This window comes from Bactrocera neohumeralis, chromosome 4 (assembly GCF_024586455.1).
Source record: "Bactrocera neohumeralis isolate Rockhampton chromosome 4, APGP_CSIRO_Bneo_wtdbg2-racon-allhic-juicebox.fasta_v2, whole genome shotgun sequence".
NCBI lineage: Eukaryota > Metazoa > Arthropoda > Insecta > Diptera > Tephritidae > Bactrocera > Bactrocera neohumeralis.
The window spans coordinates 13,878,594-13,950,682 of record NC_065921.1 but is presented as its reverse complement, the minus strand read 5'-3'; the positions used below and the strand labels follow the sequence as shown (position 1 = coordinate 13,950,682).

General features: G+C 36.0%; 3 protein-coding genes across 6 annotated transcripts; 2 read left to right on the top strand and 1 right to left on the bottom strand.

Annotated features, from left to right (window-relative positions):
- The first annotated feature begins 18,106 nt into the window (after nt 1-18,106).
- Nucleotides 18,107-21,265, top strand: LOC126756114 (odorant receptor 7a-like). Of its 4 annotated transcripts, none has more exons than XM_050468953.1 (4): nt 18,107-18,185; nt 19,479-20,261; nt 20,479-20,836; nt 20,909-21,265. In XM_050468953.1, the coding sequence occupies exons 2-4, from the start codon at nt 19,501-19,503 to the stop codon at nt 20,987-20,989; spliced, it is 1,200 nt and encodes a 399-aa protein (XP_050324910.1). In that variant the 5' UTR covers nt 18,107-18,185; nt 19,479-19,500; the 3' UTR covers nt 20,990-21,265. The 4 variants fall into 4 exon arrangements, with proteins under 4 accessions (XP_050324910.1, XP_050324912.1, XP_050324911.1 ...); XM_050468955.1 differs by having other exon boundaries at nt 18,107-18,224; XM_050468954.1 differs by lacking the exon at nt 18,107-18,185 and adding an exon at nt 18,280-18,418.
- A 15,058-nt stretch (nt 21,266-36,323) lies between these two features.
- LOC126756144 (uncharacterized) lies at nt 36,324-37,736 on the bottom strand. Its single transcript, XM_050468989.1, has 2 exons — nt 37,229-37,736; nt 36,324-36,999 (listed from the first exon to the last, which is right to left on the bottom strand). The coding sequence occupies exons 1-2, from the start codon at nt 37,259-37,261 to the stop codon at nt 36,355-36,357; spliced, it is 678 nt and encodes a 225-aa protein (XP_050324946.1). The 5' UTR covers nt 37,262-37,736; the 3' UTR covers nt 36,324-36,354.
- Nucleotides 37,737-54,105: 16,369 nt separating this feature from the next.
- LOC126755021 (uncharacterized) lies at nt 54,106-57,904 on the top strand. Its single transcript, XM_050467282.1, has 2 exons — nt 54,106-54,284; nt 57,252-57,904. The coding sequence occupies exons 1-2, from the start codon at nt 54,276-54,278 to the stop codon at nt 57,645-57,647; spliced, it is 405 nt and encodes a 134-aa protein (XP_050323239.1). The 5' UTR covers nt 54,106-54,275; the 3' UTR covers nt 57,648-57,904.
- Nucleotides 57,905-72,089: the final 14,185 nt, after the last annotated feature.

Below are 72,089 nucleotides of genomic sequence, written 5' to 3'. Positions count from 1 at the left end.
AATACGCAAAAACTTCAAATTTAAGGCTTCAAGACCTCAACCAAAGCGGAATTGTCCGCATAGGGTTTAGATTTTACATGTCCCCACAGGAAAAAGTCTAATGGTGGAATATCACACGATCTTGGTGGCCAATCGACCGGCCTAAAACATGAAATTGTCTGCTCTGTAGTCTACTGTTTGGCATATGTACTTCCCGTAAGCTTGCCAAATGCTGATAACATTAAAAAAAAATTCTGCGACTGCGAGATCCTTGCAGCCCAAAGGTCCTCTGAACTATTTGCTCTTAGCAAGGCTTATATCTCCGCCATGATGCGCTTTCTGACTGGACACTTTCCAATAAGTTCACATATATGAAAGAAGGAAACTGTGCAGCGTTTGCCAGACTGAGGTTAATACATCTCGATAGACACATTTTCAGGTTTACGAATAATCGAGTCTTCTTCTGTTCAGCTGACTTCGGGAACGACTTTCATAAATCTGATTCAGGTAGATTTAGATTCACCGCTAAATTCCTTTAGCTAAATCCTTCTGAAATAATGAGCTGAAGTAAAGCCTAGATGAGGATCTAACAAACTTTAACGAAAACCAAATTTATGCAACACACAGAGTTTGCTAATTTAAAATGATTCGTACCAATGGTACACTATATATCTCAACAACTTGAAAGTAGCTCTATTCCTTACAAGGTGGTCTCGCCTATCCATAAAAAAACACTGGCATTATTTACTCGCTCACAAATACTCATTGCCACAATTTCATTTAAGTAGCGAATTTCACACACATTACTATAGTATTTTACATTTATATACATACGTACGTATAGTATATATAAATTTCTATTTGCATGGCGCTGCAACTGAGTCTTCTCACTTTGCTCCAATTACGCATTGGATATGTGATAATGTTACCCTCTTTGTTTGTATGCATGCCAACAGCATCGTTAGCAACTTTGTTAGCCATTTTGCCACTCTGTTGCGCTCACACGAGCAAACGATTATTCGTAAGCACATTTAATACACGGAGAAAATAATTATTATACAAACTTTTTTAAGCATTTATAACCAAAACGCAGCAAAATAGAACTTGGATGCGCAGAATAGCCCAACGGTCTTTGGAATAAATGTCTCGGAATCTCAGAATGGATTTCTGAGTGAATAATCGATTGGCACGCCATTGGCCCTTCTTCCAAGGGAAGGCGTTACGAAGAGGGTAAACTTTACAAAGAAGTTTGGAATTGCTCTCGACAGTAAGGCGGTGTGGAGTGACTTCACTACTGAGGGTCAGCACTATTCAGTGCTACACTGACGGCTCCAACGGAAACTATAGGAGCAGGCTTTGCGGGACCGCATACCAAACTATCCATATCAATGGGACATTTTCCGAGCATCTTTCAACAGAAGTCTTTGCTGTAACTCAGTGTGCAGAAATAAATCTCCATCGCAACTAGCGTATCCCTATGCTCAGCGATAGTCAAGTGGCACTAAAAGCGATCTCAGCCTATGAGGTCAAATCGCTATTAGTAGAGGAGTATATAGAAAAGCTGAACCGCCTAACAACGTTTATACTTGATCTGGGTGCCGGGACATAAAGGTATTGCCGGCAATGAGCTGGCCCACCGCCATGCATTTTTGTGGACCCACACCATAGAGGAGTTGCTCTGCACGGAAGAAAGAGTGTAGTGAGAACAACATTACAGGGTTTAGAGATATGATCAACCTCACCCGAGGCAGATTACGTCCGTTGATGCATTCTATACAGGGCATTGCAGGCTCAGAAAGAAGTTGCCCAAATATTGGCTCTTGCGCATACTACCGATTTTACGGCATGGAACAGGAAACTCCAGAACAACTGATTTTAGATTACCCAGCAATTGGTAGAAACAAGCTCAAGGCCCAAGGTTCCATCTACATGGACAGAGATCACATCACATCAGTCGCGCCCAGCAAGCTCAAAGTGCTGAACTCTGGTGATCATCTGTAATACATGAGAGAGCACAATATAATATCAGAATAGATTTCTCAGTGTATACAAAAAATTTTTGTTATCTTTAGGAGAGCTTATATCTGTCGATGAAGCATCTTAGGAATGACAAAAGTTCTGAAAAATAGATACCGAGGGAAATTTAGAGGAATATCCTCAAAGATTTCAACTTAGTTCGATTTTTCTCTTACGGATATCCGATCCGGGAAGCCGTTTAGTATTCTTATAAGTTTTCTTGTGTGGAACAGTGGAAGCATGATTCGGCTATACAATACTAAGTTCATAAATACCGAGATCATAAACAACTAAGTTTTCTTTTATTTCATTTTATTTAATATTTTCTAAGGATTTCTTTCTCTCTTTCTCTAATCGAAATCTGGGATCATTACTTTCTTCCGATTCTACTCTTGCTCTCTCTCACCTTATCCCCCTTTTTTTCATCAAGCTTTCTCGGTTTTCGAACTGAATTTAAACCCAATACGATACCACCACCTTATATTTTTAATGACAAGTCTTCTCAAAATTACCAATTTTATATTTAAATTTTCCCAGTGTAAGGTGTCAGTATAATAAAATTTAGACGAAATTGTTTCTTTTATTCCAACCAACTAAATGCAAATTGTGCACATTTTGGAAAATGCTCTCATTTAAACGCCGTTTACATGCAACGATTATGTTGCACATGATGCAAGTGCAAATGCAACCGAGAAACAGGCGAAGAAAACAAAGCACACAGCTGCGGCATATGAAGCGTCTCTTTCTTTTGCCGCCTTTTTCTGCACTCGCAGCAGAATTTCAGAATTTTTGCATAAGAATTAACTTGATTATCATAAAATGCGTTTGGCAACAATGTGTGAATATAAAGTACAGTTTCTTACAAATGAACACACGCACGTATTTTCACATAACCATGTTTTGCATTGGCAACGCAGAGGCAACCCTGTAGGAAATTAATAATGTAGGGATGTAGGATTTAAGTTTGAATAAAAGTTGACACTTAGAAGGTGGGAGAGAGGTTGAGATAAATTGGGATGAAAATACTACGAACTCCAATTCTAGAACGACAGGCTCTCTACGAAAATACTACCGTTATTTCTTTGAGATGACAATACATCGAACTAGTTATTAAGGTAGTCTTTCAAGCTAAGATAGAAATTTTAGTTGGGATCGATTGCCAACCAAATAGTCATCAAAAATACTAAGCGATCCTCATAGAAATTTTTATCTTTAGATAGAGCTCCTTTAGCCGACAAAACCTTAACTCTTAGTAGTGGTATTGAAAATTAGTCCCGTGAAACAATCATCCCTAAGCAACCTGCTGAGGACCTCCTTGTTAATATCAACAAATATATGGAATATATTTTGTTACAAGGTTTTTGATCGGGCTTCGATATTTGTAATATATGCCCAGTTGGAAATTCCTCCTATGATACCTACTACAAATCAGTATGAATATTATTCGAGTTTTTCAGTATACTCTCTTGTTCAAAAGTTTGAGATCATACCAGAAGTTTCGCCACATGCTTGATTAAAACTGTACGAATAGTTGGAGATATTATAACCAAACTCGCCGAGTTTATTCTTGAGTATACTCATGTCTTGCCTGAGCATACTCGCCCTTGTCATCGCTTAGGCCAGCGTGGGCGTAAGTGGCACTCGAACTGAGTTAAGTTCAGGTCCTGTCTTCATAATTATCCAAATTTATGGAAATAAATCTCGCTTCGAAAAAGCAGCGCCTAAGCTGTCTTCACGAAAAAGATTAAAATTTTTAAGGATATTTAATGCATACTGCTACATCACTACATCGCGTATACTGGCAGGTGTTCAGCCGGTGTTCTTCTCTGATTTTAGGGCGCCACAATATTAAACTAGTGCCTGATGGGAGCAAATTTTTGGTAGGCTTTTGGTACTGAAACTTTGAAGGCCGAAACTCTAACTATAAAAGTTTTTAGTAAAGTATTGGTGTAACGTGACATTACTGGCAAACGAACCAAAATTTTGCATATAGCTGGTCACGCACCAAGATAACTTATTGAACGAAATTTCATAGAGAAAGGAAACTATCAAACCGAAACATCCCGCAGTGTATAAAAATCAAAAACTTATTGGTACTTTTCAGTTAAGAACCTAGACTTTTAATATTGGAGATCTCTGAAGGGTAAAGTATAAGATACTGTGTAAGCCCAAACCGATTTCCAAACGTATCTACAATTTGAGCACGTGCACTTGTAATTCAATATGAGAAATTCGTACACAAAAATGCATGAAAAACAAATGTAAAATACAGAGGAAATGCAAATGGAAAAAGGAAATAAAATTCAAATCCATTTGAAGATTACAGTAAAATGCAATTTAAATTTTAAAATTGTGCAAATTCATTTGCAGTAACAACACTAATAACAATTAGTAGAAGAGGCACTCGTCGTATACGGTACTATATTTCCGACAAATGACAATTTGCGGCCAGAACCACTCCACTTTTCCGCACATAAATACATGTATGTCTGTATACATATGTATATACCACACTCGTATATATATATATATTTACAGCCATACGCACAGCAATTTGACTTAACACAATGACAATCGCCGAAGTAATGGCATGCCATTATGCGACTCTGAAATTTGGGGGAAATCGGGTGGCCTGTTAAACAAGTGACCGCAGACGCATGCAACATGATGTTGCTCACTGACAATCACATGCACCTGCCTCATCAAAATTTATGTGTTAATAAACGTCAGCAATGTGTCATGTACGAGTGGGCGTCGAACATGGCCCCTGACAGCATATGTACTTTTATACCAACCCGTATACATATTTATACATATGAATGTATGACCACTTACTTGTATATGTGAAGAAGCATTCCCTTATGAGCCTTGTGTTATATAAATGCAACTGCAATACAAAAATTTTACCGGCCGAAAGTAAATTTTTGGAAGCAGCTGCAGTGGAGCCGTCTTTTGAGGAGACGCAGTGGGTGTTTTGGGACACTGTGCGGTGAGCACAAGGTCTGCATATAGAGATATGTAGGAAGGTACACATTGAAATATCTCATGCAAGAATCCTTTATATATGTCGCTATAGAATACGAGTATACACATGTGTAACTTATAAAGGGTGTTCGAATGAGAACCTATACTCAAAATGCCGTAAAGACAGATGATGCACGTGTCATCCAAAGTAATCCGGTAGAAAATATAAAAAAATTTTGTCTATCTTACTTTGCCAAGGTATGCATACTACTTCATAAGTCTTATCAGACCTTGATATCATGCTTAAAACTTAAAGGACCTTCTACGTGCCGAAAAACATAAAGAGAGGAAAAGCTCGGTCAAAAATTATAACGCTTTTTCTTCATAAAACATAATTATTTATATCTTCATTTATTTCGTTTTCGGTAATCAAAAAGCTTAAGATTTTTAGGTGATTGGCATCCGAGCCAAGGTCCGTGGCTATTGGTATTGCGTCTATGCTGGTAAGGGCTAGGAGTTTCGATGTTTGCCAACAATAAACCTGTTTTCTGACTTTTGATCCACAGTTAACAGTTCTTATTAAATTGTAAATTTTTCAAATGAAAAATTAATTTGACTTTGCTTTTGCCACACCCCTTCTTTACACTTTTCTGCAAAATAATAAATGTGCATCCGCTTTTAAATATTCCATGCTGAACAATATTTACATGTGTATGTGGATTATCTGACATTTTTCAGCAAAAAAATTGCCCAGTGCCTACGAAGGCAGCTGCTGTTGCATTTTTCATGCCCTAACGAGACAAGTAAGAAAATGCACTTAAATTAAATTGCACTAAACCACAACAACAGGGATTTTTGTGGCTCACTTGCTATGCTGAGTTTATTTGGCTATTGCTTGTTGTACCAAGGACTTAACGGTAATAATTAAGTAAGCCCTTTAATGCAACCCAAACATCAGTTTCATCATATAAGGAAAATGGGAACGAATCTTGAAAGATTTTAGTAAACTTAGACATAAATTGTAGAAAGGATAGTAAATTAGTTAATTTCAATTTTGGACAGACTTCTCTAGTTCATTTTGTGGTGTTTTTTATAAATCGATAAAAAAGAAGCCGTAAAAAGAAGGAAGAGGTGGCTTTACTTGCTGACCGAAATTAAACTAAAGATTCTTTGACTAGCACTGAATCCGATGTAATCCATCATTTCTTTATGGAATTATGTTCTGCTTTATGTCTAATCAAGATGCCTATTAAGAGGCTATTTTCGAATACTTTCAATTTTTTTAAAAATGTTTTTATTAAGAATAAATCCATATGTTTTAGAAATATTAAGTAGTATAGAATTCGAGTTTCCTGGAATCTCACAACGTGACCCCAATTTCCTTTTTTTCGCTTATTTAAAAATAGTAAAAAAAAAGCTAGAAAACAAAGTTGTTGAACTAAGTTAAGACTTCCTTTGAACTTTAGCATTCTTTAATGCTATATAATACGATTTAGTACTCGCTACCCTTTTTATACCAAAATTAAATAGAGACAATTATTTGGCGTCTAACAGAAGTATCACAAAAAAAGTTATATCAGTTCATTTCGATTTCTAAACCGATCAAATTTGCTGAAGCTCTAGCTATCTTCTGATCTCTGATACATGAAAACATTTTTATAACAGAGGATCCAAGTAAAGGTACTTCAATAGGCTTTTTCTGACAGATCGCAAAGGAATCTCTCATGTTATTTTTGTCCATTATTGTTTGGCATTTCGTCATGGAAAGACTAACGCCTAATCAACGTTTAAAAATCGTTCAATTTTATTAAGAAACTTCTCATTGTGTAAAGAATATGTCTCGCGCGCTTCGCTCATCTTATGATCAGCATAATAGGTTTACTGAGCGTACTATTCACCCATCTTGAAGTCCAGCATTCATCATTGCATAATATTAGACCAAACAGAAAACGTCCAATACGCAGTAAATAATATTTACAAGCCGTAGATGAGAGTGTACACGAAAACCGTGGAGAGTCGACTGGGCGTCGTTCGCAGCAACTGGGACTGACGTAGGAAACGTCTTGATGTATTTTACGTCAAGTTTTTGTATTGAAAGTGTACAAAGGGCTGAGGCCTTCGATCTTCCCAAGCGACATCGCTTCGATCTATGGGTTCTTGAAAGTTTCAAGAGGATCCGACGTTTTCGAGCCAAATTTTGTTCGGCGGTGAGACCCATTTCTGGCTCTAAAAGGATATGTAAACAAGCAAATTTGCCACATTTGCTTGGTGTGGTTTGTAGGCCGGTAGAATCATCGGTCCATATTTCTTCAAAAATGATGCCGTTGAGAACATAACCGTCAATGGCGACCGTTATCGCGCTATTTGACCGACTATCTGATGCCTGAAATTGAAGATCGTGATCTCGACGACAGTTGGTCTACAAGACGCCACTTCCCACACATCGTATCAATCAATGAATTTATTGAGAGAACACTTCGATGAGATGATAATTTCACGTTTTGGCCCGGTCAATTGGCCACCAAGATCACACCGTTAGACTTCTTCCTGTGGGGATAAGTAAAATCAAAAATCTATGGCTTCCTTTTCGTAATGCTCGAACAAGTTATTAAAAATTGAACTCAACAGGTGGACTCAACATTTGAGACATAGCTGCGTACAAAATTTACAAAGATAATCTTTAAAAACTAAATAACAGAGAATGTTGTTTCGAACGATAATAAACATTTCTCACTTAATTTGAAGTCTATGTGTTTTTTCTGTAAAAAAAATAGGGAACCTCGAAATAGATCAACCTTTACGACTGAATCCTATAATGAGGCAAATGAGCCATTAAAACTCAGGACCCTATTTAATTAATAGTCGAAGAGTATGAAAGATTACCGTTAAATTTTGTGATAATAGAACGCAATTCCCCCCATGCTACGTTTATGATTTAGGAGAGGTCTATACCTTTAAAGTAACTAACTTCCAATAAAATATCGCACTGCACTCTCTTGAATATTGATTTGTTATTGAGAATGAGTATACAGGCAAGACGAGACTATTAGATTTCGCTGCAGCAAACCTCAACTAATTCCAATTACATTGCATATTGCTACAACGAGACGGTGAAGGCAGTAGCCAATAGATATAAATATATATTTGTATAGGTTTGTTTAGAAAACGGTGCTGTTAAGTGGCACATGTGCCAATTTCGAATGACTACAACAGCTGTTTTGCACACATACATAACGGTAATAATACATATATACATACACATTAAAATGTATCGCAATTGATTACATAATACACCCACAACCTAATCGAACTTAGACAAAGTAACAATCGAGATTTGGAAATTGAAATTAGCCAATTGATGGAGTGAGAGACAGACATACCTACTAAAGCGTACAAGTGGGTGGCACCAAAATGCAATTAAATGCTTACGAAGGGTTACAGAGGTGGACAGTGTGACTACTGCATGGAGTTAGGCAGGCATTTAAGAGCAGGCTATGGTAGACATAACAAAGCTGACGCTGGCACAGCATGGACTGACAGTTGCATTTCACTGTCGCTGCCTGCTTCACTGCGATCCCTCCGGTAACTGTTTTGAAAACAATTTTTTGAGCTTCGAACTTCGAACCCAGATTCACACTTTCTACTCCAGTGAGATTTCGGATGAGGGCAGAATCTATATATTTCCAAATAAATATATACGCACCCATACACATATGAAATTTGCATGCAACCCATGCCTGGTTCAAATGACTCTAATATTCATTTTGATTTCGAGAGTCGAAAATTGCCGAACAATAGACAGGCGGACACAAGTGACATGTCGAACAACGCATTGGCACAGCAATGTCAAGCAAGTGTGTGAAAGTGTCGAATGCATACAAGGCAAGTGGAGACACACACACGCATACACTTAGACACTGTGGGTGGAAATGACAGATCAACTAGATCAACTGACAGTTAAGTGTGTGTTTAGCAGAGAGGGGTGCAGACAACATGACAACAAGCTACGCACTTTACCTTACAAATATATTTCTACACTAATATGGAATTGAGTAAATATATTAGAGTGATTGTAATTGTTTGCGTGTACAGAAATTTACTTATGTCTCTGTGTTTGTTATTTTGTATGAGAATTGGCAAAATTGAATCAACAGTAAATGACAACTGCATTGCAGTCGCAATTCTATGCAAATCTATTATTGGTAGTGGAGAGACACATGCGCCCTTTTGATTTGGTAGTTAAGTACGCCTAAAAGCATGCTACAATAATTGAAAAATATGAATTTACTTTGTAGAGTTGCTGGAAATTTACAAAGCAACGCAAACATGAGAAATAGTATTAGAGAACACGCAAAATTTCTTAAAGTATACAAAAAAAATACAACCCTGGTTCCTGTGGTGTTCCTTTTCTTTGTAAATATTCGACAAATATTGGGAATAAATCTTCTTATCAGCAAGAGTTAAAATTTTGCTATAAACCTTAAACTAAAGGCTCTGCAATACCGTCACCTTCGAACCGCCATCAAGAGTCATCGTTTAGCATCGAATCCCGAAATATACGTTCATAAATACAAACTGGATAACGACTCAAAATATAATTTTATCCAGGTCTATAAAATGTGCTGTTTTTTCTTTTTTGAAGTAGGCACTGCCTACGCGGTTATAACCGAGTTTACAACAGCGAGAAAGCAGAACTAATGGCGTGGTTGGTGTGGTCAATGGTATCGATGTCATCGGCGTACGCCAGCAGTTGTACACTCTTGTAGAAGATTGTATCTTCTTTAATCAGATCTGAAGCTCAAATAATTGTCTCCAGCAGCAGGTTGAAGAGGTCACACGATAGGAAATCGCCTTGTCTCAAACCTCGTGTAGTAACGAACGGCTCATAGAGGATCCTGACGAAGATTTTGATACCTTCTCTGCTAGTATATTTCATATTACATATTTTGGCTTCAGCCAGGTTTTTTTTCAATACCTAAAATTTCTTTACATCTAAAATCAAATGAATTTGATTAAACTGAGTATATCAGTTGAAGTGTAATGTTGGGTTGCGTCATTTGGATACGCCGAAAATCAGTATATATACAGCTTTGAACTGATGACGCACAGCTACGCCAATAAAATAAATGAAATAAATAAAAATAAAAAAAATTCCGCTCCGGATTAAAACTTGCACACCCTCATACATAGCTTCAAAATAAATCCAGATTTCTGCAAATGTGCGCATTTTACATATTTATTGGCAATTAATAAACTTTCCATTTTGCTATGCCTAAAAGTATTGCAAACATACTACATTCAGCCTAAATGTATGCTTATCTTAGCAAGCACAGCATTTTCAATAATCTCTATATTCCGAATAAAAGTTATGCATGCGAAGCATGAGTAACAGAGAAAACGAATATATGGAAAATATGAAATAAAATCTGCAATAAATAACTTCAAAAAATCTTAAATTTTCTGCTTTGCGCCTGCAACTATGCAATGGAAATTTGTTAACTGCATTTTTAAGCTTACTTAGCAAATATGAATTAAAAGCAGGTTGTGAGAAATTGAAAATACTCTATATTTGTTTATAAATAGAGAAAGTGTAGATGCTTAAAACTCTTGGAAATAAATATTAAATATCGAATTGCTTCGTTTAAAGGTGAAATTAAATATTCACTACAATAAATCGAGTTAGAGTTGCATTGTATTATTCTGTAGCAACTAAATGGTTTAGATTTAGATGTAAATTCATAGCTATGAGCGGGAAGAATTTCAGAATAGTGTTTTCTACATTTTGTGACCATCAATAGTATATATAAATCTTCGGATACGTATATAGTATGTGTCAATATATCGGGTGATTTTTTAAGAGCTTGATAACTTTTTAAAAAAAAAAAACGCATAAAATTTGCAAAATCTCATCGGTTCTTTATTTGAAACGTTAAATTGGTTCATGACATTTACTTTTTGAAGATAATTTTTTAAATGTTGATTTTCGTCTTAGGTGGTCCATTCAAAGTCCATTTTGGGCAATTTTTCGAGCATTTCGGCCGGAATAGCCCGAATTTCTTCGGAAATGTTGTATTCCAAAGCTGGAATAGTTGCTGGCTTATTTCTGTAGACTTTAGACTTGACGTAGCCCCACAAAAATAGTTAAAGGCGTTAAATCGCATGATTTGGTGGCAACTTACGGGTCCATTTCTTGAGATGAATTGTTCTCCGAAGTTTTCCCTCAAAATGACCATAGAATCGCGAGCTGTGTGGCATGTAGCGCCATCTTGTTGATACCACATGTCAACCAAGTTCAGTTCTTCCATTTTTGGCAACAAAAAGTTTGTTAGCATCGAACGATAGCGATCGCCATTCACCGTAACGTTGCGTCCAACAGCATCTTTGAAAAAATACGGTCCAATGATTCCACCAGCGTACAAACCAATAAACAACTGCATTTTTCGGGATGCATACGCTGATCATGCCATTTAACGCCTTTAGACTATTTTTTGTGGGGCTACGTCAAGTCTAAAGTCTACAGAAAAAGCTGCAACTATTCCAGAACTTTGGAAACAACATTTCCGAAGAAATTCTATTCCGGCCGAAATGCTCGAAAAAGTTGCCCAAAATTGGACTTTCCGAATGGACCACCTAAGACGCAGCCGCGGTCAACATTTAAATGAAATTATCTTCAAAAAGTAAATGTCAAGAACCAATCTAACGTTTCAAATAAAGAACCGATGAGATTTTGCATTTTTATGCGTTTTTTTTTTTTAAAAAGTTATCAAGCTCTTAAAAAATCACCCGATATATGTTAGGTGTTTATTATTTTATAATTTATGTATCGAAATACAGCACACACTTAAGAAACATTATACATACATACTTTAGTAAATTGTTTTCATTTTCGCTTCTTTCAGAAGTATTTAATATAGATAAACCGACCGAGGACTTGCTACTGCTTTTAAATATTGTTGTCATTGCCATCATACTTTTCGCCGGTTATATTATTAGAAACTGATTGCACAACGGCTGTGTAAACTGACGTTAACCAATATCAAAAGCACCATCGGGATCAGGAAGAACCTCGATACCTACATGCTTCCTCGCTTTACCTGAAGTGTGTTCAGGAATCTATTGCTCGGAGCTGGATCTTAAGCTATCCTTCAAGGTTCCGAAATACTGCAGTATTTTCTAGCAGGAAGTATTTTCTGTTAGAAAAACAGCTGAGATAGCGAAGCAACATAACGAAGATCAATATATAGTATACTTCGATAGCCAAGCGGATATTAAGGGAATAGCCTCACATCTTATTACCTCTAAGAATATGCCTGGAAGCACAAGGTATTAGACGTGCTGGCTGACGAATGCGACTGCATATATGCTGGCTTCCAGGCCAAAAGTGCATGCCGGGGAACGAAAAGGTAGATGAGAAAGTGCTGAGAGAACGAGCAGGCTAGAATGTAATACCTTAAGAACATGCAAGAATGCGATGGTCATGTGCAAAAGTACCGAATAAAAACACGCGTACAGGGAAGTAGGCCTGAAAGAGATGTAGGAACACCTCATCTACTTTTGTCCGACTTCACCTAGAACTCACTTTAGATATCTAGCAACTGCGCAGTTGAAAGGTTAGGTGAAGCATCAAAATTAGATATCGAGCGCGACAACCAGTCAGTATAACCTAACGTAAGTTGATATTAGCCGTCTTATTATCCCTAGCTAGAACTCTTGCGCGGAACTGAATTAAACCTTTTTCGAGCATTTTGAGGTGAGCAGTGGCACAAAGAATCGCTTTCGTATATGTTTTCCGCAAAGGTGACTTCACGCTCAATGACTAGTTAATCTCTTAACACATCTGATTTGTAAATATTTAAATCCTTACAAATTTCCATAAATTTTATACAAACAAAAACAAAACAAATCTAAAATGAAAATCTTTAAAAATTTTCATAAATTTAATAATTTAAGAAGCCACAGAGTAACCAACGTTGCAGTCCGTTCATATTTAATTTTTCATTCTTTATTCAGTTCACTTTGCTTTGTTTTTATTACATCCCGAAGACTGTCAAGCCTGGTAAAACGGCGTGCAAACTGGGCTGTTGACTGTCGCAGTGCCGCGGTGTTGGCGCATCCGGTGCGCTCATTCACATTATAATTGCCGTGGAATTGTTGTCACAAACAAATAACGGCACCAGCAGCTGACGTTGCAAGAAGAAGATAAGCAAATAACAACAACACATTAGCGCAATGCAACTGCAACAAACGCTAGATTTGGGGCCGCATATTAGCGCCAAAGGTATGGCCACTTGCCACTCACTTTCCACTCATAATTCCTTTCGCTTCGTCCTCCATCTGTCGCCGGTCAGCCTTATCGCGCGCTCTTTATTTTCTATTTACCTTTTTATATGCCTCTGACTGCATGCAGATGCGATTTTTACTGTAGCGTTATTGTTTTGCTGGAATCTCTTTTTGTTTACTTCATTGTATATTAAATTGCGCTATAGAAGTTTCTGCGGGGTTATTTGGTGCAACAGTATTTTTGCGGTTTAATCCGAGGAAGTATTATTTTCTGTAAAATTGTGCCTTTCCTTTTTTATTATTATATTCTCAGTTTTTGAGGGAAGCTTTCACACATAACGAAAGTTTTTTTGCAGTTTAATCGCTCAACTAGAAGCTTAGCGTATAAAATCCGTGTTTAAGGGAAGCTTTCACATATAATGAAAGCTCTTTTTGTACAGTCTTATGACTTATGTTAAAGCTTAGAGTATAAAATTTGTCTTAAAGAAAAGCTTTCACAGATAACGAAAGTTTTTTTACAGACTTATGATTTCTCTAAAAGCTTAGAGTATAAAATCTTAGTTTGCGGAAAGCTTTGACACATAATGAAAGCTTTTTTATGCAGATAAGTGGCTTAAATGAAAGCTTAATGTATAAAAATAGTGTTTGAAGAAAGCTTTCACACATAACCAAAGCTTTTGTACCGACTACTGGCTTAAGTGAAAGCTTTGAGTATAAAAGAAGCTTATGAAGGCAACTTTCACATATAATGAACGCTTTTTGTTCCGATCATTGGCCAAAGTGAAAGCTTACCGCAGAAGGGATTTATAGTTGACTAAATTTTACAAAAAGCGCTTAATTCTTCCGTAGGGTGTCTGAACAACATGTAGACCAAAACTTCTTCAACACAATTGTATTTCTTTATTCTATCCGCCATCTCACAGTCTCCAGCCATTTAGTATTCTACCACCACACTTTTCCTTTATATTTTTATTTCACTCTGAGAAATCCCTGTCTCCATTGCATGCCCACGTCAAGTGTGTTGTTGTTGCCGGTAAGTATTTGTCGGCACCGTAGCTGCATTGCTTATGAAGGCGCACAATTTTAATTGCATTTAACGTCATTTGAATGCCGCATTTGCCATTGAAAATTGGTCGCCGGAGGCAGCCACACCTGTACGCTGCAGGACAAAGGCAAAAAGGCTTCGCCACCACACGACATTTGCGTGAGCAATTGCAACTGTCTGCTGTAGCGAACCAGCCAGCCAGCACCCTAAGGACCAACTGTCAGTATGCACCAACGCGTCTGACATAACTGCATACATATAAACAAGCACAGCTGTGCATTGCATGTGTATAACCCACGGACTGTTTATTGTGCAGAGTACGTTGTCCCTTCGTAGAGGCTCCGAGGCATCAGCGTGCTCCGACAACTTTAAATGGGCAACACTACGTGCCGCATTGCTGGCATTTAGCAGCCTTTTAGGCGCAGAAGGTGGATGGCAGTTATAAAGCAAGCGGTGGAGGAAGAGAGAGAGTGAGAAAGTGAAGATGTGAGTGGGAGATGTACCAGCGCTTGAGTGAGCAGGAATTTTTTAACGGAGTTCATAGTGCTGAGGCTGTCGCTTCAGGAGTTGGCGCTTTTGCGGCGGGTGGGAAGCGCAAAAAAACGGGCATTATCAGTTGAAAACGGAAAAAATTATAAATCATAGCTTAATTTTCCTGTTTCCGTTTAATGCCGTAAATGAGTTTCAGTTTCATTTGCGTTTGAATTTTTCGCCAGCCGACAGACGTCGGCATACCGTTATAAATATTTACATGTACTTTTATATACAAGTACATTAATATGCGCACAATATGGCAATAATCTGTCTGCCTTTGACATTTGCTACACTCCTCTCTCATTTTCACTTTTCTTTTACGCTCCTTTACTTCCGGTTTTCACCGCCATCATTTTCTTAATGCAATTATGAAATGGCGTACACACTCCTCGCTCTCTTCGACTTAAGCGTGCAAAGTAATGCGGAAAAAAATGTGTCTGCCGCGTTTGTTGTTACTCTCGTTTGATATTTTAACGGGTCTGCACGTCTTTTCTCTCATTATTGTTGTTATTTTTATTTAGAATTATGTTGCATGGAAAAAATTATAATAATGACAAAGCTAAAAGCGTGAGTTGGCCCTTTAATCATCTTTTTTCACGTGACATTTATGCAAAAGTGAAATTAAGTCTGCGCTTTTAGACATCAGAGATGCAAATATTAAAAAGACAGGGTTGATTCGTTTGGTGAAAAGTAAAATCTCATTATAGTGATATTTTTAAATCGGACTTTTTTCTTTGTAAAAAAGTTTTTAAGTTTCTTATTCGCAAAGCTCTCGATATTTAAATAAGCTTCTGAGAATATTTGCGCCGAGTCTGCATATGATAAAGGTCTACAAATTTGGAAAACTAAAAAAAAAAATTAAAGTGCAGGAACTAATTTCGAAAGACCTTCACGAAACCTGTCTCGAAGTGATCAAGGACCGCGATTGAATCCAGCATACCAACGATAAACACTAGTCCTTCTGGGAGCGTTATGGCCAAATACTATCCATGGTCGTTTGATCATCTCTACCTGTCATACATATGCCTGAGCGCCATCAGCTTTGGGTCCGTCAGGAGTATTCTAATGACCACCCTTTCCTTTCGAACCCATACCTTATGGCTCCCTTGGTTTTGCTGAGAGGTTGCAGTATCTGAGGATTTCCTCAATCTCACTGAGGAAAGTGCAGCTGGCAACCAGGGCGCAGCGGACGGTGCACTTTGTTCATATTCTCTCTCTCGATCAGCAACCTCTTGGCCCACTCGAGTGTATTAGCAAGCTGCTCAGATACCCACGTCACTTGCGAGCGCGTTTTTACCGTCTTCCCCATCCTATTACTCATAGAGTGGCCCGATGTCCGGTCTTGCCCTACTGGAGTATCGGTACTGCTACATTTCGCCAGCGACTGTTTCGTCGCTCCTGGAGCAGCACTTCCACCAGGGACAAATCTGGGTATCGGTTTCAACATCCCTTCACTTCCCTATGTCACCTTTCTGTCAACGTTTATTTTGTTGTTATTATCCTTGCAAATAAGGTCCCCACTCCAAGCCGGTATTCGTCCCTCGGATAGGTAGTCGCCATTAATGGTCCCAAGGTTGTCTCAATAACGAGGCCAAGGCGAGGATTGACGCACGCTCTTATGAGGCTACACGTTCAGAGCCGACCAGCGCAAAGAAGGAGTCGTCTCAACTTACACCCACCACGCCAACTTAACGGCGACGTACCCCTACCAGGGTTTTAACGGGGCACAGGCAGTTGCGATATTAGCCCGTGAACCATTTCTGATGCGTGTCACCTAATCATACTCAGGTTTGAGAATGCCGCAACTACCAGCCCAGGGTTCTACCAAATCCTAAAAAGCTAATCCTATTCATAATACAATTTCACAGCAAAAGTCGTCAGGAGTCAGGAGGAGCGTCACCCAGTATGCACTAACTTGGAAGCGACCTGCACCACAACCCATTTCCATTAAAGCTTTATGAAAAATTTCTGAAGTATTCAAAATGACCTTCTATAAGCAATTGAGTCTAAAGTCTAAGAGTTTTGAAAGTCAAAGTTTGCAGAGCACTTCAACCTCTAAATATATGAATAATAAATAGTATGCCTTTGAAATGTATAGAATCTAATAAATTATTAGAATGATTAATAATTTTAAGAGAATTCTTAAGTTCGTTAAGTTTATAAGTGTCAGTATTCTCAGGAACATAAATTATGCTTTTTGTTACGCATAAAAACTTAAAAATTATTTTCAAAACTTATTGGCAAAGAACCCTTCCGATTGCAAAAGTTTCTCAGCTAAAATGCACGAACACACATACATGTCTATAGTAATCTATATACACATTCTTACAGTATTACAATTAAGCATACTAACCTTGAACTCTACAACTACCACTGACGCTCTTTTGTGCCGCGTCCTCAAATTCACACGACGCTATAGACCTCCAACTTCAACATACCTCCTGAGAAATTATTTCGCGAGTTTTAATTCCGAGATGTTAGTAATTATTTTACGGGGTCTCCGTTGCATAGCTAAATCAATAATAGACAAACCTGTTGTACAGTCAGATGAACCCAAAGTGGATTTTCAGTATACGTGTTTCTCGGAATCTGCATTTTTGGTTATATTATATGGATTTGTCTCTGAAGCAAAACCAAACTAAAATTATTTGTTACGTTACTTCATTATGAGACTCGTCTGAAACTGCAAAACCGATGAGCTCGCAAGAGCTCTCATTAACATCGAATTGGAAACGAGTTTGTCCTCCTGCGCTCTACCGATGGATCTTTTAACTTTGCTTATGGGGCTTAGCAGACAGTGGTCAACAACTAGCACATATGCGACTGCGACATCTTTCTGCGAAACGCAGGAGATCCACTAAGCTACTCAATACAATACAATACAACACAATTTTGTCACCCGCTAACGTTCAAAGATTTTCCAAGCCTTAGATGGGAACATATCGGTAGTCCTACACATCTTCAGCGAGCCTGACGAAATTGCCGGAATTGTCGATTTTCTTAGAGTATTTTCGATCAATTGAAAGTATTTAGGTACCATAATGAATTGGCGTTCACAGCTGTCGAAGTGGGATCCTTTTGAATTGGATCGACCTTTTTATCTTTTAACCTAACCTTATAGGTATCGTAACTGTATAAATACTATACAATCTCAAGTTCACACATTCCCACAAGCCTTCCTTCCTTGAACATGTCATATATTTCCTGTAGGGTGCTAATTTTCTCGTGCTAAAATGCCTGTCTTATAAAGCATCAATGAATCAGCGTTCAGACCAGAAAGTACTTAGAGTTACACGGGAGAGACGTATTTTCCTAAAATAATAAATTTATCAATACCGAATAAAAACTTTGGATCGAAATCCGAAAGGTCTAGTTTCTTTCCAGAATTAATTGATTTAATTAAACAGTTTTTTCTCGTGGGTGTCTTTCTATTGCTAAATTCGTTTTAATTTTTTGGAAAGAGTCTTTTCGTGAAGCCGATACATCTGTCTTGTTTGGGATTGAGAATGCATAAGGCATGGAATGGTCTCAACTAGTCCAAAAATGAAAGAATACAGAGAACGAGGAGTGTTATCATAGGAAAGGGTCTTCTACAAGACAGTAACCAGAGATTATTAACAGTACAAGGATTGTCCGGAAAGTAATAGGACTGAATCAATTAAAAGAAAAGTTATTGAATCGATACAGTTCTTTAAAACCTTTGAAAATAGGAACCTTCTGCGTCGATGCGGCGCTGTCATCGTGATTTCCAAGCATTAAGGGCGTCGCGGAAGGCATTCTCCAGAATAGCATTGAGAGCCGAAGTCCGTGCTACTTGGATCCCCTTTCATCGGCCTTTTCAGGCAAGGAATCAAAAAAAAAGTACGGTGGGGCCGCATCTGGGTTGTAGGGCGGCTGTGGAAGCATTGGGATGCCGGCCTTGGTTAGGTAGCTTTTCACTTTCGTGAACCGGGGCGTTGTCGTGGTGCAACTTCCAAGCGGCTGCGATGTCTTGTCTCTTGTTAGAGTCTCATGAAGACTTCCACGTAAAACTTGGCGCTGACGGTTTGTCCAGGAGGAACAAATTCATGGTGGACGATGCCTTTAATGTCAAATAAAACAGTGAGCATCGTTTTCACTTCGGATTTGCGCATTCATCAGCGACCTCTTCCCGGCCCTCCAAAAAGGCCTGGTGCCACCGAAACACACCACTTCTTGCTCAAGCAACATCTGGGTAAGCCTGCGTGATCATATCAAACGTCTCTGCCGCAGATTTACCGAGTTTCACATAGAATTTAATGGCGTACCACTGCTCAAACTAATGCTGCATTTTCGGCTTGCACCATTCACAGAAACACGTCGCGCGAAAATGTTTGTCCTGACTCTCCAGGTGCTCGGAGACAACTTACCAGCCGCTCGATCGTTAGCTAGGAACGCCATCTACCGAATCCAGTCGGTTCGCGCACGCTCCGAATTACAGTAGTGTCGGAAGAAAATCAGTCCTATTACTTTCCGGAAAAAACTCTGTACTACCCATATATGGTTACAAAAGTCTTTTAATCTAGCATTATACATTAAGTATCGTCGGCACACCACTAAATCGTGAACTTTATATTATACCTAACAATGATTATCTTAACCAAAAAACGTTTTTAATTCCTTCATTATCCATTACTTTCAGCATTTGCCGAAATATAGCCGACATGCAGAGATTCAGCGATTTCATATACGGACGTGTCGAAAGCGATTGCGAAACAAATAAACCATTCAAGGTCTTACTTGCCTTTTATGGTTTGATCGGTATAAAGGCGAAACCACAAGGCCTCTTACCTACATTGCACATGGTGTTCTTTTGCATTGCATACGCCTATACGCCATTCCTAGCTATAGTGGGCTTCTTGCGGTACCAAAAAACCGCAACTGTAACAGAGTCTCTATCGGCGTTGCAAGCGTTTATCAATGCTATATTTGCCGCAGCAAAGTCAGTAGCAGTTTTAGTTAACTTTAAGCGCTTTCAAAGTGTCGAGCCGATAATGAAAAGTTTGGATGAACGCTACAAAACGCCAGAGGAGCGTCAGCATATAACAGACAGTGTTACGGATTGCACGCGCTTATATGCCGCCATGGGATTCATTTATTACTTGTATGGCCTCATTTCTATTCTAACAGCGTTAATAATACATAAGCAACCATTTGGTGGCTGGTATCCATTTCTCGACTTGATTAGCAATCCAACGGTGCATTTCTATTCATGTTTGTCTTTCGAAACGTGGTATTTGTATTTCTTACTGACGGCGCAATACCTGCATGATGTGTACCCAACTTTATACATGCGAACAATACGCGCACACATGCAACTGCTAAGAGAACGTATTGGTCGACTAGGTGTGGACCCCGACAAAAGCGATGATGAGAATAACAAAGAATTAATCGACTGTATTGCTACGCATCAGCAAATATTACAGTGAGTTAATAAAATTATTTCCATTTTGCACCAACTCCGAGTTTGACCACCAAGTGTTTAGGAAGCTCCGAGCTTGACATTATTTTTGTCGAGTTAAAATAAATTATTATTTTTGTCGAGTTAAAAAAAAAAATTATAATTTTTCTTAAACTCCTCAAAAATAATGTCAAAACTTCTTAAACATAACTAATTTCTCCTTTTATTTTTCACTTCTCAGGGTGGTGGATATGGTCCGCTCCGTTTGCTCACCAACCATTTTTATGCAATTCGTTTGTGTTGCTCTTGTACATTGTGTCTGTATGGTTAATATTTTCGTTTTCGCCGATACGCTTAATCGGGTCATTACGATATGGTATTATCTTATGGTTGCAACGCAAATCTTGCCCACTTGCTATGAGGCATCGACGCTTGAGATGGAAAGCACTAAATTGCCCGTCGCAATATTTCACTGCAATTGGCTGGCTTTAGATAAACGTGGACGAAAGCTGATCCTCTTCTTTATACACCACGCTCAGAAGGAGGTTACCTTTGTTGCAATGCATTTGTTCGAAATCAATATGCGCACATATTTGTCAGTAAGTCAAGCAACCATAATTTGACAAAGTATTTTAAAGTAAAGCTTTTCTTGCTAATATAATTTTTCTTAGATTGCAAAATTTTCATTTACATTGTACACATTTGCGAATGAGATGGGCTTTGGACAGAATATAAAGGAATTAGTAGAATAAAAGGGGAAAAAATAATACTGGTGAAGCGATTTGTGGCAGTCGAAAGGCAAAATACATTCTTTGTATATTGGACTTAGAAGGTTGAGATCTATCAAAGTACAACATTGTGAACGAATATGAACTTTAGAAGAACTTTGGATTTGGACCACTTTTTCATTAATAATTTTATTTCATTATCAACTAAACATTTCATTAGTAGTTGACGCTAGCACTATTTTATGTAGCCTATAGAAAATTAATAAATTGTAGAGAACGTTTTCCCGTAGAATCCAAGAATCCATGAAATTTTACGATAATATGAAATTTTTGATAAAAAAAACCAAGTACTTCTCCACCTGGTCTTTCCAACGTATTGGAGTACTTCCTCTTCCTCTGCTTCCCCCTGCAGGTACTGCTTCGAATACTTTCACGGCTGGAGTCATTCGGACGACGTGACCTAGTCAGCGTAGCCGCTGTCTTTAATTTGCTGTACTATGTCAATCTCGTACAGCTTATTGTTCCATCGACTATGGTATTCGCCGTTGCCAATGCGCAAAGATTAATAAATCTTCCGTAAAACCTCGTAACGCCGACTTATCAGATGTTGTCATCATCCAAGCATCTGCACCATATAGCAGGACAGGAATGATGCGTGACTTGTAGAATTTGGTCTTATTTCGTCGAGTCCGATGTAGTACCTGTTGGCAAGAGTTAATCTGCGTTGGTTTTCGATGCTGACGTTGTTGTTATATTATCTACTACTTCGAAGTTATGACTGCCAGCGGTGGTATGTTAGCCAAGTCGCAAATGCGAGGACTGTTTGTTTGATGACAGAAGATAGGTCGTTCACTACTAGACCCATTTGATCCGCTTCTTTGTCCAACCGACCGTTTCCCTCTTCAACTCTCGGTACTTATCCCATTCCGCACGTGTTGTGGCCTGTTGTACCGTTGTGAGGTCAGCAGTCTGTTTTCTCCCCACTGCGACACGGCACTCCTCATCGTAGCAGCTGTACTTTTGCGTTTTTTGAAAAGCAATGGTTTCGTTTGCAGCCGGAGTGCAAGTCGAGCAGAATTCGTTCGGTTGTCTGTAGTGACTGCAGCTTCTCGACGTCGAACCTTCCTTGCTTTTTTTTGCTGCACAGAGGAGAGTACATATCTTCGCTGGAACAATATGGTGGTCCGAGTCAATGTCAAAACCTCGAAACGTTCGCGCGTCTAAAACACTGGAATCTAGTACCACAGACACAACTCACCCCGTTTGAGAATGTTTCATCATGTAAGCTGAATTTCGCAACTATTGTGCTAAAGATATCTTTTTTGCCCCCTCTGGCGTTAAAGTCGCCAAGCACAATTTTGAACTCGTGGCGAGGGCAGCTCTCATAGCGCACATGGAAGGCATTTTTGGAAAGCAATGCAGCAATGTAGAGTGTCGTCAGAAGCAAGCGACTTCACTTCTACTGTGCCAACTCACAAAGCCATCGCTCGCATTGAGATAGTGGACGAAATTTCAAAGGCTGTTGTACGGCTGTCAACCGATAACGTTATCTACATTGATAAACTCATGTATTGCATTTACTATAATCTGGACAATAGCATGCCACATAAACTTAAAAACTGATGGAATGATCTATCACGATGCAAAACTGCAAAGGTCATTGGCAAAGCGGTAGATCAAAAATACTCAAATATCTCTCTCACTCTTGGTAGAAGAAACTGCAGGAACATGATTGGAATACACATTGGTCTCAGTTACACTTGCCTGCAGATCGAGATAACATGGCACCAGAGAAGCAATGGAGCTTCAGTGCAATTGTACATTTAGGGGCCCCACGGTAGGGAACACTGAAAGAGAAATCGATAGTAATCCAACAGAATCTTTTGAAATTCACGTCAAGCGCTTGCGTCCTAAAGTATGACTACTTCCCATGGACCACGGGACGGCACACTATCTGGCATCGCTAAGCACCAAAACTGATCTAAGTTTGGCACACGAGCCTACCACACTAACCTAACCGTTTTTACCTCCTATAAAAACTGTATAAACTATATCAATCAAAGCCGGTGAAATTGTTGTCTGCCATTCGTTTAAGATTGGGAGCAATAAGCGCGCCTCTTTTATTACTTTGATATAACGTTGGTGTTCGAAACTACTGGAAGAGCAGCAACTTTCTAAAGAATAATGCCAGAAATGGTATGAAGAGGTTTATATGTTATTTAGGGCCAACATTTTATGGTGGACATGGGCACAGCCCCTTTTAAGAGAAGTTGCATATATTAGAAACTAATTTACCAATTTAAAACAAATTGGGTTGATAAAATCCCAGAGAATGGCAAGAATGCCGGTTATTTAGTGAGGATTCTTAAATGTAAATTTAACGGGAAAGAACAAAACATTGTCAGCAGCAAATGAAGGTAAGAGAACATAAGGCAAATGTTAAACCATCTCAACATTTTTTGGAAGCGAGTCAGCATACATCAAATGTACCATAATCCTGCGCCAAGGACAGATCGTGTGTCATTGTATGTCTTCGCTCTTTGTAAGCCTATTTTAAGAGCGCAACATGATTAAGTGAGTTTTCAGTTTTATTTTATTATCGTTATTATATTTTCAAGCAATTTCCGCTGAACATGCAAACATTGAGTAAAAATGTTGTAAGTCAACAAATGAAACTTTAGAAGGCACACAATAAACGATGAAAAAGGCAAAGAAAACTCACGCGCACACACACATGTATGTGTAACCTAAACCTTTTCAGGCGCTTGCATAACAGCACAAGGCGCTTTATGAGTTTATATGGGTTCATATGTGTATGTGTGCGCTAGCTGGCAACTGAACAGAGAGCTGCATTGCACATTGAAACTTGTAAAAATACACGAGAAAATTTGTTATAAGCCAAAGTAAGAGGCCAAAAAGCATCGAAGGCACACAACAGCAAGCAATGATGACGCTGATCAGAACAAGAACAAGAACGGCGAAGAACACCAGCAACACGAGTACGATGACGACAATGATGTCAATGTTGCAAGCGCACGCTGCCAGCCGGCGGTGCAAGAAATCACAAAACTTTGCTCAATAAATAAAAGCTTTTGCTTTTTTCCACCGCTATTGTTGTTATTGTTGTTGCCGCGGCATACAGCAGCCACAAAATGCACCATAATGCACTTGGCACTGGCGGCATTGTTGGCTGCAGCGGCAGCAACAGCAACAGCAGGTTGCTTGCAACTTGTAAGTGTAATACGAGTTACTTGTAAGTTGCAACTACAAATGCCCCGAGCACAAGCATGAGCACGAGAAAAAACACAGAAACTAGCATCTTTGCTGCTCCCATGAGCGATGCACCGCTACACACACACGCTATTTCCTACTCAAACTTCGGTGCGATTTTTTTCCTGTGCCTCGCCGCATAAATAATGAAAACTTTATAAAAGCCGGAAATAATGCACTTACAAGAAAGTTTTGCGCACACAAAGAGGAAGGGTGCAGAAAAAGGCATCAAAAGTGTTGGGAAAAGTAGAGAAAAAATTTCTACTGAAAAAAATTGTCTACTTAAGCGAAATACATAAAAAATATTGTCTACGAAAGAGAAGTATTTGTAAAAGCTAACCATTATATACCCAAAACACGTTGCAGAGAGTATTATAGCTTTGTAGACATAACGGTTGTTTGTAACTTCTAAATTTTTTTATTTTTTTTTTTATCAAAATGGCACATCAAGTGCTAATTGAGCCCGATAGGGCTGCACTCCTACCTACTCCTACCTAGGTATAGAAGTTTATTATAATGAGAAACTGTCTACTCGTCTATCGAAATCGGATTGTGACCACGCCCATAATGAGGCGTTAATCTAAAAACATAAATTTTTACATTTTCATAGAAGAGGAAACATTAAACGTATTTCCAATTTTTCAAAGTTGATAAAGTCAATCTCAAAAATTATCGAATTGGTCCATACATTCTGCTAAACACCTCTAATTATTTTTGAATCTCGTTTGACAACATACAAATTGCGCGATTATTGAATATTCGACAACACTCACATTTATCACTCCCTTACACGTTTCTCTTCTGCTTATACATTTCTTTTCAATTTCCATTTTTTGTTTATTTACTTCCGTCAACTTTGAAGTGCTGAAGTTCCAACTTCTTTTGCCGTAGTCTATCAGAGCATAGCCTTGCACCGAGTCGTCGTCTTTCAATTTCGACACCAACGCAGCTTTATTGACAGGTCTTGAACCTCAAATGCGGCTCGTGTATCCTAACTTTTCTGCAAGTTGCAACTTTTTATAACTGTAGTCTTGTTTATCGCTGTAAAGCCTCATTGTGCGATTTGTTTATTCAATGGCTACAACAACTCTTAGTTGAGCTTTTGAGCAAAGTGCAGTTAGGTTTAACATTTTGCACCAGCCTGGATAAAATTGTGTAAAAAAAATACTGTTGGGCAAACTTTGATTTTTCATGTTTTGTTTAATTGCATTGTGGACTTAGCTGATAGGATATTTAATTAATCGATATAGGTTTAATGAACTGTTCAATAGAAAAAAATCCGGCAATCACAAGAAAATTTTCTGTTTTCAAACTGTTCACGTAATTTTTGGGTAAAAACAGAAACAGAATTGGCAACAGAAAAGTTTTGAAAGTTTTGTTAGTACAACAAATAAGTTCTTTTACGGAAATCCCTGCACATTTCACACAATTAAGTTTAAATTAGGGTTTTCGTTCTGCCGGAATATATTTTAAATCGTCATTCTTAGTTTTCTGTAACTAATAATAATAAATTCTGTTCCTAACATAACATAACATACTAAAATTAAAAAAAGCCTTACTTAAATATTGACTTCTACAACAATTTTATTATTTTTTATTAACATTATAAATCCAAATTTCTTGAATTCGTGCAACTAGATTTTCTGTTTCTATTCCGGTTATTCGAAATCTGCTATGCCTCAATAACAATTTAGTGTAAAAAAAGAAACTGGCAGTTTTATGTATATTAATATTTTTTGTTTTAAGCTCAAATAATTTTTTTTTCTGTTATTCTTTAAATATTTTTGGATTAACAACAGAAATGGAGCATTGTCAATGGTTAATATTTGAAAATCTTTTAGTGCAACCAATAATTTCTGTTTCTGTAAACTGCGCACTAAAATTATAAATTGACATAAATTAATATCTACCAGAACCTTACTTTAACTCTAACTTCTATACCAACTATTAACTTTTGACGTTTTTTTGTTGGAGGAATTTTTCTAAATGAAATATCGTATTTTTATAACTTACTTAAAGTACATTTTCTAATTATGTTTTAATAGGTTTTATTATTGAATTTTACTCTTTCTCCCCCAAATACTTTTTTCTGTTTCCATTTCTGTTTCTGTTTTTCAAAATCAGTTTTTTTTTCAGAAAAAATTGGCGACGTTTAGTTTATTCAGTTTACGTTTTATTTGTTATATCAAATTTTTCTGTTTTAATTTGAAATATCTTTTTTCTGTAGTCAGTTTCATATTTTAATAGTTATTTTCAGTAAAATAGATTTAGCTGAAGTTATTGTTCTATATTCATTTATTTTCTGTTTTCATTCCAAATATACTTTTCTTTTTCTTCTTTTCGAAGTCATTTTTATACTTAAATAGGATTCATTACAAATAGTGACAAACTGAACGGTATTATATGGACTGAGATGGAATTATGTCTGAGGAACGTAGCTTCTACTTGTATATATATGTATCTCTGATAGCCACTTAGAGGGGTATAGTCTTGTTGCCCACTACGGACTATGGGGTTGGGAGCCATCTACGCGTATTTGTGGCGCAGCTGGGGTGTTTGTATGTTATACTCATTGATCGAGCTACCTGACAAGATTCTTCAGAGTGGATGTAGAAGGCGATGCAAACCAATAATCTCCTCCATCTGAAGGCATCTATTCGTTGATGGTGATGAAAGTTAGGAATGGAATGGAACGCAAGGTGATGGCTTTGGTATGTCACTTGGTTGATTCCCCCGGGGACGCAGGTATCTTTATCTTCGATAGTTGTATCTATTAAAATTTTATTTTATTTGAATATGTCTTAAACTAAAATTCTATATATATATATTATTGATAGGGCAGTAGAAACTTGTCTGGCGGCTTTTACTTCCATACAATTTTTTTCTATGCAAGAAAAATAAGGGAAACAATTTGAACAAAGCGCAGTACAAGTCACAATTTCTCTGCCAACGCTATGAACTGAAGCTTATACTCTAAACAAAAACAAAAAATCACACATAAAGCAAACGATAGCAAATATTGGTGTTGAAGAGCGCTGTTGCTTTGCTTTATTGCTATTTCCTATGCTGCTCCATGTCAATTTAGGTTTCCAACAAGCCTATTGCACATACACATACATACACACGCACGCAGTTTGTTAGATGTGTACATATATGTTAGCGCAGCACCAACGCTTGTATTGCGCTTTTATTGGCACACTTGTCACTCATACGCCCCCGTGCACTCAAATAGAAATGCGAGTACACGCAGCCAAACTAAAAACTCTTGTAGCATTCGCCGAACAAACCATTTTACATTCTTCCACTGTTTCCCTTTTACACTTTTCTAGCAACAAATCTGCATTTGCGCTGCCTCCTCACCACCTCTCTTTCTTTCTGACTTTGTCTCGCTCGTTTAATTTGTGGCCATTGAATAGCGTCGCACAAAGAAAGTTTCACTTGTCTCAAGTTTACTTGCAACATGTTACCAATTTATTTATTTATTTATATTTATACGAGTACTTGTTGTACATTTCAAAAGTTATTCGCTTTCTGCAAGTTTTTTAAGCGTCGCAAAGCTGTTGTGCGCTTTTGTTATCGCTGTTGTTGTAATGTTTGTATTTGTGTAACTTAAATTCGATTTGCAGCTTCTTTACAGTGTTCATCTGCCTTCGCTTTTAGCCCCTCCGCACACACAACAATGCGGCAATTCGACAAAAGAAAAGTATAAATGAATAGTAAACAAATAAAATAAATACACATATACATGCAGACCAATAAGCCGCTCTCGGCCAGGCCAACAGCTACGCAATAAGCAACCCGAAATTGTCACAAACTCAATTTACTCGCGTAATAAATAGAGTGGAAAATGTGCTGCTCAAGTTGTTGTCTCCAGTTTTTGCGCTTTTTTTTGCCTTCATCTATGTATGTTTTCTTTATTTTCTATTTTCGACTTCTTTATTAGTTCTTTACTTTGTTCAGCTTCCTTTCGTTCCATTGTTGCCATTGTTATAGCTTTTGTGCTCACCCTCCGGCTTACCGTTAGCTGCGCACGGCCACTGACCATAATGGCCAATATAAATTGCAACAGATTTGTGAACTCGAGTTTGGTGCTGCAGAAATTGAATTCGATTAGATTTGCGTCGGGCAAAATATGCTTTGAGCTCACTGATTGCCTCAAATGCGTGCGCACAGCCAGCAGCTAGCAGCTAGAGATAAGCGGCGACAAAAAGTGTCGTTGTCAATGAATGGCATATTCTTTAAATTTCTTTCAATTTGAAAGTTTTGTGTCATATTGAAAAATTAAGATTGTTTTGGATTTGAAAGTAGATAAACATCTTTTGTAGCGATAAAGTGATATTTTTGAGGGTTCACAGTATATTTTCATTGGATTTATTTGTTTGAGAAATGAAGATACATTTTACAGCAAGTCTCATATAATTCAGAAAAAGAAATTTTTGAAGGTTATTTTTGTAGTTGCCTCAATAGCATCAATAATTCTTGAGGCATGTTTTCCCTAATTATTATTAACCGTTCGTATTTTGCTAATTGAAAGCTGTAATACCTCTTAAGCAATTTGGTTTCTAAACACCTTTAACGACATATTTTAGCCAAATGTAATTTAGAGAACCATGAAATAGTCGTTAAGATATAAAGCAACGCTAGAAAAGTAATCAAACTATGTTTTCATCTCAACACTTGTGAAGTAATCCACAAAAATTTTTTTTTGCTAAAGCAAAAGATTGCGCTGTGAACAATGCTTAAATATAATTTTCCGCACTCTTGTAATTAGCCTCCGCTGCTCGATTTTGGGTTCTCGATGTCAAGTAGCCAATTTGCGACATCTATTCGACGTTGTTTTGGCAACAAATTCAGATATTTTGGTACGAGTCTAGCATTAATACGTTTTATACCGAAAACATTAGCCAAAATTTATCTAGCCGATCCTTAAAAGATGATTCTGTGATTTCATACATACACAAAAAACTCCAAACAAACTCGGTGTTCAATATTTCTTTGGATGCCATAAATAGCCAGATAAACTATTCGCTTCTATGACTCTGCCAAACATTATCTAATTGACATAAAAAAGTTGTACCAAAAAATCATCGGTCCGATTCAGATGTGATCAGAAGTGTGTAGGCAGGGTTAAAAGTTTCTATATTCTCTCGACTAGAATCAATTAACCCTCTACATGTTTTGTCCAACTACCGCTTCCAACGCCAGAATGATTATATTAAGGGTTTTTATTTAGCTATCTAAATAATTCTAGATCATTTCCGTATTTCGTTAGTAAATTTTAATCATTTCGACTCGTTGTTGGATCGTATGTCGCCTTTGTCCCTGACATAAAATAACTCGCACTTGGACCTTAGCTTTACTTCAAGGTCGCGATACATATTTCTTATTAATAGTAAGCCTTTATTGCAACTGCGTTCGGTTTTATAAAAATCAAGACTAATTATTTGTTACGTTTTTAACTTTTGATAAATGCTCTTTTATAAAATGTTCAAATGAGGGTCAATTCTTAACCTTAGGTGTAATTTGGTTCTCATAATTATTTATGCAGGGGTTTCCTAAATATGCATTCTTCGTTTATTAATATATCAGACCGCAGTGTCTGTCAAGCGGAGATCACAGCAACTAAAGTAAGCCTTCTTTGTTTGTATTATGGCTGTTATAGTTGCTGCCTGGAGGCATCTATGCGAATACTAAGCATTGTATAAAAAAGTATCGATATTTCGAGGTCTGACAGATGCGTCGTCAGACAGCCACTGTACCTACCCATATGCTTCCTGAGGACATACCCGGAAGATACCATAGAAACTCCATCGATAAGACATATCAAAGGCAGTTTAGGAGCATATGTTTTTAATTCTGTAATGCTTTTGCTTTGGTTGTTTATTTTGAGTTTATGATAATTAAAAAGTAGTTAACTTATTGTAGATTGTTTTGTTTTATTATTCAAACTTATGAAAAATTGTTATGACTAAATTCTTCATAAATAATTGAATATAGAAGTACGACCAAATCATATACACACTTATGTATATTAGGTCCTAAGAATATGATTGCGGTCCTTTTACTAGCAGAAGTATTAATAATCAAAACCAACCAAATCAGAAAAATTCCTACATGACGGAAAGAAAAACATTCCAACTCACAACATATGCAGCTATGATAAATAGATTAACATGAATAGTTTTTAGTAAATAATCTCTGTTTTGAAAAAATTAATCATAGAAAATTCTTATATGACATGTTCAAACTCATTCCCATATTTATGTATTTAAAGCATTGTACATACAAATATATGCTACACTAGCCTTAGTACTTTTAAGCAAAATCACATAGTCACTGGAGACACCCACTTGCGCATTAATCAAACTACTCGAGACAGATAAAAGAAACCATACTTTAACTCCACTGCTCTTTTAAGTAGTACTTATTGTACTTAGCCAAATAGGTAATTAAATTCAAATTTCAAATTACGCATTCTCAATCGAAAAACATTGATTGATTAATTAGAAGTTTGTTGAGCGCTCAAACACGCCCCGAAATTCTTCGCTTAATTTAAGCTACAATTAAAAGTCAACTGTAATTACGAGTGAGCGACGGCAAACGCGGGATGGAGGAACGATTATGTAGAGTTTTGAATATGTATGTGGAGAGTGAGTAAGCAATTGTGTATGGAAAAGTGTGTAGCTATTTATAATTACAATAAATATTTATTTCTACAAATTGCAATCGAGTATCGCGAATATCTTTTTTATTGCTGTAATTACTATTAATCGGCACTCAATGAAGACTATGAGCGGCCATCAATCATGGACGTGCTTGATCGTTTGTGTCTTGTGTTGAGAATGTTGTTTTACTCATTGGAGCTTGTAATGCAAATTTGAGGTTACTTCAGTTCCATGACTCAATGTTCATGATTCAAATTTTATTGGAATAAAACAAATCTTCAATTCTGCGAACATAAAAACGTACCCTCGTAAATAGCAGTTAAGTAATTAGTAAACACAGAATATATTGCTTTCACATAATGTTTTTTGCTGCAAAGCTTTGATTCACCTTGTACTTGAAATTACAATTTGCATAGATGTATTTATAGTTACATAATAATCAATAAATTATACGTTTGTATGTCGTATTTACACGCGAATATACGTTTTTATATTTCCTATTCCATAATTATGGCATTTGCATGCAATAAATATGAAATCTTCTTGTCTGATTATATTTTAAAATATTCCGATAAAGATGCACCAGCAGAAGTAAAAGATTAGAGTTGCCACGTAAAACACCGCAAAACTGTTTTTTTCTCGAAACAGCACATGAATCGAATGGGATTTCCAAATGTAATAGAACTCCCAGTAAACCCAAAGATATAAATTAAAAAGTCCGCTTCCTGCCATAGCAAAACACATTTTTTGGCAAAGTTTGATTTTTTTATTATAATAGTGACACCCTGATTACAGCGACACTCCAACTTCTTAATACAAAGGTTTTCGAACTTATAGATGATGTAATAACGCATATATGGGCCTACATGTGCATTACTCGCTGTTGACTTCTTCAACGTAGTCAATTCGCGTTCTAAAATATAGGCTCCATAACCTTTTCACCCGACTCTTGCGTTTTCCCACTCTTTGTAGCTGCTTCATCGTATACAGTTCACTCGTATGTCTGCCTGTTTGACTTCGAAGTGAAATGTTGAAGCCATGTTTCACCCATTGTCTCATATCGACGCAAAAAAGAGGGTTTGTTACGCTTGAACATCTCCAAACACTGTCCCAAATCATCAACTCGTTGTTGCTTTTAGTCAAAAGTGAGCTCGCACGGTACCCACTTAGCGCAAAGCTTGCTCATACCCAAATATTCGTAAATGTTATGATATATGCAAGCAATTGATATCTTTAGAATACCTGCTATCTCGAATGTCTGGAACAACTTCACTTTACGGCCATCCGAAATTAGTTTGTGAACGTTTTTTTATGTCGGTAGCAACCTCTTTTACTTACCACTTCTAAAGTGGTATGCTAATTGTTGATTTTCCTTGATTGTTGATTTTTCCTGGAGCAGTGTCCGGAAACTGAACAAAGTTTATTATTTCGCCTCGATGTTTGACCCTATAAACTCCCACGTTGACTTCTATATATTTTTATATATAACGGAGCTGCTTCGATTATGTGCCTGTCGATCCGCCTATCAAAATCAAGTCCCCGTATTCCAAAAAAATATTTTAATCTCCGAAAAAAATTTTCAAACTGGAGAAATATAGCATAAGGTGCTGTTCAAATTTACCGACCAAACTGGAAACTTGTATATTTGAAGATAGGTAGATAGTAATGCAGTCGAAAGACAACAGTCGAGCTCAATTAGCACGGGCTGTGCCATTTTTTCATAGATCTTTTATATCTGCTATCACGTTTCACCTTCTCTTTATATTTGTAAAGAGTATTATAACTTCAGTACAACCGAAGTAAGTTAACGATTCTTATTGTTTTTTGTTTTTAATTCATAGATTTGCAATTGTTTTTAAAACTGTAGAATATAAACCGTATGATTACAGTAGAGCATATAAATACTACCATGTAAAACTCTGAATTTCAAAGCTGTACTACTTCCTTTTTCCGAGTTCTCTAGGTATATCTCTGTTGCTACACCTTTCTTCTTAACTCTGTTAAAACTGTAACGGACCATTTACTCATTAGGTTCAACAACTATTAAGATCGGATCACGAGAGAAACAAAATTTTCTGCAAAGGGCGGTTTTTCTAGGAGTAATCATGTAATCAGTAATATAGTAACGTGATAAGTAATGCTGCATTATTTTCATCAATTGAAGCTGGCAACCCATTTTCTTGTCTGCGGTGTGCATAATCGGCTTTCGAGCGTGTAGCAAATACATTGTACATTACTGCTGCTGATGCAGTCGACCGAAGATTGTTTTCTCCCCAAACACATTCTTACTTATTTCTTTATTTAATTCACTAATTCGACACCGTCTCAATTAAGTAAATCAGCGGAATATAAACTTCCGTCTGGTGAGTTGAGTGTTGCACGCAAAAAAATAATAATCACAAGTATGTGTAGTACAAAAAAGCATATGTCTGATCATATAGTATAGAAGTAGTATACATATATACTATATATACAGAGTGTACATGTATAGTATATATGTACACTTAAATAACTTTCGGCAAGTGAGACATTAATCACTACTGTTATTTTATGCTGAGAAATGCTAAGAATGATTTATTTTTAGACGCTTTTCTATGTTTCACTTTGCTACTTGTTCCCCTTTTTTGACTTTGTATTCTTAGTAAATTAGTTACGCACAAAAAAGTCATTCACTTTTGTAGAAAAATGTGTTAAGGTTGAAATTTTTCTATAATAAAGTACGGAATTAAGAAGCAAATGGGCGAAAATCTAATGAATGGCGAAGAAATGGCGAAATAAAAGAAAAACAGTTTGAGCTTTAAAAAAACGTAATACTAAGCTAATAATCTTTATGTATATAATAATATAATATAATAATTTTCAGCGTATTTATTTCTTATTATATTATCGAAATGACAAATCTTAATTTTATTTTTACATTTTCTACTATTGCTTGCTTTTTATTTAATATATACATTGCAATTAAAGAATTTTTTCTTTGCAAATAAAAAGTTCTTCAAATAAATCTCAACCGTCACAGCTCAATGTTAGCTTTCGAAAAAAAACAACTTTGTAAGCATATTCAATGGCCAGGTGCGAACATCTTTAATAATAGTTTTTTAATTAGGTAAACATAAAAACAAATGGAAAGAATAAAGCAGAGAAAAATTATATATGACACAGAAGCGATATTTTAAACACCATCACATACATTATATACAAGTCAAAGTAAGTTCTAGCAAAAATATGAGGAATACTCATACAAAGTTGGTACTTTTTTGCCTTTTTTATTTTTATTTGTACTTTTTTTTAACTTACACTTCACAGCTGAAAAAGTGAGAGATTACTTACAAGAACGAACTTACTCATTTGAAGAGCAGATAACTTTGCGTGACTGTGAAATCCCCAAAATTGCAAAAAAATCCCAAATTTTAGCAGTCAAAGAATAAAAAATTACTTTTTCAAGCTAATTTATAAAGAAACCTCTTGTCAGAATGTAAAAAGGAAAGTCCATTCTCAACAATATAAAGCGTTTGTTCGGTAAATAATAGGACTGAGTCGATTTCCAAGCATTGAAGGCGTCACGGAAGGCATTCTTCGGAATAGCCTTGAGAGCCGAGTTGCAAGCTGCTTGGTTCCCCTCGGTATTATACTCAAAGATCCATGACTCGTCACCTGTGATTATGTTATTCACTTTCACATATGTTCAAATTTTCTTGGCACACTTCCGCTCGCCGCAATTACTGGTCGTCAGTGAGCACTTTTGGGACTATCTTCACGCACACCTTGCGCATGTTCAAGCGCTCCACATATTTTGATAAATTTAACATCTGGCTTAGTCGTTTAGAGTTCAAAACTTTGCGCACACAAGTCACATTGTCAGTGTTTGTGGAGTTCGCAGGTCTCCCAGCACGGTCTTCATCAGCGACCTCATCCCGGCCCTCCACAAAGGCTTGATGCCACCGAAATACACCACTTCTTGCTAAAGCAACATCTGGGTAAGCCTGCTTGATCATATCAAACGTTTCTGTCGCAGATTTATCGATTTTTACACAGAATTTAATCGCGTACCTCTGCTCTAACGAACGCTGCATTTTCGGCTTGCACCACTCACCGAAACACGTGGCGCGAAAATGTTTGTCCTGACTCTCCAGGTGCCCGAAGACAACTGATCAGCCGCTCGTTCATTAGCCAGGAACGCCCTTTACCGAATCCAGTCGGAGCGCGCACGCTTCGAAGTACAGTTACAGGTGGAAGAAAATCAGTCCTATTACGGACAAAACCCTGAACCTACATACGTAGTACATAGCTGAACCCTGTATTAGTAGCTTCAAGATCGGCATGATGATATATGCTCTTTAGATGATTTCTTTGGCGATATATTGGGATATCGTTGACCATCTGAAATTTATTTCACAGCTGGAAGCCGACATCTATTTAACTAGTGCCATGTGAGGTCTTGTTGAAATGCCAATTCCGATTTCGATGCAACTATGGATGTCTTGATATGGATGTCACGATAACGCGGACCGATAGTCGAATTCTCTTATGCTGTCTGAAGCCTATTTGATGTTAAAGAAACCGACTCCAATACCGATTCCGCTGCCGATCACTCGATATCATTATACCACACCCAAATACTCCGGATTCTCTTAGGCGGTTTGAAGTCTATTTGAAGATACGAAATGAGATGAGATCTTGTTGTTGAACACCTGATGTCCCTACACCTATACCGATGTTCCGACATCCATTAAGCATTGTTCTGGCTAATGTAGCCAAGTTTAAGTTTAATAAAATGTTTTTAGTTGATGACTAGAAAATCAAAATATTCTAGGAATTAATTCAAAGATTACTTAGTTTATAGAAATAATCTTAAAGTTCAGAAAAAACTTTTAGGAAACAAAAAATATAGTCCCTTAAAATACTTTTCGATTTTTAATTTTTTTTGTTTGGAAATAATTTTTCACCCTTTATTTGTGATAAAAAAAAATATATTAAGAAGTGTATTGGAAATTTAATATTTGTTAATTTTAAACTTGAACCTGTTTTGAGATCAGTTTTAAGTATTTAAAAAAAATCGAATTTAAGTTTTTGTTTTTCTTTTAATATAATTCGGTTTTTTATTCTGGCACTTTTTAAAATTACATAGTAAACATACATATATATATTTTTAAGTACATTAAGCCACTATTTATAAATACTATTTTTTAGAATCATAAATAATACTAAACTAAAGTTAATTATACAAATTGCACCACAAAATTAAATACTAGGTAGTGTCTATTTTTTGAAAAAAAGAAATAATAATAATTTAGCACTGCCAAAATAACAAAATTACCCGCTTTACCTAAAAAAGAAAAGCTTCAATCCATACTCATCATCTATTTTAACAGCGCTGCAAATCTACTAACATTACTTAGACTTAATTATATATTTCTGCTATGCTAACTACGTTTACCACACCTTCCGCTCCACTCAACTCTCCAAACGCTGCGCCTGCTCTAATGGCGTCACTTTGCTTTTGGCCAAATATTTTAGAAATTCGGTTGGCGTGCGAAAACCCTTAATTGGATACTTACCAAAGCGTCCATTCGTTTTCGAAACCACATAGTAAACGGGGTAAGCGCCAGGTGCCACACGCACATTCATAGTTTTGCTCACTTTATGGCCATCCAAGGCCTCTTGATTGTAGAGAAAATGCAGATTCTTCTTTTGATTGCGACTCGGTTTACGGAATTTCGGTTCGGTAAGCTGACGTATGATCGGCGAATCCGCAAACTTGCTGTCGGTGGCGGCCTTGACATCCTTAGGACGCGTCTTCTTGCCACGCATGCGATTCGAGTTCACGTAGTTGCGATTTGCTGGCAGTAAACTTTGAATTTTATACAATGATGAGTCCTCGCTGCCGCTGGAATCTTCGGTTAGAGCTGGCAAATCGAGTGGATTAACGCGTATCACTTTCTGAGTTGTATTCGCAACATCGGGTATGACATCCTCGGTGATGACGACAAATTTGGCGGGCTCTTCGGTTGGTTTGACGGGCGCTGTGTCGTCTAGCGTGTAAATGGAGGCGGCCAATGCGGAGTTTAGCGCCAAAACGCTGAGTAACAGCGGCAGGTGCTGCAAAGTGAGCAATTGCGGTGGTTGATAAGTATTTTATTGTATTATTATTTGGTATTTTTAGCACAACATTATTACTTTAGTATTATTAATATTCCTCAAGCACATTTTTTAAAAACTTTCTTAATTTGCGTTTGACCTTTGGTCCTTTTGCAACTAATTTGATTTCAAGCACACACGATTTTTTCGCAAATCATCTCTCTCTCTCTCTCTCTCTATTAACACTTACCAGCAGCGCGCTTTGGCAGCGTTTCATGTTCATTGTCCGTCTTCTATCGAATAACTTCACCCACAACACGCTTATTAAACGCTCGACTTGCAATTTTGCGATTTTTTTCCACAAACACTTAAATTAATTGCGTGTGTTTAATGCCGCGAACTTCCACGAACTGTAAAAATGTCGTTTGCGTCTGCTATAAAAATTTCTTTTCCGATATTTGTTGCTGTCAGCGCTGATATTTCCGTTGCTGTTTGTTGCTGTTGTCGCAATTGCTGCCGGTGCGATTGGTTCGGTTGCTTCCTACGGCCAAAGTGAAATGTTGTCGACTGATCGGCTTGTAAGGCTTTGTGTTAAGTTTTATGTCGCCATCGACAGCGCCAGCGCCTTAGCTATCGTCTCCGGTCTCCGGCGTCTCGGTTGCAAAGTGCCACACAGCGCAGCTTCCAGAGAATTGGCTTCGCTTTGTGCGATTGTGTGGCGATGACAAATACTCCACCGATTGCTAGTGAATCTTAGCTTTGACTTCTTGCTTTTTGTTGTTGTCATTCATATTTATAATTCTTTTTTTTTTTGCGAGAATAATCTTTTGCGTTTCCCTCGCTTTGTAGTTGTGAAACGCAAAAAGCACCCAAGTGAAAAAAATCGCTTAGCAAAATGAAAAACAATAATCATCACGGGCAGCGATACAATCTTTTGCGTTGCTCACTTTATTTAATTTCATATTATTTTTATTTTGTTTATTTGAATTGGCAGAGACATTCGAAAATATTCTTAACCCCATCGGTGGGACAGTGTGTCAAGAGGTTGAAAAATTATTAAAAAAAGTAAAAATGTTAACCAAAATTAATACAGCCAAAAATATAATAACCCTATAATATCTTTCACAGGTCCATTTTTTATAGAAGAAAAGGGTCGAAAAAGATTTTTATCTTGATTTTAGTTGGATGGTTTCTATGGCAGCTATATGCTATAGTGACCTGATCTGAATGATATATTCGGAGATTATAGAGCCGTGCCAAATTTCGTGAATACATATATCAACTCATAGAAAAAAACATACTCCATGCAAGGGCCTGATTTTCCCATAATGATACGAAATCGGCGAATACCGGTAAATGATTTTTGAAAAGAAAAGAACGAGTGCAAGCCGACGCACTTGCTAAGGTCGATTTAGCTCATCACGCTTATTATTTGCATATATATAATATATACTTTATAGAGCCTCCCATGTTTCCTTCCAGATGTGATATACTTTTCAATCAAACAATATATTTTTATATTTTCGTAGATATTTGGATTTTGATGGTATTCACAGTTGCGAAACTTATCTACACTTCGATCACTTCTTTGGTTGAATAACGCGATTCTTAAAGTTTGATATTTGTGATGTTGTACGTACTTTGGCATACGACGTATATGTTCACAGTAACTTAAAATATTCTTCTCGGCTAAAAAATGGATTTAAATTGCGAATATTTTCGCTGGATTATTTTTTACAACTTTTGGCATAGATTAACTCGGCAACAGCGCATCGATGAACTTAATTCAGTTTTGGACATAAATCTCTATCAAGGATCAGTGTTTATCGATGCTATGAAGAATTCAATTGAGGTCGTCCAAACTTGTTTTTCCAGTCATCATAGCTCTTGGAAAAATCCTGCGTCATGATCAGATCAGAGCCTTCTTCAATTCAGCTCTTATATCCTCAATTGAGTCAAAACGGTGTCCTCGGAGTGGTCATGTGAATAGTCAGAAGTTACACGAAGGTACATAAATCAGGCGAATGCGGTGGTTGCGGCACGATATTCGTTGAAAATGTGGCGAAATGATCACGAATAACCAATGCAGTATCAGATGGTACATTATCGCACTTCTTTGTTCAATAAATTCAGATATAGTAAAAATCGAAGAATTCACTTTTAGACGTGAAATTTAGCTTAGATGTCACTAACAGTACTACCAACTAACAGAATAAATTTTATCAATTCGAAAAATATGCGAAGTAAAAATTAAAAATTCACCTTTCAATTAGATCACAGTAAAATTTGTGAAAAAAAACTGAAATGGTCTTAACAGATATACTATATGTACATATATCTGGTAGCCTCATAAGTATATGGATTAGATATAAATTAGATATGTGTTATATTATATTATATTTAGTTTATTGTTATAAGGAAATCTATATTGTCTTTCTCGAAACTCTGTTGTTGGTTACGGAATTTTCTCCAAACCGGCGTGACTGAACGACTTGCAAATTTTTTCTTCGAAACAGAACTTGTTTTGAAAGCTGTCGAAATGTCGAAAATCAAAATTTTATCAGGAAATGATAGAAGGAAAATTTTTGTTCCTACTTTCGATTTTTAAAGCCACTCTGAAGTGTAAATTTTTTTACGAAACAGCACTTTGTTTGGGAAGCCTTCCAGTTGTCAAAAATCAAAATTTTACTAGTGCTTTGATCATTATCTTTATTCATAAATCTTATTATTTTTTTTAAGATATTTTCAACCTGAAAAATCATCCACTGAGCCAGACACCATTTTCTGAATATTCTCCCGTAGATCAGCTACATTTTCAAATCAATCCACAAATTTTCAAAATGTATTAATGATTATTGAAGTATATTAAATTTCAAAAAAATTAAATTAAATTAAGTTTTTAGATAGAATGACTCTTGAATAAAGAAAAACGTGTTCCTTCCAACTTCCAAGTGGCTTTTTAATTTTTCAAACAACAATTTTTTTTTTTGTATTTGCTCCACCGTGCACGATCAGTTACATTAAGAACGCAGAACGAATGATGAAAACAAATAAAAGCAAATAGTAGACACCGCTTTTACGAATTCAATGCAGAATACACACACACACAGAGATTATAATTCTGAAGTGAAGCTGGAGATGACGTTCGCTACGGTGTCTGTGACGGCTACGTTATGCTTGTCGCTTCAAAAAATTTCATTTGCCGTTTTTTGTAGGTAACACTTTTTGTTGCTGTTGCTGTTCTTGTTTTTGTTGTTATTGTTGTTGTTGTCGTTATACTCGTTATTGTGGTCGTAAACTTAAAATTGATTATTACGAGTATTCGAATTGTAACCACGCTTGCCACTTGTACACTTTTGAATACTGAAAATTGAGTTTTGAGCGCAAAGTAGCTGAATTTGCCAATTCTTTGAACTCCAAACTTTTTTTTTTTTTTTTTTTTGAAGCTCCCGAATCTCGTTTGCAATTATTCGCTTGTTTATTTTGATTAGAAAAGTAAATAAACATAAACGTCGATTACCTCAGCGAGCTTTAATTGGATTGCATATTTTAATTCTACAATGAATTATAATTACAAACACACCCACCCACACACACACACAGGTAAAGAATGTACGCCGCAAATGCGCACAGTCGAAACTCTTCAAAACTCCTCAGCAATGTGCTCATAAGCACGCAACTGCCGGCTTCAAAAGTCTGCCAAGTCGCTAATAATTTCGAACGAACGTGTGTGACAATTTCATTGAAAAGCAAAGAAATGCGCGCCAAGTTTTAGGCCATCAGCGTAATGCAATCAATGATCTAGCTTTTCTGCTAAAATCCACCGCAATTTAAGCCGCTTTGTGGTCTTGGCGGGAGATTCGTCTGGAAGAGATAAACCTAGACATATTTATATAGTAAGCACAGGTATATATAAAAACTCAAATGTGTAGGTTGACAACATCTAAACTGCCACACTCTCTTCACACCTCTCCACTTCAGCAGCAAAAACGGGAAATCGTGGAAAGAATCAAATATTTGCAAATTACAACTTCGAATACATATAAAAATTTATTTATAAATATATATGTTCAGAAATACTTAAGATAGAAATTAATAATTGCTTGTTGTTTTACTTTTTCATTGGCCGCTTAATTATGTTCGCTCATATAAGTATTCGTGAGTGCGCTGAGATTCGAATCTCCAGTTGCCGGCAACTGACGCAGCAGGCTGCCTTGTAGTTATGATTAATATTTGTAATTTGTTAATGATTTTGGAAACTGCTGTGTGTGGGGGCTTATTTGCGCATACATGATATATACATACATTTACATGTATATACATATATATAAATTGACATGTATGGTATAGCTCATTATTTACTTTTGGGTATTTTGTTAGGCATTAATTGCTGCTATTTGAAACTTTTTACTTTGGAAGCAATAAGTCTTGAGCTATGAGTGTACGCCCCGTAAGTATTACTTAAAGAACAATTCCGAAAAGAAAACATTCAATTCAATATTTTTACCATTGCCACTATTAGCTTTCGAGTATAGGTCTATAAGTTAGCTGCGCTTCCCATGTATTTCCAAGCATAATGCAAAAAGACATTACTTATACTGTTCTGCAAAGTCAGACATGGACTCTCTGAAAATTTTTAGATAGGTTAAGTTAGGCTGATAGACTAGATATAGGCTGATATTCGCAACATCTAGAGACCCTCTTTAGTTGTGCTGCCCAGAACTCTTGTGTATGAAACTTCGCATATCGACTTATCGTCTTGAGCCTGCCATAAATTTATTTTCAAATTGCCATTTGGACGGTTTACAGAAGATATGACAATCAGGCGCTCATATGCCAGTCTTCATACTACTGCCCATGAGAACTGCATGACTAACTTTGATTCCACTGTCTGCTAGCTCAAAGCCTGTATGGCAGCTTTGCTATCGGAGTGAATGCGCACCTTCCTGAAAAAAGCTGCACTTAGGTGAAGTACTTCTGATGCTAACTTGATGTTCGCCACTTCTGCTTGAAAGACGCTCTTGATCTTCGATCCATCCGTAAAGAACTTTATGGACGTCTTCTCCAACGACTCCATCCCACCCTCGGAAAGAGGAGCAGAGAAATTATCACTAAAAGCATGCTCCGCATCAACGCCAAGTTTTACATGGAAGTTCTCAAGAGACGCAAACGAAGGGTCAATCGGGTCCGACATGACATTGCAGCCGATTGCATGTTGTACCACGACACTGCCCCGGCTTACACCGCCTTTCTTGTGAACAGCCACCTAACCAAGACCGGCATCCCAACACTTTCGCATCCGCCCTACATCCCAGATGTGGCCCCAGACTTTTGTTTTGAAGATTATATCTACGTCTCAGATGGTCCATCCATTGAGTTCAATATTCGATGACTCATTCGAGCATTTCGACTGGTAACTGGCAAATTACGAGCGAGATTTTTTTTTCCAAGGCCTGATTCGAAGCGGCATTGTCTGGACAGACTTTGGACTTTACATATTCTCACAGATAAAAGTCTATCGGTATTATATCACGCGATCTTTGTCTCCAATGGACCGGCTCAAAACGTGAAATCACCACCGAAGTGTTCTTTCAGTGGTGCCGTCTTGTTCAAACCAATTCAGACCCACAGGCCACACAGTAGTTTTTTTCTGGATGAAATTACAGTTCTTGAATCTTTTCGGTTCATAAAGCGAAGCGATGTCGAGCGCCTTAGTTCTTGCACAAGCTATATTTTGTACGCTTTCAATTTAAGATCTGGACGTAAAATGCGCCAAGTCGTTCTATAAGTCAGTCCGAGTTGCTGCGAACGACGCCAATCAACTCTCCACGGTCTTCGTGTACACTCTTATCTACGGTTGCTATATATTTTCTTCACTGCGTGCTGGACGTGGTCTACTCAGTCGAATATTATCCAATAATGAATGGTGGGTCTCAAGATGAGTGTTGCGAATAGTACGCTCAATAGGCCGAATATGTTGACCATAAGTTGAGCGAAGCGAGCGAAACACATTATTTACAGAACGTGAATTTTAGTAATAAAGTTGAACGATTTGTTTTGTATTTTTTATTTGAAAAATATCTCTACTTGGTTCGCCCATATTAAAAGAAATTTGCTCAGCGCATGACTAACTTATTTTTTTTTAATAATCTAACAGTTTTTCAGCTGTATTTCATAGAAGAATTTAAATTGTTATTTTTCATCAATTCCTATTAAATTATTGCGAGTTAATATTATTAGCTTTTAGTATATGCCATTACTAATTTGGTATTTAATAATAGTGAGATTGTCAGCTAAAGCTTATATACATATTTATGAAATATTTCCACTCAGACTTTCTTATGTTTTATTTATAAAATATATATATTTTAATATATATATATACTTAATTGAAACTTTTTATGATTACTTATATTAATTTACCTATAAATACACATACTATACATACGATTCATGTAAACAAAATCGCGCTGAGTGCGGCGCAGAAAAACTCCTCGAATTTTTTTCTTCGATGACACATTAGAAATTCCATCTTGAAACTCATTAGCATACAAAATAAATGCAAATTGTGTTATTATAAATTCCATAAACCTCTGTATATACTATGTATGTATGTGCACGCTTTGGCTACTCACATTCATGGCTTGAGGCCAATGGCAGGTGCTGCGGCGGTTGGGCACACAAGCCGACAAGATAATACTAGAAATGAATATACATACATACAAATATATATGTTTATATGCACATATGTTTCAATGTAAGTGGATTCTCTCATATGTTCGGCGTCATAATTATACTAAAAACAAATGGTGCGCATGCGAATAAACCTCTAAATGAATAGAATTCGCAAAGAAAAAAGTGATGTGATGAGAAATACGAGCGGTGAGCATGGCTTGCAGTTCATTAACTTTTAGGCCATAAAAGCCTTTAATGCAACAATTAAATTTTACGCTTGAAATATATCAAGTATTGTTGTGAATATGTACATATATATGTGGCAATATGACTACTTGATTATTGAAAAAACAGCTAATTGTGTTAATAAACATTCAATTATCAATAAAATTTGCAACAAAATTAATTTTCGGTATAACAAACTTTGTGTATTGATAAATATGTAAATTCGGATATAAAAAAATCTAGGTGAAAGCTCTTAAAAGTAGGCCAAACGTAAATAGGAAATATATACTACAAACTTTGGAAATATTTTCTACGTGAAACCGAAACCAGTGTAAGAAACGATGAACTGGCAGAGACCAGTCAAGCTGGCCATTGTTGTCACGCATATTGAAATCACAGTACTCAGATTTTATTGATGATTCGAAGCCAGTTTGGAGACGTAATATTATATTTTTTTCATTTTATTTATTAATAATTTTTTTCGTTTTTTACATAGTTTTAATTAATTTTTTTTTTTTAATTTAATTTTTATTTTTTTGTTTAATTTTACTTCAGTTTTTTTTTACTTTTTTTATTTTTCATTTAATTTTTTGTTTAATTTTATTTCAGTTTTTTTTTACTTTTTTTTTATATTTAATTTTTTTGTTTAATTTTATTTCAGTTTTCTTTCAATTTTTTTTAAAGATTTTTGTTTTATATAACCTCTGTATTACTGTAAGAATTTGATGGGAAAACATATCTTTCTTTACTTATTATACATTTTTTATTTTAAATTATATTTTTTTTCTAAATGTGTTTTTGTTGTAGCGGCAGAGAACATTGCTGAAGTAATACCGAGGAATTGTGCCAAGTTGACGGTCCTTGGCCGTATAATAATCCGGGTCCGTTCTAATTATTTACAGCCGACTGTCGTGGAAATGGCTCTTCTATATATATTATGCATCTCCTATTGATTTATTATTTTTTTTAATAATTTAATTTTTTTATTTGAAAATATTTTAGTACTATTCGAATTTTTTTTAAGCTAAATTAATAAAAAAAATTTTTTTTTTTTCGTATTTAATTTAATTTTTACGATTTATATAAGCTTTTTTATATTATTATTGTTTTCTTTTTTTTTACTATTTCTAAATTTTCTAATATCACATATTTTCATTGTCATTATTAACATTTTATTATAATATCTCTTTCTCACTTTTTTCGACCAGCAAAACTTGCTATCAATGCTGTTGACCCAATTCGCTCATTGTCCATATTCTTACCGTTACGCCAGCTAATCTGCTATGTTTGTTTTATTTAAACAACAATTTGTTGCTATTTCTTAGTATAATAATTTTAAAAGCGTGCGGCTTTTGTATTTAGTAGTTGCTTGACAAGTTCAGCGACACCTTTGAATAAACGGTGGACCGTTTTCTTTTCTGCAGGCAACGCACATATTTACCCCTTTGAATGATGATATATACATATTAATAGTATATATGTATATAATAGCGGACAATGTGCGAACTTTAGTCGTAAAATTAATTCGCTCAGCGCATATGTGTGTCACCTGGCAGCTAGAGCGCCGCTTTTGCCATGGGCTAATTAATTGTTTAACCCTTTGGTTGAAAGGTTAATAAACTGACGGAAATTTCTTTAAATAATTATAATCTAATGACTTTTCGCTGCTGGAAAGAGTGTTGATGTAACATTATATTAACGTTATGTGACAATGAATAAAATTTCATAAGAAATAGATAATTGTAATTAATTATAGAAATGTGGCAAAATGGCATAAATATTAACAAATAAAAATCAGTAAAATGCTAAAAGAAAGAAATTTTATTAAAAATTGGTTTCTCTGAAACTTTATTTTTTAAATGACATAGAGCCAATGCAGCTTTGAATACTAGTGTTTATATACTTGGGGGTATGGATCCAAGGCAATATGACTTTGAAAGTGTCTTTAAACATTTTTTCATGACGATTTTCTAACCCTATTGTCAGTATACGTTGACCATAGAAGGCTGTTATTTGCTGCTTAAGCTTACTTTACTCAAAAGCATATATAGTATAACCAAATTCGATGTCCGTAAAATACGTCACAAGAATATGTAGGAATGAAATGTCAAAAGGCAACCAGTGAAGCTTCAAGCAATTAAAATAAAGTGGCCACAAGATCAACTTTCATACATTTTAGTACATTTCGGGTCATATTAAACAGTTGTTGAAGCCAAGCGAATAAACCAAGGTCACATCTGAGATGAACTTTGTCTATGACAAAAGTGAGAAAGCCAAACATTTTTTTTTTGGTATAAGTAAAATTCAATATTAAAAAACTGATAGGATGTATCTTTCTATGTAAGTACATATGAGCTTGTCTTAGAAACGTACTCACTATATAATAAATTATCTCAGACCAATATAAGATTAGACCAAATGAGTGAGATCATTAGATATTGACGGTAGCGCCATCTATCGGCTAGTCAAATTATGTACCATGCCTTCTAGAGACCTTTTTGGTAGTCGATACAACTATTTTATACGATTCATTACGATTTTTAATTATAAAAGTTCCATTTAGTCAATTATAAATACAAGTATACTCGTATAAACACTGTTTATTAAATTTATACAGATTTTAGAAAAAGATTTTCTATTTAAGTAAAACAACAATCGACTAATCACCAATTCTAAAAAGACATAAAAAAATTTTATCTTGCTAACAAAAAATATAGAATTTCTGAGAAATTATTCATTCTTACATAATGACTTGGCTACGATTCCCACTAAAATCTTAAACATTATTTGTCTTCATTAAAGCGCGAATTTGTCGATGAAGTATGCGCTTACTAAGAGCAATTAAAGTCGCTATTAATTAAACACGAAAAAGAAATGAATTAAACAAAATTAAAAAAGTCTTAATCTTCGTTAAGCAGCTTTACATCAATGACATTTCAAATGTTGCTATGAATGGCAAAAGTGAATGAAAATAACAAACAAAATCTTGATTCCATCTCTAAACTGTAAAGCGCGGCATTTATTCTCTTCAAAAGCAATAACTCACCAGACTGTAAATAAATATGTAAAATCTCAGCGAAAATTAGCGAAATGCGGGAGTGTAAAGTATATTATATCAAATGATATTTAAGCTCGGACAATATGAATATATTTTCACTTAACGAATCTCTTATTATCTTTTTTTATTGAAATGCATTTAGTTTGTTACTAATTTTATTATTACAGTAACAACTGATTAAATGAATATGTTTATTATTAATTGCTTTAAGCATAGCAACACATAAATTTAATTTCATTTTTTCACCTAGACATCATATCACAACGAAATATGGTATACATAACTTCGTGATATCACATCAAACGGTTAACTAACAGAATCACAGCAGCAGATCACACCCATTATTTAATCGTCATATACCCAAAATATATTTATTTGAGTTTTACCTTTTAAAAGTTAGGAATTTTTTACAAATGTTACGAGAAGATATGACATCACATCATATGATACATTATATCACGACATCACATCCATTTTTTGGATATTAATATAGGTACAGGGGTTAAGTAAGTATGTAGTTGATGAGATTCTACTCAACATTTTAGCACATGATATCACATCACTTGGTTACATCACAACATAGCCGCCTTCACATTATTTTGAACAATTTTAATTAACCACAGATTTATTCGAAATAATAACGTCACATCATATGATAGCTTACATTACATCGGTTCGTTTTACTAAATCATAATATCATATCATATGATAGCTTACATCAGATCGCGTCTATTTACTAAATTGTAGAAACTCCTGATATCACATCGTATGATAGTTTATATCACATCATCACAATATCACAACATCACATCACCGTCTACGCACCGTCATTCATTTGAACAATTTTAATTAACAATTAAAAAACATAACAATGATTTAAATACCAACTTATACAAAATCATAATATCACATCATATGATTACATAGCCTCATTTACTAAATTGTAGAAAATCATGACATCACATAACATCTTCGATTCGCATCGATATATATTGCGCAAATATAATTTCTAAACAAACAAGAGGATTATTTTACATTGCATGTAGGCCAAGGTCATGACATCACATCGCAAGTATGCTAACAGCGCTAAGTCATATCGCAAAGTAAACCGTCACTTCTATAACATAAAAATTAACAAATTTCATATTGTAGAAGTATCTAAAGGACTAAAGCCATATCAGTACAAATATTTAATTATTAAAATATTGTTTGTTTTGGAATCTCCGAAAATACTCCGAATATCACACAAATCATTAGCACTCATAATAAATATTTGAAAAATACATACAAGTACATACACAACAAATTCCAAACTTCCTAGAAAATGTGGTATATTTTAAACAAAAATCTTGCGTATAATTTTAAAAATATATTTTCAAGTATTTTTTAGGTTTTTCGATTTATTTTTTTCACTTACCAATGTCCTTCCAATAGCTGAAAAACAAGATGAAATATTTTAAAAATATTTTCTAAGCACTTTGATACAAATATATGTAAGTACATAATCGACCAATAACTTAATTACTTTTAAAAAAAATAATATAGGAAGACAACTTTTAGAAGCCATTATCTTTGCATTTTATCAAAAAGGTCAGCGATTTATGTTTTAATGAAACCAAAGTTTTTCTATGATTTAAGGAAGCTCATGCAACGGCAATGCCAAATATAATCACCAGCGTCAGGCGATATTTATATTTATGTTGCACTATTATTAAAATTTATTGTTAGTGCATAAATGTGTGTAATTTGTTGCTCTGAAGAAAACAACAAAGTAATTGTCCAGCTTATCAGCGCTAGTTAGTTAAATTTATGCACGATGTCATATAGCTTTGGTGAAATATTTTGAAAAAATTTTGAATTTCTACACGAAATCGTGCCTAATGAATTAGCTAACTCAACAATTGGAAACAAATTTCCTTAATTGTACAAAATTTATTACTGTAAAGTCGCTGTACGAAAGGAAAAAACATTGAAGTAATAAATTTACAAGTACAGAAACTAAGTATAACATGTAAGGAAGTACTAAGTTCGGGGGGAATTGAACAGAAATCAGAAATTATTAATAGGCTAAGTATGACATTAAGATAAGAAAAGATTTTCAAGAAATCCTCTTAGCACATTCCTAATATGGGCCACGGAAAAAGTGTGGGCTGATTTTTAAAATTTTTGAGTAGATAGAAAAGCAAGATTAAAATAAAATTGTATTCATTTCTAAAGAGAGTTTGTAATTGTTAACAACTGTGACGAATATATAAAGAATCCCCTTTTTATCAAAGTACATATATCAAACAATGTGAAGGAGAAAGAAGAAGGTAAATAAAGCTTAAAAAATTTATACAGCTACATATATACTCGGACTTTTTAGTTTACGATTACTTCTATGTAAGACTCATTTGTACTGCCAGGTTTTACAATGCTCTTATTAGACTAATTTTTGTCACAGAAACTCATTCAGTTTATCAAATTCTAAATATTTACATCACATCAAATATAACCCGGACTGACCGATATAAACTAAGCGCGCAAACCGAATTGATAATTTTTTGTTAATTTTTTGATACAAACTTTTTTTATGTTCATGTTAAGTTTCATATTCAAATGTCAATTTGTCTGTGTTTGACAACTGTTTCTTTATCACGAAATGTTTATCTGGTGATCTTTACCAGCACAAAATTGAGCAATGGGTTTATTTGTAATTTTATGTGTCCAATGGAATCATGGCTACGGAATCGTTGAAAATGTTGCAGAATTGATTTTGCAGCCTACTTTATCACCAAAATAAAAATATTTATGAGGTACAAAACAATGAAAGCTGGATGACAAAAAGCAGATGATCCCAACAACACTTATGAATCGACACCATACATTCTGCCTAAAGTTTGGGGTATGAAACGTATCAATGCTAGATCCCTACCTAAATAACTGAACCCTTGGCAAAAACAACTTTGAGTAGAGGTTCTGAGATACAGACAACATAGCTAAGAACTTAGCTATCATCAGACGCATCACTACTGACGACCAGAGGTGGATTTATGAATATGACGTCGATGTCCAACAATTTAGTGAATTGTCCTCTAAAAATATTCTGAAACTGAAAACACCAAGTCAAAGTCGGTCAAAAATCAAGTTGATGCTCATAAGGACTTGACTTTTTTTTCACACAAATATAAAAAAAAAAATTCACGAAATTTACTTTTTTGTAAAAATATGTATCTGCTAAAAATACAATTTTCAGTTGTTTTCCTTTGTCCAAGTTCTAAGTTAAGGTTTTAACTAAAACACATGTTTTTTTACTGTAGATGATCCTGTAAGGAGTTATCATGCTTGCCGGCGCATATTGTTTCCGAGAGTCACCGGAAATGGCGTCGCAATGTCCGAGTATAAATTTTTTTTTACAAAAATTTCAGAATTTCTTTGTTAACAAAGTACATATGTTTGAAACAATAAAAAATTCTAATAAAATATTTCATTTTTTATATAAGAAAAAAATTTTCCGAAATTTTTTTTTTTTTTACCCGAGGAAACCCATGTAACTCCTTAAGCGTAAGGTACTTCTCTTCTTCCTTATTATTTCCGTATGCTTTAAGTATGGATTTGACAACAAAAATACCGAAAATAAATATATGTATATTTTATAAACAAGTATTAAACTTAAAAACAAAGCTACGAAAATAAAATAAATAAAAATAAAATATATTTTCGAAAGTTAAAAAAAAACTTGTTAATTTGCAAAATTCAGTTCAAATAAGCCAACCAGGAAGTCTAAATCATAAACTAACTCTATTACGGTACAAAAACGTTTTGAGGTGGTTACATAAATTTTCAGATATTCAACAAATAAAACGTCGCATAATTAAAATAACAATAAACTACATAACTACATAACCGCAGCAGTTCGCTATAAATTTTTCCACCTTCAGTCTTCCCCAATTAACAAAAAAAACACAAACAACACTACTCAACAGGGTGCAGCGCTGATGAAGATGAACGAGCTAACCATGTACGACGTGCGTCAACTTGGCGCGAACTAATGCTCATGCAGTGCGAATGATTTCCGCAACACGCCCGCTATAAAACAAAAGCGCCAGAGCAATCGCCTCAATTTGCCGCTTTTCTCCCCAGCTTCCACCGCTTTATGCCGGTGCAGCGCCATCCGATCGGTGACAGTCGATCAAAACACTTGCGTCCCCCTACCTGAAACAACAATTCGCAATAACATCCGTGACGCCTAACATATCTAAAATGATCGCTACTTTATTATTGTTATTTTTATTGTTGTTGCTGATGATGCTAGCATTGCTGCTGCTGCTGTTCGTTTGGTCGCCAGCACTCGGAGGTGTGTTACTTTTATTGTTATTTTAATATGTTGATGAGTGTTATTTTTCGTGCATGGCTTATTCATCGCTTCTTCGTATGTTTGTTGTTTTAGCCAACAGAAAACAATAACAAAAGCTGTGATTTGATGAAACATGCCTTTAAAGTGTTGCTGACGCGCTGACTTTAATGCCGTTGACGTTGATGCTTAGACATGTGGCCGCTGGTGTTGTTGTTGGGCTCATGGCAACGTTTGAAGCGAATTTGTTTTTGTTTTTGCTTTAATTTTTATGTTTTTCATTTGCAAAACGCGCGTGCTCTCTCTCAACACTTGTTTAAAGGCGTTTAAGTAATAATAAAATTTATTTAAATACTTTGGCATCACCTTTTCGTTGTATGCTTCAATTCGTCGCACAGTGTGATGGTCTGAGGGACAAAGTTGTAAAAACCTTTTTATGTATGTCTTTATTCTTACACAAAATTCGGTGATGCGATATCATAGACCTTACACATATTGATAATACCAAATTCTCTCTCTTAGAGGACCTAACCCCAAAAGTGATATATTCACTCTTGGGATCAAAAGGTGGTTAGGTTTTCTAGTGTAAAATTACAGAATTTTTTTTAGTTATTTCGATAGATTATACCTTAAAAACATACTCATAAAATTTTGTTTGATATCTTTAATAGATTGGAGTTCCTGCTTCAGAAGTGTACTCAGTTCAATGAGCTCAATCAGTTTAACTTTAAACACGTTTTCTTCAAAGTGTATGGAAATTTCCTGAAATTTGAGGAATGCACTGCGGTTTGAAGTCTATTGCGTCCTCTTTTGTTAGTACTAACACTTAGCTAACTTGCATAAAATCCCACAAGTTGCCTAAATTTGTTTCTAGGAGAACGTTAGTTTCTTGAACTGAACTCTTTCAGAACCAGCCTCGTCTGTAGAAGCTTGAACACTTCTTGCCACAAGCGATTTCTACTGACCTTTCCCTATTTCCGTAGCTTCTCTCGTAAAGTGTGGGCACCCACAGCAAAGAACGTTTCCGGTCTTATCGAAGGATTTCCGCAGCTCCTTTCTGTACATAGTTCCTCATAGAGTAACCAGCAATTTATTGATCTGATCAAAAATCGAGTTTTTGCAGTCTAAAACGACTACAATTTTGGGTAAAGTACCCTTTTTTAAACCAACTCCATTTTGTCAATTTTTGATGTTTTTCTGGACCACTGTTTCTGGACCAGAGTTTTTCCTAAATCTAGTGATCTTGCGAGTTTCCTCTAAGCAATCTACAACCAAAATATTTCCTGTGAATTTAAAAATGTCAGAAACATGTCAATCGGAAAGAAAGTTTATAATTCAGTGACTTTGTCGAAACGAACAAACGTCGTGGATATTTCCATTCAATTCACGCATTGTCATTAAATATTTCACCGGAAAGTTTTGTGTTTTTTTAGAAACTAGCTTAGAAACTCTTTGCTGAAGATTACTCTGCAATATAAAGCTATTTTCTATCGAGCTTGAACTTGGTTTTTAACAACAAAAACAACATTAGAAGGTGTGTTCCAAAGTAAACAGGACTTTAAAAAAATCAGCACAAATGTTTTTTCAGCAAAATCAATTTATTTTATTCAAAATAGTCTCCTTCTGTTTCAATACAGCTTATTGCACGGTCCAAAAGCATGTCGAACAAGTGTTTTAGCTCGCTGGCCGGTTGGAAGCCAGTATGCCGGTGCAAGCCTTTTGAATGGCCTCTACGTCTGCATAACGCTTTCATTTCATGGGCAAATGCATTTTTCCGAAAAAGAAGAAGTCGCACGGTGCCATATCAGGTGAATACGGGAGTGGTTAATGGTTAAAATGTGATTTTTGGTCAAATAATCGTCCTTCGAATGTTGGATTCTGAGCAGTTTTTGGTCGTCATTCAATTTGTGCGAAACCGTGAAACCTTTTCGTAAGCCCAAATGCTCGGTCAAAATGCGATAAATCGATGTTTTGGAGATGTTCAATTCCATTTCCATGAATTTCAATATTGATTTCGGCTGATTTTTGATGAATTCACGCACAGTTTCGACGGAATTTCCTTTGAACACAGATTTTGATTGGCCTACATGTTAACCCTCATTTATGTCCTCACGACCACTTTAAAACGTTGAAACCACTCGTGCACTCTGCTATGAGATAGGCAATCATCGCCATAACCTTTTTTTCATCAATTGAAGCGTTTCGGTAAAAGTTTTACCAATTTAAAACAAAATTTAATGTTGGCTCTTTGTTCGAAGCTCATTTCCGCACCGATAACACAAACATACTGACACTTAAAACGCAATAACTTCACTTCCAATCCATGAAATGTCATGAAATTTACTGGATTCACTGGAGAATCAATGAAGATAACAGATTCTAATGCACCAGTCGACACATAGATGGCGCTACTAAGGGTCGCTAGATTCAAAAGTCAAGTTTACTTTGGAACATTCCTTGTATAGCTACCTAAAAGACGTGAACTTTAGAACTCATATCCAATTATTCCTAATCCTCCCGAATTCTCACAATATTTTATTTGAATTTTTTTTAATATATTTTTCAAAATATATGTATGTATATGAATATATTTTTTTCATGTGAAATTTCTTTTCTCTCAACTTAAACTCAAAAGCTACCACTGTGCGCGTTGGCAGCTACCGCCTTTTGTTACTTTAATTAAGTGTTGCCTTTTTTATTATTTTCTCTATTTGTTGGTGTTGTTGCGCTTGCTGAATTTTTATCTTAAAGCAAAAAAAATCGTGTCGAATTTTTGTAAAACTTTGCCTTTTCATTTAGGAATATGATGTGAGGCGATATAAAGTCTAAGCGACTGCGAGGCGCAGACTTTAGTTAATTTAGCTGATCAGCCTAGTCGTGAGCGGACAAGTGTGTGTTGGTTACACGAAAAGTTCGAAAAGTTGCCCTTTGTGAAAGTAAAGACTGTGAATTTCAGCGACAAGTTATTTTAATACCAAAAAGCCGCAGGATTATCAAAGGATCATTATGTTTGGGGTAATGGAATATTGGATAGTGAAAATTTAAAACGAAATAGAGAGTGCAAATGAAGTGAAACATGATTGAAAAAAAATGAACTTAGTGAAAAAACTACCTAAAGCAAAAATACTATATATACTTATTCAATAAAAGTGAGAATTAAATATTCGAAATAATTATAAATATAATAAATGACCAAAAATAATCGAAGAGATATAAATTGAATCTTAAAATTAATGAAAAAACAATGGTGACTGTGGAAATATAGTAGCTTATTCCGTCATTCTTATGAAGGATCAGAAACTTATCCTTTGTGTTTCATTAAGCCTTCTACAAACTTAAGGACTATAAACGCCGCAGACCCTAAAAATATTCACTGCTATGAATGACAAAGGAGAAACATGTTACAGACCTAGTTTGTGGCTCTGATTCTTAAACCAATTTTTGTTTGCTCTGTCAAAAATATCATACATTTGAGTTATGTTGGTCTGATCTTACAAATTCCTAATATCTTCATCGAATTTCTTGTTAAACACTTGACGCTTCCACTGTTTTAATTACAGAGCTGTCTTCGCCACACTGTTGGAAAGGAATTGAAGCCTAAGCTGAAGCGCCTGTGGTATTTTAAAGTTATTAGTGAGCGTAAAAGAGTTGAATATTTTGCTGTTACTTCTCTCTTTCCCTCCCTCTCAATGCACACTAATCTGAATTTTAATTTTTGAGTCCGCAAATAAGTTCCCGCTGTTTGTCAATAGATGGCTCCAGCTGTTGGGGGTGATCGATTTTGATCTAAAACGTGATAAACTTAAGCAAAACATTTGAGAAGGAAACTGCATTTCCACATTAGTGACTGTCATATACTTTTGGTTCTGCGAATATGTCCGATTTTTTGTCAAATAATCATCATTTGTGGAAAGTGTTGATTTTCTTCTTTTAGTGAAAGCAATCGGTGGCTGCAATTATCGAGAACTCCAAGAAGTTTACGGGGAGGCTTCACCAAGTGAAACAATGTGCCATGATTGGCTTTGTCGCTTCAAAATTGGATTTTAGGGAAGGCCAAAAATCTTCGAAGACGGCGAATTAGAGATGTTGCTCGATGAGGATGATGGAAGAAGAGCTTGGTCCAGCATTAGAAGTCACGCGCCAAGCCGTTTAGAGCATGAGAAAGGCGGCCTCAATACCAGGAGAAGCACAAAAAAGAAATTCTGTTGCGTGACATCGCCAAACCCTCGTGAATGGGAGGTTCTACCCCACCCGCCACATTGCCAATAGATTGTACCGCCCGATTATCATTTATTCCGTTCGATGTCAAATGGTCTGGTTCAGAAGCAGTTCCACTAACAAGACGACATCGAAAAAGTACTTTATTCTTGGATACAATCACAATGAATCTTCCGAATAATTCATTTGTAACCATTTGCTTACAATAAAATTTCATTTTCATTTAAACACTGCAAGAACTTGGTTGTGTGTCAGTAGTCAAATTGTCATCCACATCTTGAGAGTCAATCATAGAACTTAACCTACCCTGTACTTCTGCGTGTGTTTAATATCGTGTCGCGTATGGTTAGCTTTAAAAGGAAGTTATTCTCCTACCATGGCCTAATGCTTCGACCCTGCTTTTTATAACATATGATCAATATTGAACCGGAGTGACAAAAAAATTTAAAGAAAAATCTCTAAAACCAATAAAACGTACCGACGTGGACAGTTTCGACGTAAAAGTCATAAACCCACGTCTTTCCACCAGTAATGATGCTTGATGAATATAGTGCCCGCAACTAAATTGTCAAGCATATTTTTGGCGACCATTGGTTTGGTACAAGACTAGGAGTGGCGCGCTTTATACCCAAAATCCTAATCATAATATATTAAGTCAATCTATAAGAAATGTTGAGACCTTCTGCTACCTCTCTGACGCCGGCATAATGATATTCAACTACATAGTTTCTTTAACTGTTTTGATGTCATCGTCATTAATAGAGGTGGATGGACGAAGCTCATGAAGAAAATTTTCGATGACTTCACTACCTTCTCTGTCTGCTTAGTGCCCTTTAAATTTTTCTCTACTCTTCGTGATAAAGTAGACTACCCAAAACACTTCTGCAACATTTTCAACGGTATCGTGGACGTGGTTCCATTAGAAACACAAAATTTCAAGCAAACACATTGCTTAATTTTTTCATGAGAGAAAATGCCAGATGAAAGGTTTTTCGTAAAAGACAGCAGCCAAACACACACTAATTGATATATGGAGATGAAACATCACACGATCATAAAGAAGGGTTGCAACCTTCAAAACAAAATGATTCGACATGCGTGTGCAGTTGATATGGACCAGTCCATGTCAAATGGTATAAACTATTACGTATAAAACAAAGATCAAAATGTCTTGGACCTGTCAGTATATGTATAAACAATTTAATAATTTATTATAACCAGACAAAGTATTAATTAAAAATAATAACCAGTTTTAACAAAAGCTGAAAATTTTTTTTAATACCAAAGCGAATTTGTTAGACTATACACACTGATAATTTTAGAATATTGTAATTATGGTTTCGTTACGGACTTAAACTTAATTAAATTTTAATGCTATAAATAGAAAACACAGATTGAAATCAACAGAAATTAATATTGTAAATAATTTAACTAGAAAATAAATTGCTTGCAACATCGCCATAAATACACTGCCGCATTAAATTTCGCAAGAGAAAAACTAATTATCTGCCAAATCGCTTAAGAAGCTTTTGAAGTTATACAAATTACTTTCAATACAACAAAAATAACAAATTAAATTACACTCTTCGGCCATCAAGCTTAAATAATCCCTACGGCTGTTACTTGCACTCAGCGCCGAAGAAGCTGATTGAAGTACTTAGACAAGCGACAGCCTTAAATTGAATTTGCGTTTAGTCATTAAAATGATTTTCTACATTTAATCCAATATGGAAATTTATTTTGCATATTTTACGTATTTTACAGCGCAACAACAATTACAATAACAACAGCGTACACCTACAAATTTGGCTGCTCTGCCTCATCGCAGTACTTATCAGCAGCAACACCAGCATGGCGCTGCCCATCAGGCCGGACTCACCCATACAGACAATCATTGTGCCCTATCAGCGGCATACCGTTAGCGGTCATCCCTATCAATACCCGAAGTTGACGAGCGAAAAGCGACAGGTGTTGGTGCCCGCTGTGATGGAGGTGGTGCCGCGCTTCAATCTCAATCAAGGTGAAATGGCCATGGGCAGCCAGAAAGGTACGCCCGTGAACTTCGTGGACGGCGCCTACCCAGTCTACTATATGCCGAGCAATGTGAATGGTAAATTTAATGGCCTAATCTCGGTGCTGGAGGGCGTGGTGCAGGAGTAGTGGCGGAAAGCTTAGACTTTATAAGCAAACACTAATTTAGTACATACATACTTATACATACATAAACACTTACTTTGTAATTTAAATAGTTTAGTTATATGTAGAAAAGTGCTATTTTACTTCCACCTAACAAATACACTGTGATACGGCACGTACGCAATAGTCCCATTAATGGAAATAGTTTTAGTGTTTTGTATATTTTAAAGAGAATATGTAATAAAGATGTGGCTAAATAGCTTTAAACAAACTGCAAATTATTTAACATTAAATTAGTTAAGGTATTAGTAAAAAATGAACAAAAATTCCTCATCTGCCTTAGAAATTAGTGAAAGCTTTCAGCGTTCGTTTAAATCATTGTCCAGCAATCGCAGCCAAATAGGCGTCGTCTTGTTTCTTCTGGCTGGCATAATATTTGCATATCATTTGAATTTAATTAGCCAGTTTTCTTTTCCAATTCATCTAATTTGTTTTGACTACATTCGTCAACCAGATTTCAGCTTAGTCAATCTGCTTTCATTCTCTCCAAGTGATGGATGAGTTTTATGGAATTGACACACTTACATTTTTAATACTCGTATTGGCTGCTGAAGATTTTGAAAGCTATTCACAACCGAACAATGTCCGATTTGGAGCATATTAGTGTATTACTACTACTATTGCAAACATCACAAATATTCATGCATAATTTGAAATAAACTTGAAGCATAAATTACGTGATTTTGTTTATTCAAGTTTTATATGAGAAAGTTTACAAAAGATCCTACTTTTTGTTGAAAAAGAATGGTCGAAATCGATGAATTTATGAATTTTTTCATTTTAAAATAAATTTCCGTAGCTTCATTGCATCACAAGGCTAACCGTGGCGGCCTTTGATTTGCTCACACCGACGAGGGAAATGTGGATAGCGAGAAATCGCTGAAAAAGAAGCGCAGTAAGGTTTTTCTTGGGTCGGTCGAAGTTAGAAGGAAACGTTAAAGCGCTAGTCGAATACTAGTTTCTGTGCGAGCGAGAAATTGTATGAGCAGAACTACTGAACTATTTGCCTTTATCAAAGGTCATAATGCCACAATCGTAGCGGTTCTTACTGAATACTGCCCAATAGGCATTCATGCAGTAAGATTAAAAATACACTCGCTCGCAAAATGTCAAATTTGTTGAGAGAAGGACGAGGCCTTTGCTAGACAGAAACGAAAATATTTAGTAGTCTTACCTTCGGCTAACCAGAAGCCATAGCCGAAATTGACATTAACCGTCTCAACGAAGTTATAATTGGCTCAATTGTAAGGATTTTATGATCTACAAGCATTATATAGGAGTTTTAAGTAGCACAAAGCATTTTAAGCTGTCTAAATAAAATCCCTACTGGGATCGGCCTGTTACCCTAACCTAAAATTAATTTCGATTAGTCTAGAATAAAGTACAGAAAGGACTAATCCGCTAATATGGTTGCCAAAAGGTAGGTGTAAATATTGGTACAAAAAGCACTTCGGTACACGTAGGAGGGTCGTCCGGCTTGTGGTAGTTCGCTAGGGTTATCTTCATTCATTCAGTGCTGGATGACGTTCGCTCGCATTCACATAGCTGTAATAAGCATAGCTTTTTGTTCTCTGAGAACTATGTGATTGTAATTTTTATTGACTTAATTAATATTGATCAGCCTAATATTAGCAGTTAGAGCGAATATTAATCCGAAACTTTCTCCTGAATCGTGTGGGTTTAGCGCAGTCAACTGTGATGACGGTTATGTTAACTCTAAGTTTGCCTTTGGTTCTACAAGTTAGTGATTCTGGGTTCTTACTCTCTGTCATGAGGTATTTTTTATATCAATGGGTTTTCTACAGATCTCATAAGACTATCAGGTACCTCTGGTATCATTTTTAGCCTTAGCTATAACTTGCTTTCTCTCTCTCTCACGTACTAGTTCGACACAGCTTTTTATTGTAGGACCAATTCTGCTCTACAGTGCAGTAGTATGATCGATAAGCGTACGGAAATCCACCTAGCGGAAGTCAATGGAAGGGTTTCAAAGGCTCGCTGAGCTATGCATAACGGAAGCTTCATGAACAAGTCCAACGACAGCTCTTGAACTCGTACTATGGGTCTATTGGTGGTGATCTCTTCGCTGAATGCTGGGCAGCAAAATCGGCGGAACAACTACTGACTACAGGAGAATTTACATATAGAAAGGTTTGGTAAGCACCGACTACATTATCCCATTTTTCAACTGGGAAAGAAGGTTCAAAGTAAACATAGAAAACGATGGATGACGTAAAGGTATGGCTGCGCACAACACAGACTAAGGCTAACAACAGAAAACATGATCAACACTGGCAAACCCATACATTGTCAAGACGACGATCTGAACAGAAGAGTGTTAAAGAAATCAAAACCCGATGGAACGAGCTACCTGGTTGCAAATACACAAAAGTCTTATAGGCACATGATAGAAGAGACTGTAGGAACATGATTGAAATACTAACTGATCACTGTCTGGTGGCGACACACGGGCGCAGTATGAGGTTGATAGATTAATAAAACTGCATCAAATGTTTAGAGAAGGGCACCAGGCAAATAATGGAGCCCTCTTGTGCACTTGTCCCATTGCCAAGACTACGCTGTAAGCATCTGGGCTCCACACAGTATGATACAGTGGAAGAGGTATTGATAGTGAGGTCACAAAGTATGTTGGAATTCGCGTCAAGCGCCGGCATCCTATCGGATGACTACTTTTCATGAACCTAGTAACAGAACTCCATCTGGTGTCGTAAAGAACAAAAACTGGCTCATTGATATCTCAAAAGCTAAATATTACTCGGTTCCGTTAAAAGTGAGGTTTTAGTAGAAATTAATTATCGTTGAAAGGAGTTTTATTAAAGTTGGCGGCGGTTGCTTGAATATCTGGGAACCCTGGACAGGAAATTTTAAGTTTTCCACGAAGTTAGAAACACACAGACAACGTTTTCTTCCCAATATGCTCAACATCAAGTCCTCATATAGAAAACTTTTTTTTATTTCACAAGATATCTGCACGAAATTTGGTATAGATGGGTCAAATAATATTTAACTTTTCTGGTAGCAGATCAATGACAGAGTTTTACAGCTTATATTCAAACACTTTTCATTTGTAATTCTATTGCAAGAGAATTTATGATATTAAAACCTGTTGATGCAATATTTTGCTTACTCAAATATTGAACTTAAGTTCCGAGAAACCCATTTTATTCTATATAATTCTTTTATATATAGAATCCATTCACAAAACTCCATAAAAACACTTAATTAGGTTTCTGAAATATAAAAAAAAAAATATATAAACTTATAAATCTCAGCGCGTACAATACCTGACCGCAACTTTGACATGAATTAACCCTATAAACCCACTAGCAAAAACTACTACAATCACAACCGCGCTTGGTGCTCTAAAGCGCCCGGTAAACTAAGCCGTGAACTAACGGTACAACAATATTTGCCATTGAGAGCCGCTTAACAAGCACAACCTGCAACAAATGCTTGTCGTGATATAAAAATATAAGTAATAACAACAAAAATAGTGTGACTGGTGTTGATCACAATAATAACAGTAGCAGCAGTAACAAGAACAACAAAAACAAAGTTAGTAAGGCACCCCACAGAGTGTAGTTTCAAATCCTGCTAACAAAAGCAAAAAACCGTTAACAATAGGTGTCGCCGCAGCGGTAACGGCAAGCTGTGAACAATAACAGCAACCAACATTGCCAACAACTAACGTCAATACCAGTGGCAACACTATCATTAGACGTGAAAACCGCAGAGCAAACGCAGCGTGGCGGATGAGGGTGGCGGCTCAGTAACAGCTGAAGTAAAAAGGAAATAATGCTGCGACTGGTGTGGGTCTGCGGCGCAGCGCTGCTGATTGAAAAAGGAAATAGAAGTGTGGAAAGAGTTGGTGGCGCTTGTGAGGTCGCAACGCTTAGCCGTTATTGCGACCCCTAATTATATGCAGCAAATGCAAAATCAAACTTAAAGATATACACGATTTATACACTAAGAGAATTATTAAATCAAATACTTTGTTTAAAATGACAATATTCTTAATTATGGTCTTGAAGAGATGGTAAAGAAATTATTTAAATATAAAACTGTTATTTTTGAATGTGAAACCAAGATTGGTTCCCAAGTCACTCAATTTTTTCAGATAACAGCGTCGCGTTAATGTCTATGAAATAATGCTCTCCGACTACCAGGATCTTATGAAACGTATTACTAAAGTCGATGAGTTTTGGATCAATGTTTACGACCCGGAAACAGACGATGAGTCAGCCGAATATTGTGGCAAAGGTGGTCGGAAGCCGAAAAAACCAAGTCAAAGCCAGTCAAAAATCAAGCTTATGTTGACAGTTTTCTTTGATTAAAATAGTAGAGTAATATAACATGTAACACGAAAATTTTTAGGTGTGTCTAATACAGTTTGATACCTTGAAATCAATCAATCTAATTTCACAGGGTGAACTTAATGACTTAGTTCGAGATCTAAGCCTTTCAAAATCGCAGTCCGATAGGTAGGTTGGGTTAAGTTGTACTGATTGGCTATCACGCTATACCAAAACAGAAGTTCAGTTTACTTCTAGCTGCAGTATTCGTCATACAGAATGTCAACGTGTTCTCCGAATATTAAGTAACACTTGGTATGTAATGTTGTTACCTCGTATAGTCCTTGGCACAGCGAAGCACCTAGATATCCAAGACAAGTTCTAGGTAAGGCCGGATAGAAGCGAAGAAGGTGTTATAGCGCCTCTCTCATGCTTATTTCCCTGCACTTTTTGCTCGTGTTACTAATGATCATGAGGCTTGTATGTGAAGCCAGTAAGTTGTGTCTTGTCACTAGGCAAAACGCCGTCCTGCAGTTTTTTTGAGATCTTATGCGTAAACAGCAAGCGTGTTTTCCTTCTGACCTCTTGCAAATAGGACTTTAAGGACTTTAAGGCATTTCAACTCAATCTGATTTATCAATCAGACCTTTCGGAAATTTCCTGCGTACCGTTTTTAGCGACTTGATAATTACCTGTTCTTGTTCGGTAGTCAGATGGATGGCACTTTTAGGCAATCTCCTCATATATTTCTTTTTCCGGAAGGCTTTTATGACTTGAAACTTTTTCAGCAATACTGTTTTCGGGATTCCGTGAACATTAACTAACGATATGAAATTATTTCCTTAATCTCAGCTTGGCTATCATATCGATTTTGTTTATGTTAGTTCTTGCGTTGTCTGCTATTTCAGCAACTTTCGTAACACAAAGTATTCCGAAAGCTTGAAGGTCGTCTAAGATCTTACTGCGCGTTCCGACGGACAAAAATATCTATATATGGTGTTGCCACCTGATTTGTAACCCAAAAGTTTAATCGACATTAAAATATGTAATAATATGAAATAAAATTACATAAATATATTCATTTTAAAAATGTTGTAAACTTTCAACTTTCGCGCAGTGTATTTCAAGCACTTCCTCCGAATACTTTCAAATTCCTTTTGCCGACAGAGTCATTATTGCCATGCTTATTATTATTATAAATGTTGTTGTTGTTATTACAATTTTCAATTGTTGTTGTTGTTGGCTTTAAACGCATTTTAGCTGCTAGTGAACTAAAAGCAATTTCACACAAACTACAACAACTCTGCCGCCGATGCGCCATGTGCCACCAGAGCCAGTAAGCTGCTTTGCTTTCCGCAAAAGCCCAACGGACAACAACAATAACAAGAAGGCATAACAAGAACTAAACTTGAAACTTGCTGCTTGCAAATCGCACCGCAATGAGCAACGTGGCCAAACTGCGTCTTATGTTCGTTAACCGAGGTAATTGTTGTTGCCCGCCGCTGCCACGACCAACAACAGCATTATTGTCTGGGCTATCGTGTTGCACGGCGACGAAAATGCAAATTTGATTTTTTAAGCCGTTCAACGACAGCGTCTGTCACTGAACTCTACTTAGCAGCGGCGCACTCTAACCTACTCCCTTGTTGCATACACTAACAACTTGCCGCTTGTCGCAAGTGCAACTTCAATGCTCGGCACCTGCATTATTTCGTTGCTCGCACTGTCGCGCGCCATTAAGAGTCGCCTGCTGTGGGCTTGTAAGTGCCGTTCAATGCGTTGCACCGTTTTTGTTGCATACTTTGAGGTGCACACGCGCGTCTAAACGTAAAATATTCAATTAAGAAACTTTTCTTAATTTCACACACACACACACATGCACGCTGGTGTCGTTGCCGTTGCGCGTTATTTTTATTGCCACTTGCCGTCATGTGGCAGCAACATGGCCATGAAAAACACTACAAGTTGGCATTTTAAGCCAGCGGGCTCAGCAGCTTGTTGGCACTTCCACTTTTTGCCGTCGTATTTATTTATTCCTTTACCGTTTTTTTTTTGTAATTTTTTGCTCAACTTTTACCGCTTTAACGGTGTCTTGAGACCGAAAGGTGTTGCGGTAAAAAGTTTCTTGCGGCTGCTCTTTGTGCAGTGATTTACGGAGCTTATGTTGCAAGTGGATTTTTGTTTTTTGTTTATATTGTTTTTTTGTTCTCTGCATGTGGCAACCCTATGCAAGTGCATATTTAATTTGTGTTTGAGTGGCGTGCGCGTATTTGCTTGTATGTGCAGGTGTGTGTGTGCGTGTGTGCCGCGCATTGTTGTGGCCACCAAAGTTTGTGCAACAAATATGCGTAAAGCAAATGCACGGCACCGCAATGCCACATTGCACTCCTGTGGCTTTCAGTGCAGCTATTGCGGCGGCCGCCGCCCTCTTCACTGCAGTCTGCGCCCCCTTTATTACACCTCTCCTTTTTGCAGTTGCAACTTCCTTTTTTGGTTTTAATGAGCGCACATGCTTTTTATTAGCTTTTTGTGACCGTCACTGCCGTTGCCGTTGCCGTTGCCGCTGCACAAAAATTTGAATTTCAAATTTTGCGGTTAATTTAATTTCGCTACGCTCTTTGCGGCTGCCATGTTGTTCATAGTTTACACCAATTCAAGCGCTGACGCGGCCTGACGGCTTATCAAAGTGCAATTAGAAATAAAGGCATTATGAACAAATGAAGTAATTCTAGGTGAGTGTGTAGCAAAAAATAATTTGCAATAGTTGAAATTGAATGTTGTATAATATTATTTAATATAAACATAAACAAAAATTGAAGGTTAGTCGAGAGTAAAGTTGTCACACCTTTATATTTCGAGGGTGTAGTGTGGCCTCTTATGTGGTAAATGAAGGTGATTCCATGTATAGACAGGTTCTTCTTCAGGTGGTCTTCACAACGAAGTAATGGTCTTCCTCTTCTTCCGCTTCTCTCGGCGGGTACTGCGTCTAACACTCTCAGAGCCGGATTGTTTTCATTTTTGTGACATGACCCAGATAGCGTAATCGCTCTCTCTTAATTTGCTGAAATATGCCGAAGTCGTCGTATATCTCATACAGCTCACCGTCCCATCGACTGCGGTATTCGCCGTTGTCAATGCACAAAGGACCATAGATCTTCCGCAGAACTTTTCTCTCGAAACTCGGACTGTAACCATGCCTACTTCCCATATAACACAATTTTAAATTTCATTTCATTTTTTCCTTTCCAGTGTAGTACAAATCACGAATAATACCTTTAGAGTATGCTACATTATGACAAAAAATTGTGCAAATCATAAAAAAAAACTTTTCAAAACCCTATCTACCGAATACGTGGACTTCTGTATTTATAGTTGCCTTTGACCGAAAATATCGGTGAATGTATGGGAAATATAATTGAAATTCAGAGAGAATCCTTTTCTCGCAATGGTGTGTTTGTGTATCGAAACTAGGTTGAAAACTTCACCTACTTCACCTGACTTTTCTCCATATGATTGTAATGGTATGTGAGGTACCTTAATGAAAACCAGGAAACATTTCTTTAGTATGTGACATGTTAATAATGTGTGTTATTGGCAAAAATAGATAAAGTCAAACATATTACTATTACTACATATGTATGTATGTAAAATGATTTTCGTTTTTCCGATCCTCTGGTTGACGTTTCGCATCTTATGGTATTTTCCTGGCTTTGCTTCTTGCGCAAGAGTATAAAATAAATAATTTTTATATATAAAATGTGTTATGCAACCTTCAATTATATTCTTGTAAATCATTTTTTTAAGTTGAAGGATGTTACGTATACGTCATGTAGCACGACTGGCTACATAAACTATTCTATTACTCAAGTAGAGTAAACTTCAAAGAAAAAGTCAACAATGTTATGAATTTTTATCCAAATTTCATTCAAATCTTCTTAAATATATACAAATATAAATGTTCTTCTTCTCCTGAAACTAGCCTTTCTCTAAAAAAAATAATAAGTTAAAAAAAAACTAACCTTGTTAAAATATTTCCTTTCATTCCTTGCTGTATATAGCAGCAATGAAAATATTTTATCAATTTGTTTCGTTTAAGGGGTTAAATGGGCTTACGGGTTTCAAAAAATCGAATAATTTTATTGTCTTATTAAACTCTAGAATATTGCCTTAAATTCTCAGGTTGATCCGCGTAATAGTTTCGGAAATACAGTTTGGAAAACTTATGCACTCGAGGCCAGCTACGCTAAGTGCACACCTTTAAACGCGTTTTATTTTTTCAAAATTGTGTTTTTGAAGTCGGTTGGCAAGAATTCTTGAGAACTACTTCATAGATCTTCATAAAATTTTACAAAGGTCTTTGAGATACAATTCATAAAGGCTTGCACGATGTTTTTTTTCGATTACAGCCATTTCAAAAAACAAAAATCGCAAAACTTTCACTGAAATTTTAATTTTTTTTTTTGTAAAAGTGTCCGCCAAAAATTTAATTTTTACTTTTTTTTTCTTTGTCCAAGTTCTAAGGTAAGATTTTAACTAAAACTAGGGGTAAGGAGTTTTCCTGCCAACGCGAGCGCATCATTCTCCGGCGGGATCACCGAAAATGGAGTCGCGATGGTGAGTTTAAAATATTTGTTTCCAAAAATTTCAGAATTTCTTTGTTAATAGTGTATGTTTGTAACAATAAAAAACTCTAATAAAATATTTCATTTTTTATATGAGAAAAAAATTTGAAAAAGGGCTGATTTTTACCCGAGGAAACCCATATAACATCTTAATTTTATAAAAAACGACAATCCTTCAAAAAATATTCCCACGATGTTTCGTCTAAAACTAATTTCAACTAAAAGTAGTTTAAACATCTGTACTTTGACATCCGCATTGCAGTTATTCATACATCTAATCACTGGGTTTGAAAAAAATTTAAACAGATGGCAACGCTCCACAAAATCCTGTTCTAACTGCCAGCTTTTATTAGAAATTTTACTATTTTAATTTATTTTAATTAAAAAAACTGGAGCTCCTATATTATATTACACTCATCTTAATAGAACCAACTTGCCTATATTTTTCATGCCACATGCCACATAAAAACTTAAATCGCAATAAAAACTGCTAATTAAAATTCATCAATTTTATTTACCTACAGTTGTTTTCGAAACTTTAACGCAAAAACTGCAGCTTTCAACTAAGCCTCTTGGGTACAAATAAATACACATGTATGATAATTATGCAAACAAAACTCATACGCCATGGTGTACGCGAACATATTGACACGCACACATGTGGCGAATGCAGTTCAGCATTTCTTGCCATTGGCAAATAAATAATAGAAATTAATTAACGCTTTTAGCACTCTATTCACCACACATGAATTATTATCAAACAACAACAACAAAAGCTAAAACACAAATTTACAACTAGAAAGCATTATGGGAAACTAACACACGCAAAAAATGGAATTTATAGAGAAACTATGCCCTGCGGGAGTTTGTTGCATAATGAATTAGTAAATGAATGAATGACGGAATGAATGTTTTATATAAATGCAAAAACAAATTTAGATTTCAGTGGCGCTGGCAGTGTTTTGCATTTGAGTTGAGGTTAATGCATTAGGGGTGTGCTTAATTGCTCACAGATTTTTGTATGGCACATTGAGTTTGCCAGAAAGTTTGTAACATTAAATTTTCCATGAAGGTTTTCTCATTTGTCGAAACCAGCGATGTTGGATTACTCTAGCGTATAGCTGCCACACAAACTGAACAATCGGGAAGAAGTGCGTATATGGAAAACTTTTGTATTTAAAGAGATATATTCATGAAATTTGGCATGGGTTATTGTCTAAAGCATTGATGCAATATCCGGAGAAATTGTTTAGATCGGATAACTATAGCATGTAGCTGCCATACAAACTGAACGATTGGAATTAAGTTCGTGTATGGAAAACTTTTGTATTTAACGAGATCTCTTCATGAAATTTGGCATTACTTATTATTTAGGACAACAAGGCAATATTTGAATAAAAATGTTTAAATCGGATCATTATAGCATATAGCTGCCGTACAAACTGATCTATCAAAACAAAACTATTTAAGGAAGCTTTTGAATTTGTGAAGCGTATTATAGCTTCGGTTCAACTAAATCTTCGAAAATATGAAAAACACATAAAACACCAACGAGCCTTAGCACTTAATAACCGAAATTTGAACATAAGAACAACGCTAATGCCTACGCATAAGCATACAACGTACTTAGAAATATTCCATGCACTAAGTTATTTCTGCATATTACATTTAAATCTGTTTATAATTCATTAAAAATTGTGAAAATAGTTTGTTGCTGTGCTGTGTGTGTGGAGACGCGGGTTCGCAATAACATAAAAACACATGCTTACAAATATAATGAGCGCTTTGGTCGCTGGTGTGGAAATTAACGCAAGCATATTGTAATAAGCAGTTATGCTGCATAAACGTTCACAACTGCATACATATGTATGTGTGGAATTGCGTTGCTATTAAAGGTTACCATATGTTTGGTTTTTGTGTGCTTAGCCAACATAATATTCGAAATTTCATTATTCACAACATTTTTCCCACATTTTGTTCCATTTTTAATTGTTTTGCATCACTCATTTGTTTACTGTTATTAATATCAATATTCCCATCGAATTTATTTTGGTGCTTTTAACGGTATTTTTAGCACAAGGCTCTGAATTTCAGAATAATATTTTTTTTTGTACTGTCATTATTTCAACGTGGTGCGAATTTTGTGAAATTTCGTGCAAAATATTTTGCATTTTCGGTCATTTTTGTGTTTTGTTACCAAATTATGTCAAGAGAAACTAAATATTTTGCTTTTTATTAATTTTGTAATTTTGTGTGTTTTCAGCTTAATTCTGTTGCAATAATAACATTGGTTGCGGCATTAATACTTAATAATTGTAGCTGATTTTAAAATTTAGCTGAAAATTTTATTTAAAGTAAATTAAAAATTTTTTTGGTTTATAATTTATGCACGAAAAATTGTAATTATTCTTGAACACAGTAATTCAACTAGCAGGCACAACCAAATCCTACAGAAGGTAAGTAAGAAAGTGGAATAGCAGTCTAACGACACACCTGTGTATTTACAAGTAGGAATCCCATTTCGAAACCACCGGGACTAAAATCCTCTAGCTGTTATAACTCCTCATTGAACCACCCCGAGCTTCTTATGAAATATCATCAGGAAGCCCTAGACCTATAGTTGCGATTCGTTTCCTATATAGAGCCTTACAATCGCATAGAAGATGTTTAATAGTTTCCACCTCTTTTACATTCTGGCTGCTTCTACAATTGTTATTATATAGCGTTTCTCGTCTGCATACCTTCTGAAATTTAATTTTCGACATGTGCGACCTATATTTCATTCATATCACATTGCTTACTTGTTGAACAAATTGGGGATTGCCCTCCACCAGAAGCATGGAATCGAATGCTTGTAGAGGCATATAGTAACCGTGCTCTATCAGAAGCAACATGCAAACGAAGAACGTAGAAAACCGCCAAAAAAGTTGTAAGGCGCCCAACTACAAGGAATATTGAATGAAGATGATACTTTGGATCATATTGGAAAGTTCCACAAGTGTAGAAAATGGTTGCCACATGAATTGAATGAAAGGCAAATGGAAAACCGAAAAAACACGTCTGCAATTTTGTTATTTAATTTTGCTGAAAAAAATCACAACCTTTGTGTTTATTTTAAAAATCATAAATCATTCCTGCGTCCCTAACCACTTTTAGATGGGCCTCGAACCCTACCAAGGTGGTTAGTGTGTCCATTCCACACTGCCAATTGGTACTGAAAATGCTTTGCATTCTCAGGGCGCTGATCAACGCATTGATTTGATCCGCTGTGTCTGATACATTGAGCGCCGTTGGAGTTATTTAATTTTGCTGAAAAACACAACCTTCCAGTCGATGACCTATTTGAGACCCATCTGTGTAGAACTCATTCCAGCGTCCCTTACCACTTGGCTCTATTTCCACTCTTCTCTGGAAAGGAAAACAATATTGGGGACCAGTTTTAAGTACAATTTTGTATAAATACGAATCAATCAAGCTTACCAATCTAAATGGGTTCTGCATGTGTCTTGTCCAAACATATTAAAATTACTTAAACAGCTAGAACGTGATAACTTCAAACAATTTACTTTTGTTATTTTTTTTTAATAATTCTATCTAATACATAATTTTTTTGAAAACTTCAGACTTAACGGAGTCTAATGCTCGGTGTCACAGTCTATACTTACGTTGTGCTTAAGATAACACAGGAAAATAGTGTTTTACAGTTCATACATAAGTCATGCTTAAGTACTGAAAATGGGAGACTCAAGCATTTATTTGTGAAAAGAAGAATAATAAGAAATTATTTTTGATGAAAAAAATATGGAATCGGATTGGGATTGCGACTTTGATAGTGACCCAGAATACGAGGACCTAAGGAATCTTATAATTTATGCCACGGAAAGTATGTTAAGTACTTTATGGATGACATTTGTAAAACATATGTTGCCGTATATTATAATAAATAAAATTTTATAGAAATTAAGCATTGACTGTGAAACGCAAACGACTAATCAGTCTACAACAATAATTAGCTAAGATGTCATTTGGGCACAAGTTAAGTATGGATTGTGAAATCGGACATAAGAGTTTTCATCACAAACATTTTTCTAATACCTAAAACTAATAGAGGTAAATATAGAGTTAAATATTTACATATATATAAATGATCAGTATAACGATCCATGTAAAGTTCCAAATGAATGGCTATCCGTCAAACCTTGCAAACGATAAATTGGCCCCCAACGGAGGTTATTATTGCTTGTGGGTTCAGAAAAATTAAGTTTCATTTCGGGTATGAAACTGCATAAGACTCATTGTAAGAGTTAAAGAGTGGGGCGATCGCTCCCTTTAGTTGAAATTTCATATGTCAAGAACTATGCTAGGAATATCAAGCAAATTAATTGCAAACATTATTTAAACCTTCTTACGTTACGTCGTGGAAATGGGCGATATCGGATTACAACCGGTCTTATTTCCCACATATCACAATTATTAATCCTTACACTACACACTATATAAATCATTAAAATAAAATAGTAACCTGATGATATACAATATCCCACCCAAATGAAATCCGGCCATAAATTTTCAAGTCACCACATACCGAATTTATTGACCTCAGTGCCTATGTCTGAATTTATGCTGAAAATTTTGACAAATTTTGAGGCATATATAGTAAATGAAAATGAAACAGAATATTTTCTTGATAATAGTGCGTCGAAAATTAGTGAAATCAGTTCAATAGTTCAATTTTTCCCACTACACATATTTTTCAAATTTCATTTTTCATTTCTGGTTGACTTTATATCGTATGTATATATGGGAAACATTATAAAGTGATCCAAGTGCAGGTACATTTTATCATGAAAAGACTGACGCCTGAACAACGTATACAAATCGTTGAATTTTATTACGACAATTCCTGTTCTGTAAGGAATGTGTTTCGCGCGCTTCGCTCAAGTCAATAAAGTCGTCCTACTGAGCATACTATTCGCAACACCATCACTCATCTTGAGACCCAGCATTCATTATTGAATAATATTCGACGAAACAGACCACGCCCAGCCCGACCGTTATCGCGGATATCCCATCAATCAATGGATTTATTGAGAGAACACTTCGGTGAGATAATTTCACGTTTTGGGCCGATCAATTGGCCACCAAGATTGTGTGAATCACATCGTTAGACTTTTTTTCTGTTGGAATATGTAAAGTCTAAAGTTTATGCGGACACTCCCGCTTCGATTCAGGCCTTATACAGTGAGTTCTTGGAGCAAAACATCACGAGTGTCATTCACTAATTACACTAATTACCAGTCAAAATGCTCGAACGAGTCATCGAAAATTGAATTCAAGGGATAAACCATCTAAGACGTAGCCACGGCCAGCATTTGAAATAGATAATCTTTAAATAATATATGCTAAAGAATGTTCTTTCAAATGATAATAAACATTCCCCATTAAATTTGACGTTTCTTTACTTTTTCTTT

What these genes read in the sequence shown, in the direction of transcription:
- LOC126756114 (XM_050468953.1), top strand. Translation starts at nt 19,501, where the DNA reads ATGCAGAGATTCAGCGATTTCATATACGGACGTGTCGAAAGCGATTGC. An exon ending in ACGCATCAGCAAATATTACA is followed by an intron (nt 20,262 to 20,478) that starts GTGAGTTAATAA and finishes TTCACTTCTCAG; the next exon opens with GGTGGTGGATATGGTCCGCT. An exon ending in ATATGCGCACATATTTGTCA is followed by an intron (nt 20,837 to 20,908) that starts GTAAGTCAAGCA and finishes AATTTTTCTTAG; the next exon opens with ATTGCAAAATTTTCATTTAC.
- LOC126756144 (XM_050468989.1), bottom strand. Translation starts at nt 37,261, where the DNA reads ATGAACATGAAACGCTGCCAAAGCGCGCTGCTG. An exon ending in GCTGCCAAAGCGCGCTGCTG is followed by an intron (nt 37,000 to 37,228) that starts GTAAGTGTTAAT and finishes CTCACTTTGCAG; the next exon opens with CACCTGCCGCTGTTACTCAG.